This window comes from Aptenodytes patagonicus, chromosome 2, assembly GCF_965638725.1.
Source record: "Aptenodytes patagonicus chromosome 2, bAptPat1.pri.cur, whole genome shotgun sequence".
NCBI lineage: Eukaryota > Metazoa > Chordata > Aves > Sphenisciformes > Spheniscidae > Aptenodytes > Aptenodytes patagonicus.
In genome coordinates this window covers 40,498,132-40,570,220 of record NC_134950.1, presented here as the reverse complement: position 1 = coordinate 40,570,220, position 72,089 = coordinate 40,498,132, and the positions used below count along the sequence as shown (strand labels likewise).

Here is a 72,089-nt window from a genome sequence, read left to right as displayed (position 1 = left end):
TAATAAGATGAACCTGACAAGGTAGCATAGCAATCAGAGTACTAAATAGGATATAGGAGTAGGACCTTTGGTTCAGGATCCTGCTCCAAGAACTGTTACGTATTTTACAAGTAATACACAAAGATACCAGAAGGAGGGACTGCCAAACAGTTCTCCTGTCATTGAATAAATATTGCTGTTGCTTTGGAAGCCTGTGTGAGGCATGGAAATCTCAAAGGCACAGAAAAATGTTATTTTTGTCTTTTGAAAAGGGGACATTTGGGGAAAAATAAAACATCTGCAGTAGTTATTTGCAGCAATTGGTGGCAAAATATTACTTTAGAAATAAGTGTACTAAGCATAATTTAATACATAGAAACTACTGAGATGTATGTATTAAATAAGTTTACTTTTGAATTAAAACTGTATTTTATCTAAAGACAGAAGTGTACCTCTCACAAAGGTTTTTGTCTCTGAAAAAATCAGGAAGAAAATAACAATAAGAGAACATCAGTACTGTTGACAGTAAACACAGATGGAGATTACAACCAGTGAAGCTCAGCAGTGATTTATAACTAGAGATCCAATGTTATAATACAGATTCTGAACAAACTTAAGTTATTCTACTTCCAATTAAGTAATTTCTAGAGGAAAAGCTTGAAAAATGAGCATGATCTCTATCTATTAGAAGCAGCCTCAAGAAGTTATATAAACATAGAGACTATACAAACCTATAATATGCAAGAATTCTAATTGTCTAAACCCACAATTTCAAATATTGTAAATAAAATATATCTAGAAAGCATTTTTAGAATTGAAGTGCAAAGTCAAACCACAATTTTAAAGTTACTATTAATTTTTTTACTGTGAGCAAAAATATTTCATATAGAAGCTTCTGAAATTTTTGCCATTTCTAAATCTGACCTTATAAAGAAGGAGAAAACAATACAAAAGTGTTGCCTCAAAAGTTTCTGGGGTTTCCTTTTTTTCCGCTCTCCCCCTCCCCCCCCCCCCCCCCCCGCCTTTTCCAGAGCAGCCTCCTGACAAAAAGACTATTTTAGAACTGGTTTGTTGACCCAACTGGGGTTTATACATGAGGTATGTATTGATCTATTTAGCACTGTAAACACTGAAAAATCCTGGACATCCATTAAATACAGCCCCTGCAGCTGGGTGAGGCAGCTCACACAAGCAGCTACAAGACCTGGTTATTGGGATTTAAATACCTAATGGGTACCTTATCTAAGGCATCTGATGTCCTTCACTGATTTGGTCATGAAATACTGCACTTTGATATAATTCTCAAACAGGAGGGTTCAATTCTGCTCACACTGTAATAAAATGGAACAGGGAAAAAGTCAACTATTAGACAAACATTGCCTCTGTACTGTTCAGCAGCTTTGAAATGTTCGTAATCAGAATGTTATTATCATCAGCTTGTCCACCCAAACCCACCCTGTATCAGGCACGTTGCTAAATGGGCTAAGGGTCTGAGTTAGGTCTCAGGTAAATGAGAAGGGGACTGGAAGACGAAGAGTGAGGGGCTTCAGGAGTGGAAAAGCTTGAGAACCACTGCTGTAGAAATTTAAACCTTAGAAATGAAATTAACCACAGTGCCATTCAGTTCAATAACCCCAGCAAAATTAATGGTTAATTTTATATCCTCAACAGGTCTGCATTTTCTCTGGTGATCAATGAATATTGTTGATTACCAGTGCTGTAGCGATAAGGATGGCATTGATGAGATTTTCATTGATGTGATTTTCATTGATCTGATCTATTTGTAAACAGTCACAGAAAAAAAAAAAAATGTTTTTGGCAAATAAGATGGCACTGCAAAGACTATTAAAAGCAATTTCCAGGGAATTAATAGGTAAACTTTGTTCAATGGAGGTTGTGAAGCTTGGAAGACATTCACCTCCCTCAGAAATATGTGAAGTTTAAAGATTCTGAGTAAAGCAGAGACAGACCTACTGCGTGCTTTTCACATGAGAATACATAGCATTGGTTCTCTGAGACACTGGGAAAACTCTTTGCAAGCTGAAGCCTGTAAATAAAAACTTAACATTGAAAAGGGCACCTGCGAATACTGCAAAAATTTATCCAGCTGCACCATGAACACATTTGTGCATGCAGAAATATAAAAACTAAGCATGCATGGTTACCTTTCACTTCCATACCAAATAATCTGATGCATTTTCCTGTCCTTCTTTTAGTTTTCTATCTATTATAATATTATATACCTCAGCAAACTAAATGCAAACTTTTCTTTGGGCCTTGCATTTTATTAGGGTTTAGGTTTTTATTTTGCCTAGGCTTTAAATAAATCATCTCTCCTGACGAATTTATACAGCTGTCATTCTGATTCTAAATAGGAGAGAATCCAGTATATCATACTGTAAAAGAATAAGAGACACACAACACAGTATTCTTCCTAGGTTATATGGAAGGGAGAGATGATTTTTTTTCTGGAAAACACTGAGATATGTGTTAAGCTACGGTCTGCTACTACTGATATTGTTTCAGTTTAATACAAGAATATTCCTGTACAGATCAATTCTTACAATAAACAGACATTATGCTGTATCTAAAATCATAACTATTCCTTTTACAATGCAGAAAATGCAGTTTGCAATTTGTTTTCTTTTCCCTTTTTGAAAAATATGTTTGTAAGTATTTTCTCTTGTGAAACCCAGTTTTATTTATTTTTTAGATCATACTGTTAATCAATTCTGTTAGTAGATATTTTAACAAGCAGTTCTAGGATACATGAAGCCAATTAGATGTGACCAAACCACCATTCTGTTTGAAACAATGGGCATCTTCTCACCTCGACAAGCTTTGGACTGCCAAAACATAAGTGCTATGACCAGAATCAGGCCAATATAACACATGGCTATGTAGAATCTATGCATTCTTTACATTATGCCTGGACTAAACCAGTAACTTAAGCCCTCACATCTCTTTATGTACTAAGCATCAATGCAGCAAGAATTTCCCAGGCCTTGTCCCTGCTGCTAAACAGGTTTGTGAGGTGGAGAGGAATATATTGCATTATTGCCTTTCACTCCAAGTGAATAAAAATAATTTACCTTGTCATGATTTAGGTACTTAGATAAAAATCAGGCATCAATAAATGCTGTGTCTTTACTGGAAAAGAAACTGGTTGATTCCAGATAGGTAGAGCACTGGTTTCAATTCTCTATAAATACTCTTTACAAATATTCCTTTGAGTATGTGAGAAAAATAGATACTCCTCTATCTTCCAGTATCCTTCCACATGCTGGATTAAAAACTGGTCTATGCTGCCTCCAATTGGTACTGTCTCAACACAAAAAAATCTTTAAGATGAGCCATTGACAACCTAATTTCATTTAACACCAGGTTCTCTATTTCCAGCTGAAGGTCGATTGTCTCTACTGACTTTCATAATATACTTTTATTGAGCATGTAATAGTGTCGTCCACTGCCTTGCCGACATAAGGCTTCACAGGCCTGGGCATTAATATTTTATTTACAAAAGAGCCCGAGTGTGAGAAGTCAAGTTAGAGCTGTGGATAGATTTCCATTCCTTTCTCCCGACATGGTACCCGTCCTGCTGGCTGATCACCTGGGATCAAGATGAGGTAAACCTGGGGGATGAGAAATACTATCCAGTGTGAACCAAGACTAGATGACAGTGCATCTGCTGCTGGTGGCATGTCACAGAGACAGTCTAGATTGGAGAACCTTCTACAGGGTAGGCACCAAAGTCAGCTCTTCAGTACAGCTGCTGCCACTGGGACACGTCAAATTCTGGCTGATAACTATTTGCAAGAAGGATTGCAGAGGAAAGTAGGCAGAGTGACTATAAGTATAGATGTGATACCTGTGTCTGCTGGGCATCGTGAAAGTAAGACTGGTATGTACCACTATCAAAATTAATTTCTCTTAGTCAAATGGAAAGCAGATTCCATCAGTGGGTCCAACATCTCACCCTCAGTATTTATTTTTTCCCAGTAAAGTTGCTTTTTAAGAAGAAGACTGATTAGTTTTAAATTGTTATTTTTTTTAAACTGAGAACAGGGGCTTTTTTATATGTTTTTCAAATAGCCAATTTAAGCTAGGGATGTAAATAAATCTGACCAGAGGACAAGCATCCATTTACTGCATTTCAAGAATACGAAATTTGCTTTCATTTTGTACTGTAAAAACCAAAACCTATGAAAGCATACTGTATCAAAATATTTGGATTTGGATTTAAAATGTCAGTTGTATATTTAGATATTGCACTTGCAGTGACTAGACAGTCAACATGGGACATTTCAGGAAAAAACTCAATCCAAATTGGTAGATCTCTATGAAAGCTTTGAGTTTAAATGAGGAGTATCTTCTGCAAAGAAATGGTTCTGACTAGTTTTACTGCAAAACCTAAATGAATAGCTTGATTTTCAAAAGTGCTTAAACTGGCACAAAGTACCAAAGGAGGATAAAGGACTTCTGAAAATTATGATGTTTATTGAGAAGCTTATCTCTAGGAACTTATAAAGAAGTTGGGCAGAGACTAAGCAGTGCAAATAGTTTGACCCATTTAAATTCTAAGCATTAGGGCATTATTTGCCCATCTCCCTGACAGTAAAACCAAAGCTAATAAATAACCACATTGCATCATCATTCCTTGCTACCTTCAGGGAAATTCTGTTTACTTAGACCCTTGCCTGCCAAGTGAAACAATATTTGAGTTCTTGAACGACACATAAACTCTAATCCAGGTTGGCAATCACTGGGTATTCACTGACTCAGCTGAGTTAATAAATTAGTTAGGCATTTTTATTCTTTATTTTCTTTACCATTTCTTCACTGAATTCAACTAAAAAGAATGATGATGCTGTCTATACTGCCTATACTAGTCATATTCAGAGTCTCTATAGTGGCACCACTGAAGGAAGCATACTAAAGCCATTTCTATCTTCTGTCAATGTTTTCCTTTCTTTTAGTGCATGAAGGTAGCCAGAGGACAAAACTATCCTTAGACACTGAAATAGTCCTTCCCTGTGATGTCTCCTCAGCTATCCAGGCAGGGGACTTGAATCATAGAACCATTAAGGTTGGAAAAGACCTCTAAGATCATCGAGTCCAACCATCGACCCAACACCACCATGCCCACTAAACCATGTCCCTAAGCGCCTCATCTACACGTCTTTTAAATACCTCCAGGGATGGGGACTCAACCACTTCCCTGGACAGCCTCTTCCAATGTTTAACCACTCTTTCAGCAAAGACATTTTTCCTCATGTCCAGTCTAAACCTCCCCTGGCACAACTTGAGGCCATTTCCTCTCGTCCTATCGCTTGTTACCTGGAAAAAGAGACCGACACCCACCTCGCTACAACCTCCTTTCAGGGAGTTGTAGAGAGCGATGAGATCTCCCCTCAGCCTCCTCTTCTCCAGGCTAAACAGTCCCAGTTCCCTCAGCCGCTCCTCATAACACTTGTTCTCCAGACCCCTCACCAGCCTCGTTGCCCTTCTCTGGACACGCTCCAGCACCTCAATGTCTTTCTTGTAGTGAGGGGCCCAAAACTGAACACAGTATTTGAGGTGCGGCCTCACCAGTGCCGAGTACAGGGGCACGATCACTTCCCTACTCCTGCTGGCCACACTGTTTCTGATACAGGCCAGGATGCCATTGGCCTTCTTGGCCACCTGGGCGCACTGCCGGCTCATGTTCAGCCGGCTGTCAACCAACACCCCCAGGTCCTTTTCCGCCAGGTAGCTTTCCAGCCACTCTTCCCCAAGCCTGTAGCGCTGCATGGGGTTGTTGTGGCCGAAGTGCAGGACCCGGCACTTGGCCTTGTTGAACCTCATACAGTTGGCCTGGGCCCATCCATACAGCCTGTCCAGGTCCCTCTGCAGAGCCTTCCTACCCTCCAGCAGATCAACACTCCCGCCCAACTTGGTGTTGTCTGCAAACTGACTGAGGGAGCACTCAATCCCCTCATCCAGATCATTGATAAAGATACTGAACAAGGCCGGCCCCAATACTGAGCCCTGGGGAACACCGCTCGTGACCGGCCGCCAACTGGATGGAACTCCATTCACCACAACTCTCTGGGCCCGGCCGTCCAGCCAGTTTTTGACCCAGCGCAGAGTCCACCTGTCTAAGCCGTGAGCCGCCAGCTTCTCTAGGAGAATGCTGTGGGAGACGGTGTCAAAGGCCTTGCTGAAGTCCAGGTAGACCACATCCACAGCCTTTCCCTCATCCACTAGGCGGGTCACCTGGTCATAGAAGGAGATCAGGTTGGTCAAGCAGGACCTGCCTTTCACGAACCCGTGCTGGCTAGGCCTGATCCCCTGGTTGTCCCGCTCATGCCTTGTGAGCGCCCTCAAGATGAACCGCTCCATAATCTTCCCCGGCACCGAGGTCAGGCTGACAGGCCTGTAGTTCCCTGGATCCTCCTTCCGGCCCTTCCTGTAGATGGGCGTCACATTGGCAAGCCTCCAGTCATCCGGGACCTCCCCCGTTAACCAGGACTGCTGATAAATGATGGAGAGCGGCTTGGCGAGCTCCTCCGCCAGCTCCCTCAGCACTCTCGGGTGGATCCCATCCAGTCCCACAGACTTGTGAGCGTCCAGGTGGCGTAGCAGGTCGTTGACTGCTTCCTCTTGGATTATGGGGGGTTCATCCTGCTCACCGTCCCCGTCTTCCAGCTCAGGGGGCTGAATACCCTGAGGATAACTGGTCTGACTATTAAAGACTGAGGCAAAGAAAGCATTAAGTACCTCAGCCTTTTCCTCATTCTTGGTGACCATGTTCCCCCCCGCATCCAATAAAGGATGGAGATTCTCCTTGGCTCTCTTTTTGTCATTAATATATTGGTAAAAACATTTTTTGTTGTCTCTAACAACAGCGGCCAGATTGCGTTCTAGCTGGGCTTTTTCCTTTCTCATTTCCTCTCTGCACGACCTAACGAGATCCCTGTACTCTTGGTATCCTATCAGTGAAATTAAATTAAAGGCATGAGCGCAGAAGGACTGAGAAGGTAGTTTCATGATGTGGTTAACCCAAAAAGATGTGTGTGATTCCTAAAAAACATGTAAGATGAGTAATATTATGTATGCACTGATGGTATTACCACTATGGTTGATGTTACTGCATTACCCTATTCTCTTAGGTTCTGTGCAGACACAGAACAAGTTGGTCCCTGGCCTCAGGCAGCCTGCATCTACGTATAAAAAAGACATAAAAAGACAGAGTTAGGCAGAGGATAAGAAAACAGTGAAACCATACTGGTCAAAACAATAGGCCTAAATTATTGCATGTCTGCAACCTAGATCTTGAGAAGCCTGGAAATGTCCCAGACAAGAGCTTCAAGGAGGGACTGAAAGAGGAAACTCCCAACAGTGCTTTTCCCAACAGCGAGGGCAAAAGGGGTCCTGCACGTAACTCACTGCTAAAGAAAAGCTGGTGCCATAGGTTAGACAGCAACTGTAAAAAGTGTTTTGATTTGAGGATAAGCATCTTAGGTTTGATGTGACAGAGAAATGGGAGTATAAGGATGCACACAGAGAGCTAACACTTTCAGATGTGCACAAAAAGCAATCTTTACAGCAGCCTCGTGGGTAGGGAGCAGGGAAAGACTGATTTTGACAAGACCAGAAAAAGGTCTTAATAAATGAGACAACCATAACGTGAATGAGAACTTCAGTTTTGTGAGTAGACAAAAATACTTCTATCCTGGACATGTTATGAAGAGGGAATTATTAAAAAAAGAGGTATGAACTAGGGATGAAGATACAGAGGAGCCTGACAGATGTTCAGATATAGCCAAAATGACAGGCAGAGAGGTGACATCTGCCACAGCATCAAAGAGGAGGCAGAGAAGGGTTGGGCTGCAAGGGGGTGACTGTTGGCTAATCATCCATGAGAGGAAGCCAGGAAGACATACTAATATTTTAGTTACCAGTGATAAATGTTTTGGAGGTGGGAAGTGGGTGTGACAATCCTAAAAGAGTATGACCAATTGCACAGAAATAAACGGTATTTGATATGTATCTGAGAAGCCAATATAACCACAAAACAGAGCACATACCGTACTCTATTTCAGAATAGTTGTTAGTCAATTCTGTCTTGTTGCAAATGGGTAAGGTATCTAATCTTTGATTTCTAACAGAGTTATTTCCATCTCATATTAGCCTATTTTTATACTAAGTGGGTAAAAGGTTTTGCTTCCAAAGAAAAATAATATGGCCTTAATGCAGATCCCTGGGATGGCCTGTTACTAACCTCCTTCTATTTGGAGAAACAGCCATTCACTCTGGCTTTTTGTTTGCTTGTTTTCCTTACATGCTCAATGTTTAATTCATAGCAAAACCTATGATTATTCATCCTCTTTAATTATCTTCATTCTGTGAGAGAGCCTGTTGAAAAACTACAGGAACTATGCTTTTAGCACGTTTTTACCTGCTATTTCACTAGCTTTTAAAAAGCCTGCAAAGCAAAGCATTTTTCTTCCCCTTGACAACGGCTGTGTTGGTCTGGCTTTCTATCAAGGTATACTTCTGCAGTTCTGTCCTCAGACTGACTTCTCTCTAAACTTTCTACTTTCTGTCTTACAAATTGCCCCAGAAAATGTTTCTAAAACACTGACATCGCTCAGTTGTGTGGAGTTACACCAAGAATGAATTTGGCCTAGTTTAAAACTAACAGTAATTTCAGAACATGTCAGGGGAAAAAATTTCCTTACTCAACCTAAACATTTTTCTAGTTAGCTTGCACTGGAAAATTTACAGACTTACTGAAGAAAACATCACTTGTCCTACCTTAGCATTATATACTAAAAAAGCCGTATTTTCTTCTTTTGATCCTGAAACTTAGTTATTGCTTTTAGTTGTTTTTACAAGAAATTATGACAGACTAACTAAACCACTTGTTTAATCAAGTGAAAATTTACAAAACCTTATGCCAATAAAATAGAAATTAACTCTTTCCTGTTCCTAGCTGAGGTTCTACCAAGGCGAGTATGATCTATTCAGTGCTTTTTCAGCTCTTGAACCTGAATTCTCTCTCTTCAAATTACATTACAGCTGATAACAATAAGTGCGATGTTAAAGCTCAGAGATCAGAGTGTGTTCCTTCTGCATCTGGATTTGGAGATGCTCTATCCTGAGCCTGGCACAGGGAGTAGCTCCCTCCTTCTTTGAGGACTCACAGAGCCAAGGGTTTCTTTCTCGGCTCTTTGCCGAGATGACCACCTACAGTTCTGGCCCTGCCTAAGCAGCAGACTCATGTTGCTGATCGGTGGTTTTTCTGGTGATTCTGCCACTGACATAATCTGACCACATATTTTATCAGTCTCCTATTTAGCCATGAAAATGAAACAGAAGCAGTAAAATAAGAATTAGGTTCCCCCCCCCCCCCATTTAATAAATACATAAACTACTTAAACAATAAAATCAACTAACCCAATCAACACAAATGTGACTTCTGGTTTAAAAAAAGACTTCAGTTTTTGGCAGTATACATATTGAAAAATGAAGATACTCAGATACTGAAGAAAGAAAACAGTATATATATAAAACTTGTGTATCCATTTCAGAACTACAATAACAAAAAAAAAGAAAAGGAGGAAGCCTTTGAACTATCAACTTCCTGTTAATTGAGGGTTGCACTAACATTTTCTAATCTGCATATTTCAGATTACTGATATCAGCATTATTCCAATATGCATTGCAGATAATTAAGCCTATTTTTTCATGCCCTATAAATCATCTTTGCACAAAATGCTGAGTTTGTGAGTAATTTATTCTCTATATCTTTCCAGTGACCCGAATTCTTCTTTTTTTCTTTGAGATCAATATCCTTAGGCTGTTTCTTCATAGACTATGTTTTAAACATGAAAAATACCTGATATGATGTAGGCATACTAAGGATGAAAGATTAGCTTCTCATGTACATCACCCTAGTTTATATATCTTACTCTGCTTCCCACCCTTGTGGTGAAAAGAGCCTTTGTGCTTTGGCCATGAGCAAAGCAGACTTTTCGTTACACCTAAATGACACATTACATTTGACTGCAGTGCATTTACCAATAACTAGGTCTGAATTCTCTGGGTTCACATGTGCATCCTTTAGAGACTTTTATAATAGGCTATCTAGAGTCTCTTCCACTGGCAATTCACACATGCTTTTCCTTCATACCCTGCCTCAACATTAATTTTAAACATTTTTTCTATGAATAACAGAAGCCTGGCTTACTCTAAATTTGTCCTGTGTCTCTTTAACTATTCCGACTGTGGTTACTGCCAATTTCCTAATCCTCAATCGCTGCTAGTGCAGCACCTCTGATTCCTTCCCAGCCCTCAGTATTACCTTCACTTTCCCACTGGGCTACCCCACTTCAGCTCTCCAGCTCCCTCACCCCAAAACTGAAGCCCTCCTAGACCTGCCTTGGCAATCAGAGCCCTCTCATGGGTCTCACCTTTGCTGGCCTACTTCTCGGGCAAGACTTGCATGGGCTGTGCGAGTGTCAGCACTGCACAGGTATGGCCCAGGCAGCTGCCCTCGGCCACCTGCCTGCCACCATAGGCAAGCAAAAAGGATAGGAACACGCTCCTTGCGTTTCCTCCCTCTCTTCCGTCTATTCCTCGCTCACCTTATGGGTTAGAGGAGTTTGTTCTGGGGCCTGCAAAGAACAGAGAAATGCCTTTTGAGGGGCACTTCCCTCAAAACCACATGCCAAGTGAAGCCTGGATTGCCAGAATTTCACCTTCAAGGCAGAGGGACAGGACATTGTAGTGGCCCAAGGGCTGAAGGTGACACAGCTTCTCCTGGCAGCTGGAGGGGCTCCGGAGCTCCCACCGGGGCGCTGGACAGGTGTTTGACAGAATTAACACCCTCTTTGATAGAGAAGCAATGTCAGGAACAAATAATTATGCTAGAAGCTTGTACTGTCAGATTGAAAGGCAGGGGAATTATCAGGCAACTGACTGGTGCATAGCTGACTGAGAAGTCTGCAGCAGCTGTGCTTTTTTCAAAGCTCTGAAGAAGTTGGTTTACATTAGGAAGAATGATTGCACAGCAAATGGCTAAAGAATAACCTGAGAAAAGCCTTGGTCTCCACGAGGAATTTGGCACAGTGTCCGTAATTCATACCTGCATAACTGGCCATACATGCCTTCCTGCCCCTTCCCTCGGCCATGCGCAGTAACAACGCAACAGCCTTCCTGCTTTTCTTATTGGAAGTTAAACTTCTTTCAGGACTGATGAGGCACTTGGGTAATGCCAAGCTTCGTCTTTATTTAATATATTTAAAGAACTACTTATCCAAATCACTTTGAGTCTGGCCATAAACAACTTCTTCAAATGTGAAAAATACTAATGGGAAATGATCTATTTTGAGAGTACCAGAAGTGAAGAAACACTGAAATTTATAATGGAGAGCAGTACATCTCCATAATGGTGAACACCTAGTTTTACTTCTGAAACAGAAAACTTGATTTTGGAAAAGGAAAAAAACCCAAGCACTTGGATAGCAATCTTATTCCTGTTGCCAGGAATATTCCTGTTGGAGTTTTGACTAATTAATTATAGTTTAACATTTCACAGCCACAATAATTTCCAGTTGCCCCTAGATTTCTGAGATGGGCTTGGCAACCCTGAGCGAGTCACACCGGGGTAGCTTATTTCAAGCACCACCTAGTGGATCTATTTAAAAGACACCAAAAAAAAAAAAAAAAAAAGGCAATTAGCAAAATATTTTAGCTTTTGAAGGTAGGAATGGCAGCTGTCAGTCTCCCCTCTTTAAATGTTGCTATTTGATTGCTCGTTAATAGCAAGTCACAACAGCTCTGAAAAATGCTAAATTGATAAAGGTGAAAAAATACTAGTCTGTCGAGCTGTTCCATGTACAAAATTTGGCTCTTACTGAGCCTCAGCATAGGACATTCTCTTTGCAAATCACTAAGCCCAAAACATTAAGAGAGATATGTCCTTTAATGATCAGAATTCCCCAAGTAAAGAAAAATTAACTTCTACTTTTAAATGAAAACAAGTGAGAGAGAAAGACTGAGATGTCATGATTTTAATAATGGAAAATAACTAACCAAAGAAAGAAGGTACTTCTGATCTTGTTCATTGGTCAGTAAAATGTGGCTATATAATTATGTAAGTATATAATTTTTAAAATGTAGTATATTATGCTTAGAGACACTTGATAGGCCTACTGCCTGAGCAATTTCCTAAAATAAAAATAATATAACATGAATCAATACAATAAGTTTATTAATACTTTTATTGTTTTTGTTGATTTAATTTAAGTATGGAGGGATGGTTACTTATTTTAAATTCTGTATTTGATCTGAGCATTGCATCATAACATATATAATCCATACATTAAATACTACTATGAAGAGCGTTTTTCAGCAAAACTGAAGACTTATTGTTGCAAAAAACTGAGATTTGATTGAAAATATTAAAATATTGAGATCTTTAAAGTGATGGGTCGTCAGCCTAAGGTAAACTGAGTTTGCCCTGACTCAGGACTGGGACCAAACCTTGAGCCCCTGGGTACTTGTGCCTTGTCCAATTAGGGGGCTAGCCAGTGCAAACCTTGCAATTAAGATTAGGGAATAGAGATGGCTGTGATTGGGCAGCTAAAATATAAAATACAAAGAATACTGTGAAAGGACAACAATCAGAGAAAGTACTGTCATGCCAGAATTAGCATAACCATTTATGAAGTGCAGTTACTGATGGCTGAAAGATCAAAACAGTGGCAAACAGAAATTAGTGAAAGAACTGAAAGCCGAAACCAATGCTCAGAAAAAATAATCCTGAGCTCTCTGCCCTGGAGACACTTTTGAGTGGAGTAGAATCAATGGTGTTGATCCAGCAGCTGATCAGACATTTGATTACATAGGTTAATGAAAAGCCTTAAAAAATGGACAGCTTCTGTGTCTGGAATGAAATACAAGGATGTAGAAAGGGCTGTATATCTCTTTTTGATGAGGCTGTTAAAATAAAAATGGATTCACAATAGCCAATGAGTTATGGGTTCCATCATATAATTAGTTAAGTCAGCTGTATTTAATATTTATTTATTCAATTAATCTATATTTAGGAAAAAAAGCTCTTAGTTCTAACTTTCGCATATTGAAAGTATTTTTCACCCATTTTACACTAAACTCATAGTCTAGATTTAACTTGCTATTTTACAGTAAGGCATGACTGAAAACAGATCAATTCCAGTAAGGAATACAGAGCTACAAGTAGTGATAAAGAACAGACATTTGTCATTAATGAGGAAACGTAGTTACTTTTAGTTGACTGAATGGAAATGACCAAAGTACAATGTACTAATCATCACAATTTTATCTTTACTTTGAAATTACCTAAGTTGTTTTGGTCTGTATGTGGTACATTACAAGATATCTCTGCTTTAAAACAGAATTTAAGTTGCACTCTTCCTACAAATAATAATGGGGGAATCACACTTTGGTGCCTATTTGTTCATGGTATTCTTTTGTAAATATTTGGATATTAAAATATAAATAAAATATATTTATTTTGTGCCTAATTATATAAATACCTTTACTCTGGGGATGCTGAGTGGCTGTGCTGACAAAGTGGGTGTAGGGCTTACTTATTCCAAAGAAAACAAAACTTGCTCCTTCTCCAGATTTGTATTAAATAGTTTAAAGTGATGCAAATACAAATTATCATATGTTCTGATTCATAGGTCTCTTTCTCCCACATACTGTGGTCACAGAAATAGTCCAACAGAGAAATTAACTAAATTCTATCAGCCTTTGGTGATAAATTATTTTTATTATCATACTGACAAAAGGGCGGGTGGCTGGATTTTGTGCCTGCAAAGGTAAATTGTAATGATGGTTTAGCAACGCAGAACTAACACGTAATATAAACCATAAAGCTGCCTTCTGCAGCTTTGAGGGTCAGTTTTTGAGGATCAGATTCAGCCTGGTGTCGATGGACAGAATTCCACTGACACTGGACACTGATACTAGGGTTGAATTTATCCTCTTGCATTGCTCAGGGAGAATGGATGTACATCCTTTTCCTGTTTTTTTTTGTTCAGTGAGAGACCATGGCACTCAAAGTACACAGAGAAAAACGTCAGCCTTTCTGGTCAGTCAGAACCATGTTTCTAAGGACTCAGAAACTCTGGCTTGTACCCAGATCAGGCTTTTATTAACAAGACTTCAGCATCCCAGAAGGTAGATGCTTTTAAGAAGATATGTGCAGTATGTCATCCAAGAACAAAGAAAGTTACCACAGTTCATTGTAAAAGTTTGATTCTAAAAAGGTGATTCTGAACATTAAAATATTTTAGATAAACAAAGATGATAATATAACCTACATAATCATGCATAATGTGATGATATAAAGTGATATATATAAAATTAGCATATATCTTAGATAGCAGAGGAACATGATACAGATGCAAAAAAAGATAATTATTGTAGATATTTTTAAGGCAAATGTCTTTCAGGAACACAATTCTTCACTTATTGCTTTATTGCACCTTTACTTGGTGGGGGTTTGTTCGACTTTCTTGGGAAAAAAGAAGTGTGGAGAAATAACCCAAAATATAAAAGTATGGCCTGAAAAATACTGCTTCTGATAGGAAGCATACCATACTGTTTTAAATTTCAGTAAATTTTATGGAGCACAATGGAGAGGTAGGTAGGTGTTGTAGACATTAAACACATAAATATTGAATTTTGACAACATCCTATAATTCTATAAATGGCTTAAGAACATCAACAGAGGACTCATCTTGCATAGACATACCTGTATAGATAACAGGGTCTAGACATAGGTACAGGATTTGGGGAGAGGGATTACTTTAACTTTCTCAGGATCTGTCAGAGCAAGCTAGCTTGGAGCTAGCACTCTGAGACAGTTGGGGTTGTTCAGCCTGGAGAAGAGAAGGCTTCGGGAAGACCTTATTGCAGCCTATCAGTACTTCAAGGGGGCTTATAAGAAAGATGGGGGCAGACTTTTTGGCAGGGCCTGTTGTGACAGGACAAGGGGGAATGGCTTTAAACTAAAGGGGGACAGATTTAGACTAGATAGAAGGAAGAAACTTTTTGCACTGAGGGTGGCGAAACACTGGCACAGGTTTCCCAGAGAGGTGGTGGATGCCCCGTCCCTGGAAACATTCAAGGTCAGGTTGGAGGGGGCTCTGAGCAACCTGATCTAGTTGAGGATGTCCTTGCTTATTGCAGGGGGCTTGGACTAGATGACCTTTAGAGGTCCCTTCCAACCCAAACTATTCTATTCTATGATTCTATATCCTTCCAGTTCCTCTTCTGGTTAGCAGCTAACATCTCCTACAACATCATGCTATACGACTTTTGAATCTAACCACTAACAAACTACATAGCAAAAAGTATCTAGGAAAAAAATGGGAGCATCACTGACAGTAGGATTTTAGAAAGTTTTGTAAGGTTATAAAACTGATAAAAATTTTCCAAGTTTAGAAATCAGATTAATGGAATGGGATGTGGAATGGATGCTGGGAACAGAGCCAAAACCCTCATTCCACCAAAGAGCAAACTTGCAGAACTTCTTGAGCAAGAATGGAAAACACAGAATCCTGTGAAAAAGACATGATCTTCTCCCATTTCCGAAAAAAAAAAAGTTTTAGGGGGAAAAAGAAAAATAGGACACTCCTGTGACATGACAAGAGCCAGGAAGTAAAAGTATTTCATTTATCTAATGAAATAGTCAAAGCGTGCAGGAGTCAAAATGCTGCAGTCACATGCAGACATGACTTCAGAAAGGTTTACAGGCATTTTCCACCATGCTAAACAGAAAAATATTAATAAGGTGGTAGAATCGTGTATCCTTTCCATAACCTATTTAATCCTTTTTTCCAAAATAAGTGCCCAAGTAAATTTATGGAACGGGTGACTGTCTCAGCAAATGCACATCATGTCTCTTTGATATAGTAAACTTTTTTTTAACTACAAAGATATTCTTGAATCTAACGCCAGAGGTGGGAATCACATAGTTTGTCTTTGAAATAATTACGGAATCCAGTTCATGACAATGTTTCTTAAACATCAAGAAAATTATAAACTTAAATTGAAATTAAAGAATAGCATTCAGTGCATATTCTCAGGCAAGCAGGTTACCACGTGAGGCTTAGCACCTAAAATGCTAGCTTTATGTGTATCTACCTACAGCTCATCAAAGCCAAATCTTGAAACAGGAATGAAACACGTATGCAGCTGTGCTGGAGTACAAACGTCGCAGGCTAAGTGGAACTAGAGAAGCTTTTCCTACCACAGGTCACCTAAAAATATTTGGACAAACAGTACGGTATCTGAGCGCTGTCTGTACAATAGTTCCATGCTTTTTCTGGTCTGGCATGTGAAATAACTTAAAACAGGGTGGGAACAGGCCAGGGGCTGCTGTCTACAGTGCACTTTAAGAAAAGAGGGTTGCTACTTGCAGGAGTGTGTGTGTTTTAAAACCACATGCAGGAATTTCTGCTTTTTTTAAATTAGAAAATTGTTGTTTTTTCTAGGTGTTATATTGTTTGCTAATGAACCGGGAAAAGTATGGTCTTAAAAGTACTATGATGCAGGCCAGAGGTACCCCAGCTATATAAACTATGGCCACTGGTCGTCTTCTCCAGCACAGTATTTGGTTGTTACCCTACCCTCCAGGCTGTAGTCAGGATGATGGCATAGCCGAGCTTCAAACACGCAGTTACGATGAGTAACGTTGTACACCAAAAGGGAGATTGCTCTATGTGATTAAGAGCAAAGGCAGTAAAAGACATTCATTTTACACAAAATATGAGTGAAATTTAGATTAAAAAAATAGACTGATGGACAGAGAGGGTTTCAGGGAGAGAATGTAAGAAATAGAGGGGATTTTTTTTTTAAGACTGTCTTTCATAAGAAGAACTAATGAGAGAAGATCTGTCAGCAACTAATCATTGTTGTGGACCCAGCCTACTGTGATATGTGACTACATGCTCCCTTAAGCCAAATAGTTAGCACACACTGTTATCAAATATACTAATACTTTACATTAGTACATACCTGGAAAAGAGCTTGCAAGTTTGGAAAGCTCCTGTCTTACCTCATGCTCCCAGATAATGGAGCCCACCAAAAATAACACACTGGATAACAAAGGAAATAAAATCAAAGTATCTAGGAGGTGAAATCATCGTTGTTTAAACACCAGAATCTCTTTTTTAAAGACAGCATACACTAACTTAGCTGCTTAACTCTGTCACAGTGTTAGCCATTAGCTATTACATTCTATTTACTTGTCCATCAATTATAATTTTATTCTAAGATTATTTACAGTCCTTTCATACAATTTTGCAGTCCTTTCCTACAATGTTTTCCTCCAAACTCTTTCATAAGTGCAAGCCTGTATTTCCTCGTTCCCAAGAAGTGCATCAACAACTTTAACATATTGTACAACTTTATCACTCTTTTATGGTCAGTATATTTTCCAGAATGCCTATTTTGAAATTCCTCATTCCATAGATGCTAAGGTACTATTCAAAACTATTAAAACCTTGGAAAAGAATGCTTGCTGGAATCTGCAACCTGCGACCTTCAGCATAGGATTGAATCTCACATGGGGTGCAGAGCATGTAGTTACTTAATTACCACTGACTAAACGATATATGATAAAGTCTTTATATAGTCCTATTTTTAATAGCTCGGAACTATTGAGTCTCACACACACACAGAGGGAAATTACTTATTTATCTGCAGTTGAGCTGTTTTTCACTCATTTGTAGCTGCGTTATGAGGACTTTCACCAACGTGGTGATCCTTCATGCCAGATGAAGTTGGGCAGCCCAGCCTCGACCCCAGAGCCAGGGAGCACAGGTGTAATGCCAAGGTGCAGCTGGAGGTGTGCTAATAACTGGGACACTGCAAGGCAAATTCCTCAGCAGTGACCTACACCTCAGCTTTGACTTTGTCTCATGAACCATAAACAGACTCTCTCGATCCCAGATAATCATAAAAATGTTGGTTGGTGGGGATATCTGGAGGCCACCTAGTCCAGCTTACTGCTTGGAGAAGGTCTTTCACCAATGCTAGATCAGAATCCACAGACATTTTTTTAAATGTATTTTCTGAGGCAGTAGAAACAGAAGAACATTAGTAGCATGTATTTTCTACTTATTTAGCAAGTATTTTCATGATCTTTTTGAGCTATTAGGCCACACTGAGAAACACTGGCATCATGCTATTTACAGTTTGTCTGTTGTCTGGTATTAGTTTGTAAGCGTCTTGGGACCACTTTCTATCTGTAGCCAAGACTTGACAAAGCACCTGTTTTACAGTCCAGTGACAGCCTCTGAGACATATGAGAAAATAATGGTTATTTGGATTTGCTGTTTTTTACATTTTACTGGCTAAGAAAAGAATCCTCGCTACATTTTCTGAGTGCTTACGAACTTGGGTCTTAAATCTCAATCATTTTCAAAGAAGTTATTACCATAAAGTTTTCCTAATTTTTAAAATACATGTATTCTGGTTTTGTCCAGTGAAGCTGAAGGGAAAAATGTATCTCAAAAAGGTAAATGCAGGCATCCTTTTGCCCTTTAAGTTTGGCATTAAGTTGGCACAATCACTACTCTGAAAGCAGTAACGGCAAAATCCAAAAGGTTTTGTTGAATGTAACAGGGAAGACTTTGATAAGACTTTGATTTCACGGTTAAACAACGGGAATTGTCCTCATCCTGAGCTCTGTTGTAGTCTAGAGCTACATTTCTAGAAGGGCCCCAAGACCTTTTCAGGGTCATGAGCACACATCTGTTCGGTATGCGTTTCAAATAACCATGAGGAATTGGAGTCCTGAAGAGAATGTTACTGTTGGTTGGCACTCCCTGTCCAATTAAGTCCATCTGGAGAACTGCCGGCATAGTGGCTTAGACATGGCTCCATCTGCACCAACTCTGCAAGTCATGCACATGGATGATGCAAATCTTCAATCTGATGGCAAAGGGTGGTGGAATCAAACTATCACAGTTCAGATCACAAATGATATTCCTGAACCTAACTATTAGACGATGGAAAACTAGAGGGAAAACAAAGAGGCCTAAAAGCATTTTGGAAAATGAACCGTATATATTTCCAAAGTCTCTAGAGCCACATAAGGCTGGAACTTGAACTATAATATTACAGAACTAATTGCCACAGAGCATTCCAGCAAGTCCTCAGAGGCTTGCATTATTCCCCATCAAAAAGGTTCATTTGAGCCTAAGACTTCGTAAAGCTTGCAATGCAGACTGGAATCCTGCTGAACTTGCACTCTCTTAAAGGATAATTTTCACTCTACCACATTCCTAATGGTATAGATAAGGAGGAACAATGTAGAATCACTTCCCAACACAGATATCAACATTACAAAAAACTGGAAATACACGCAGAACATTGGGTTTTTGTCACACAAATCACAGCAACCATTATAAACTGAATTCAAAATTCCTACTGCTTTTATTATTCCACTATTACATTGCATATTCAACTGAATAGATGCTATTAAGTCACTAGGGGCCAGCACTTTCTGAAAGGCAATACAGTACCTCTACAAGAAGAGCAATGTTTAAAACCTCTTCTGACAACTGGCAAGGTGCTACGAACCAGATGGTTTAAAGCCCATTGTTTCATTGGCCCAGATTCCCTAACGGACTTATGTGGCAGATTCTTATCTAGTGTTCCTGATGTCAAGTTTAGGTCTCTAAGATCAAAACTGGAATTTTCAATGCCATATTCAACATCTAACTTTGTGGGACTTACCCATGGCCAGTAGTTCCCGTGATCTAAGAAATGTTGAGATCTGAATTCTCTCCTCAGTGGGTGGAGATTAGAACCCACATTTCTCATGGCAGTATTCTCATCACCACACCAAAAAGTATTCTGGGGTTGAAATTATTTCACTGTGGTTAAATGATACAAGGATAGAAGATGCCAGGAAAACAAACAACCCCCCCCCAACAAACCAAATGAAGAATGTAGAAATGAATGTCTAGCTTATTGGTAAGGAGACTATCTAATGTGGGCACTCTTTCCACCTCAGTGCCTGTGCTGTTTGACTTACTTTTACTTTTCCTCTGCCTACTCAGTCTTTATTTTTGTATGTAAACTAGAACCACTTCACCAAGAAGGGAGAATCCCCTCATGCCATAGCTGCCTATGGAGTAGGAAAACAGGAAAAAAAATATGATTTGAAAGACTGAATCTAAGTCCCACCTGCTTTGTAACTATGTTACTACAGAGGTGGGGGTGCAATCTTAGTTGCTTCCATAGTGTTTTAAAGGAGTCCTATCTGAAGTTAATGGATGTACTAAAGGTCAAATAGTTCATCCAGGTGTCATAAGAGATCAACTTTAACCTTGCCAGCTGCAGTTTAAATCCATGATATTTTGTCCTGTTTGAAAGAATGCAGACAGAAATTATAACTTTCTTTTATGCATAAAAATATTTGATGTCTTTCTTTGTATCAGCCCTCATTCTTCTCCTTCTAGTCCAACCAAGGCCATTTCTTTCAATCTTTCTTTTAGAACTTATTTTCCAGACCTTTCATCATCCTTGTTGCTTTCCTCCGGGCTCTAGCCTATGTTTCTCGATGGGTGGTTGTCAAAATTACAGACCGTGCTACAACAGAGTAAATGAGTACTCTGCAAGTCTTACCTGTGCTGATTTTGGTTAACTTCCAGTATAATGTTCACTTTTTGACAATAGTAACAAATGATTATCCACTATAACCTCTTTCATCCAGAACTGTTACTTACCCAGTTATTTCCGGGGATCACTTTGTGCAATTGCTAAAAGACACCCTTTACTTTGTGAAGAAAAACCATGTGCACCAAGTTTCAAAAGGGACTCAGACTGAAAGTCTTGAGGGATGTACCTTCCCGTTGTCCTGACAGGTACGTTTACACAAGTGGTATTTGATTTAAGGCATTCTCTCCTCAAAACCCTAAGCAGCATATTAACTACCATGCTGACTTTTCAGATTCAATTTTATAAACGCTTAATTCTCCCCTGGGATTTTTGGAGCCGTCTTGGCTTTTATTGATGGTTGCATGCTACGGGAACCCCCTACACAGTTGCTGAACTTGTGTTTACACTGATTAAGGCCTGTGTACTTCATTAATGATGGAAGCGAAAGCAACTACGTACACAAACGTGCATTTGACAAATCACTTGTTTCCTCTCTCACCAAACCTGTATCAAAGCAGAGACTTCCAAACGCAGGCCAGCGACAGAGCAGAGTGGACGAGGGCTGCACGATAAACGCTACAAGCAGGTAACCCCGCCATCCACAAGTACACCCGGCCGGAGGCTGCACGCAGCCCGGGCTCCAGCCCCGGACAGCACACCGCAGCGCCGTGCGGCAACGGCGACTCCCCCTAGGCCACCGCGTACAACCGCGAGCGGAGCTGCCGCGGAGGAGGCAGCAGGGCCGCGCCTGCCCGCGGCAGGACCCAAGGAGGAGACAGCGGGCAGGGGCTACGGCGGGAGGCCTGCCGGGCAGTAACGGGCAGTAACGGGCAGTAACGGGCAGTAACGGGCAGTAACGGGCAGTAACGGGCAGTAACGGGCAGTAACGGGCAGTAACGGGCAGTAACGGGCAGTAACGGCCGCGGGGCTGAAACCCCTCACAGCACTACCGGCCCCGACGCTGCCACCGCCTGCCGCACGCGCACGCCACATCCCCGCCTCTCCCCCGGCGCATGCGCAGTGGAGCGGAGGCAATCAACGTTATTTATCGCCCCCAGCATTCCTCAGCTGTCCCCCTAGGAGCATGCGCATTCCGTGGCTGACGGGGAGGGGGAGAGAGGCACCGACGCCTTCCGCCTGCGCCCCACCGCGCGCATGCGCACTCGCCGCCGGCCCCGCCTCCGCGCCATCGGAGTCGCTGGCGGCGGGCGCGCGCGGGGCTGTTTCCCTCCCCACGTGACATGGAGGCGGGGACGGGAAGGGAAAGGTCAGTGGCGACGCCGGCGGAGGGGGAGCGGAAGGTCAGGGCGCCGCGGAGCGGAAGTGGGAGCCGGAGCCCGTCCGCCATTGTGGGGAAGCGGAGCCCAGAGCAGGGGGGGAAGCGGCGCTGCGTCCGGCCGGCCGGCTCCTTCCAGCGGGAACCCGATCGGCGGCGGCAGCGAGCCCAGGCGGCGGCGACAATCAGGCGGCGGCGGGGAGGAGGCGGCGGAGGAGGCGAGCGGCGCGGCGGGCGGGCGGGCGGGCGAGCGGCCCCGGCGTGCGGAATCACTCGAGGCCCAGGCGGAGCGGAGCGAGGGGATCGCGGCTCCCCGTGAAGAATGTCAGCCACCAGCGTCGACCAGGTACCGGCCGCGGGGCGGGGGGGGGGGGGCGGCCACCCGCTCCCTGCCCTTTCCTCTTCCCTGGCCCGTCGTTAGCCCCGGCGGGGGGGGCGGTGGCCGGGCGGCCGCCTGCACCGTCCCTCGCCGCCGGGGCGGCGCGGTTCGCGACCTTCTCCCTCCCTCCTTCCCTCCCCGCCGCCATGGGGAGCGGCGATCAATCGGAGCCGGCGGCGCCCGGGGTAGCGGGCCCTTTTCCCAGCCCCGGCAGCCCCTATTTATAACCGCTGATCCGCGCCAGAGCCGCTCCGCCTCCCCGCCCGCAGGGCCCGCCGGCGCTCAGCCCCGCGCCTCCCGGCCCGCCGCCCAGCCGGCTCGCCCCCCCCTGCTCGGCCCGTCCCCTTTGTGTGTGCTCGTTCTGCAAGCGAGCCCTCCCCGGCCAAGCCCCTCCGGGCTCCCGTTTTCTCTCTCCGCTCCGGCAGCGCCTTGGTGCCGGGCTCCTCGCAGCGCCCGGCTCCGTCTCCTCTCCCCTGCGCACCTCTGATTCTCTCTGGCTCCTCGTTACCGCATCCTTTCTCTTCGTGCCTTTCTCTCTCCTCACCCACCTCTTCTCCCTTCGGGCCTCTGGTTTCTGCTCCTTTTCCGCGGCCTCCGCTTCTTCCAGCTGTTCTTCTCTCTTTCTCTCCATGCGCTGTGCTGCACTTTTTTACTTGGTTCTTCACGGAGCTTAGAGTTTGTTATTTTTTGTCTTTGCTAGGCCTCTGCTGGCTTTTCTTTCTGGCTGGAAGATATTCTGTCTTGGTGTCTGCTTCCTCCCTGGGCCTCTGCCTCTCCCCAAAAGTTTTGGCCTTGCAGTCTCCTGCACCCTTTCATTTTCTCTCCGTGCCTTTAATGTTTTGTTTCTTTTGTCTCTGTGCATGCTCACCAGTTTCCTTTTATGCACTTATTTCTAGCTCAGTGATCTCTTAGCTTTTCATTGCTGTGTCTTCTACGAAGGCTGCTTCTTCCCAACTTTTTTAGTTCCATGTTTCTTGTTGGTCTCTGCATGCGTTTGTGTCTGGATTAAATTCATCCCAGAAGATGAGGTGGTTGGGGCTTTTAAGGTTACAGAGATTTTTCTCTGGTTTTGGGAGGGGGAGGTGACTAACCAGTGCAGCTTTAGATGGAGCAGTGTTAAACAGTCTTAAGATAACTCTGAAGCAGATGCACGTAAAAGCAAGATGGAGGTGGTTGCCTCCTAAACTTTCAAACCTCTGAATACTGAGTTTTTCAGGACTAAAAATTGTTAGAGTGTGATGGAGCCTGGAGACCCACTTATGCTTAGTTGTACATATGTGAGAAGATGAATTAGATTTTCATGGGCTAGCATTTGTTTTTCTAAGCTATTTTATTTTGCTACAGAGGAATTCAGGATACTGTAACTTGTACTGTTACAGTGATTCTTAATGCATGACAGATTAACAGTGTTTTGTAATGACTAATCCTAAAAAAAAAAAAAAAATCCTCCTTAAGGTATTATTTCCTTGTGTGAAAGCTTGATACAGACTGCATCATTTTCTCAATATAATTGCCTAGACGAGGAATGCACTTGTAGTTCAGCTTACAATATCACTGTATATTCCTTTGCATATCTAAAAAGCAAGGCATTGTAGGTTATTCTCTGATAAGTACCCATCAGTCAACTTAAAAGATGACATCTGATAATGAAGTTCTAATAAAGTTCTAGTACTGGCAGTAATTTTAAGCTACTAACTTTCTTTCTTCTTTTACTCTATGCTTTGTTTATTGCTTAGATTTCTTGGGGGGAGCAATCAAAATTCATTTGTTGTTTAGGTTTTCAACACCATTTAAGCTTCACATGCTGTAAAAGATTAGATTATTTCAATGTTTTTTGGTGAAATTCTTTCAATTTTAAAATTTGCTGGGGTTTTTGTAATATTTTATATGATATTATTTCATGTAAGATCATATTTTTGTAACAGCATGCTTTTAATAATATTTTAAAAGGATATTTAAGTTAAAAAGAGCAGAATTGGCAAATAAATGGAATTACCCTGAAGTAAACATTAGAGGATTCTAACTGAACTTGTTTTGCTTTTTTTTCCACTTTCCTATATACAGAGACCTAAAGGACAGGGAAATAAAGGTAAGTTGATTCCTTGTATTTCTGTATAAGTCTCTAATATTGCTGTTTATGGAAGTTAACGTGTCTTCAGACAATTTTGGGAAGAGAATGTAGGTATAGGATCTCTTTTATTTCAGAGCAAGATGGCAGGAAATTGTGTGCCAAAATGTTATTCCCCAGCACTTGTACTGTGGCACAGCGTACATAAATTTAAAATGTTTTGTTTTGCAAATGAAGATTAATGTCAGAAGTCGGACGATAACATAGCTATTTCTTATTAGCTGACTTTGATATGTTTGTATAATCTCTTTAACAAGTACACCTTGGGCCTTTCTGTGCAGTGAATAGAAATGGTATACTAGAAGAATCAGGAAGAATCTTTTGAACAGCTTCCTTAGCTTGTGAGACAATGTCCACGTGACTAGTCACCTTCCTTATTCTCAGAAATTTGGTGGGCTTTTCATTTTAGCATCAGTACAGAATATTCTCTCAGTGTTTGTAGGCCTTCTGCTTTTCTACTTTTTTCATGTTTCTGTCAACATCTTAGTTTTTAAATACCATGCTCAGTGGGGCTTCTTCTCTCCCACAGAAACAAGGAACTAACTACTTAATATACTTCTCTCTAAAATTCTTGGCAAGTCTGTCGTAAACAGCATCTCAGATTATGTCTTACAATTTATTTCTGGTCTGGAATTTGTTATCTTTGATATAAAGACTAATATTCTGTTTGGGAATTCTTTTTGCCTAATCAGTATACTTGTGCCCATTTAATTCTTAGGTGCTCAGCAAGCTGAGCTATGCATGCACACAGCTGCCTTCGTGTGTTAATATGCTTATTATTTCTTCATGAAGATAAGAAACTGTTTTTTCTTTTTGGAGCTCATGTACTCTTTGTCCCCCAGCTGTTCATTATCTGAACTAATCTAGTTGTTCTCTGTGAACTGTAATTTAATGTTATCCGCAGCGTACTTATTCTATTATTCTGTCTATGTGCAGATTATCTGCTTCTTATTACATATATCACTTATGAGGTGGCACATGGTTCCTGAATCTTGCTGAATTTGGCCTGTTCCTTTTAATTTCTCTGCATTTAGAGAAAAATGAACTTGTGTTTACCTCCTCACACCTTCTCAGTTTGGTCATTCTTGGATACTTGTTCTCTCATATTCTAATACTTCTACCTTTTTTTCCCCAAACTAGAACTTTTAACTGTTTCTTTGTGTCTTTGAAATAGGTTGTGTTTATACCTTCCATGTTGCCCTTAAGTGAGAAGAAAAGTCAGATTCATTTTAGCAAGTAGTTCGTGGCTTCACATTCTTTGAATTACCGTATCTCAGTTTTAGTGAGGTTATTGAGATGCATCTATTAGAGAATCATACAAGCAGTTTTTGAACTATACTCCATTATATGATTTGGAGTGGAAGTATTAAGCATTCCTATTTGGGTGTTATGTTGCAGCTTGTTTAATGGTGAAAATGCACGAATCAGCTTTACTTTAACTTACTTATGTTAGCATATTTTTGTGTGCTATAATTTGTAAATGCTGCAGAAAGTTTGAATCAAAACACATCTCTTAGTTTGCTATGTAAGGAAGAGATTTTTGTATTTCTGAATTTGGATTTTTATGGAGTGCATCCTTTTAAATAATGGATACTTACTATGTATTCTCTTGGTGACAATATGACCTAAATGAAAACTATAGTGAAACAAAGCAGTAATCTCCTCCTTTCTGTTAAATTACTTGGTCTATGTGACAAAACTAAGTTACAATTTAGCATTAAATTAAAGGGCTAGGAGATTGAAGATGGCTGCACAGTGCAGCACGAGTAGTTGGCTTTGGGTTAGAGACTTCTTCAAGAGGATAAATGAAGTCAGTATCAGCAATCCTTACTGACCACATGTTAGCAGACAGTAGTCTTTTTCAGGTGTCATGATAAGTCCCAGCTTAAAGGAGGTTTGAGGCAAGATGGGCTACCGAGTTAACAGACTAATCTGAAGTTGGTTCTGTGCATAAGAGTAATAACGTTAAAGAGGATGGTAAAAAGGTTACTGTCCACATGTCTGGTAGGGCATATGAGAGAATATGAGTGAGCAGTATAAGAGGTGTATGTATGGAAATAGAGTACTTTTCATATTGAAACAAAAAAATATTAGACCTGCAAATGATATTGGGAGGTAGCTAATTTGTATTGTCTAGTAAAATGTTTTTGATACTTTATTCTAGTTGATTATAAATTGGTGTACTGTGCTGTTTCCCTTGACCAGAATTTGTGGGATTGAAGTTCTAGTGTGTAGAGCAGTACTATCCATCTGTTGTGTTGGATATTAATGTTGGTATTTCAAAGACTTGAATGAGTAAATTATCCTGTCTTGAAAGTTTTCTTATTCTAGTTGTCGACTACTGTACAGTTGACATAAAACATCAGAACTGACATCAATCAAATTATGTCTTACAGAGGGGTATGTGGGGGTAGAAACTGGCATTCCTGAAACTCCTTTTTTTCCCTTTTGTTTGTTGTGCCAGTATTACCACACCTGGAATAAGAAAGTGCTGACTTGTGTTTACATATATATGTATATAATTTTTGGTTTTGTAGAAGGTTTAAATGTAAGCATAAGGTTTAAAACAAGAATGAAATGTTATGTGTTTTTTTTAGTATTTATTCTCCACGTTAATCAAGGTGTAACGGCTCCTTATGAAAAAATTATTCTTATGCCTTTGGCCATCACTTGTGCATTTTGCAAGTGGTTATTCAAAGGATAGTAGCAGTTAAAAGAATATAAGCTTGGAGTTCGTTTATTTGATGAGCTGTTTCTTCCCAATATCTAATTACATTGTATGTTTTCACAGTGTTTGCGGAAGTATACGGTATTTTCAGGGTTGGATTGATACAGATATTTTTAGTAACTGTAGATTAGTTTCAATTAGTATTCTTCATCACTGCCCTGTTTAGTTGGAACACTTAATGTGAGATTTTGGGAATGAGGCATGCATCTTAATCTGTTTGCTCTTGTTAAATGTGTGTGGGGGCTACATTCTTCATTATTAACACATTATGTAAAGTTAGAATGAAAAGCCAAAGAAACACACTTTTAGTGATGCTGTTTCACTGGGAAATGTATATATTTACTAGGAAGGATGTCAGTGTAGAGCTATTTTGTGTCACTGACTTAAGAGCTCAATACAGAATGAATAAGAAAGAAAATACATTTACAAGAATATTCTATGTTAGTTGTAATGGCAGACCAAAAATAATTCTGTCTTAAGTGACCTTTAGATACCTCTGAAACAATAAACACAGCAGATGCACGTTTTATGAAGATTAGCTGTCAGTATGAGGAGATTAATTATGATAGGATTTGAGTCTTGACATGCAGCTGTTTATTCCTTCATTTGTGATTGCATGCTTTTAAGAAACTTCTATGCTGCCGTCTGTCTTCCATTATAACAGTATTTGAGAATTGTGCTCTCCATACTATTTGGTTAAGTCTAAGCAATGGACATGGCATGGACAAAAGATTTTGAGGCTCATCCCCTGTGTGACTGGGACAAATATAAAGAGGAATATAGTGTTCCAGCTCATTAATATGTTACCATTGTGTGTGAATTCAGGATGATTAATGACCTTAACTGAAACTATTTATGGAAAAAAAGCCCCAACACCTAATGTTAATTTAAATTTGGTATTTAGTTAGGAATATTGTTCTATCAAGTTTTAAAATCCATTGTGCTCACCATTGCTGGTCGTATTTGGCTGTAGCTAGTATACAAACGCCCTGTGCCAGTTTGTAGTAACTGAAGTGTCAAGTGTTCTGACTTTTAAAACTCCAAGAAGATATTCAAAACACAAGTTGCTTGCTTCCTTCCCAGATACTTGCTTTGAAAAAAATCTTCTGTTGTTCTGTGTTGAATTATGAATTTTTAGCTCTTTTTACTGCTGTCTGAAGTTAATAAATTTTTCCAGAATTTTGTTTACTCCTTGTGATTATATCTATTCCTTTGTAATTTTTTTCAGCTAGTTTCATTCCCTGAAGGCAGTTTGTTTTAGAGGTGTTAAAGTCAAATGTGAAAAAAATTGAAGTAACTTGGTCCAGGCACCACTTGGTTTGCAATGTGAACTTTGGGTGGCAAAAAAACTCTCCAATGAAACAGGAAAAAACCCCACTCTTAAACACTAACTCCAGCAAAGTTTATGGTTTAGTTACGTGGTTGTATATACTTCTCAGAAGCTTTTGCTAAAAGAGGGAAACCACAGAGTCGGCTCCTAACTCAGTGTCTTCAGCTGTCAGAAAATCTGCTGTTTTGTTGTAACTTCTGCTGTCATGGTTTCTCAGTGTACCTTACCGATCACTCTCAAACTTCCCCCCCCCCCCCCTTCACTGAACCTATTTGATAAATAACAAAAAAATTGCATTCAGAAAAGCAGTAATTTATTTTTGAGAAGAGGTCTTCATCTTCAAGTTGTTTGTATAATTGCAAATTGCTGGTTTAAGTGCATGTTCTGCTTTGCACCATGGGAAACAGTGGAACTTAGTAGAAATTTGTGCAATTTGGCTTTGTTTGAATAGTAGCCTTGGGGCGGGTGGAGAGACACTTCAAGTAATTTGGGCAGCTGGAAAATCCCAGGTAGGTGTAATGCCTTAGATGAAATCAAAGGTAATAGGAGGCCAAGAAGAGCAGGTAGGAAGAGATTCCAGCATATAGTGGCATATATGTTGGGAAAGGATTGTAATCACCCTTGGGGACTTTAGCTCTTGTTTCTGTCTTGCTTTGTACCCTCTGAGCTTTAGAGATGCCACTAATGCAGTACAGTATAATATTTATGTAGGAAATACAGAATTAAGTAGTTGAATAGTGGTGCGTGCCCTTCATGGTTGCCTTGGTGGGGTAAGTGACTTTCCTCCTGGCAGGAGAAAGCTGTATGTTGCAACTTTCCCTGGACCTATTGAGTATGTCTGATCTGGTTGGTCTGCACATTTGCACTTGGTCTGGTACTTCTGGAAACGCTGGATTTACTGCCTGTGCAAATAAGGTGTGCCTATAGTTTTTCCTCTGTCTGTGGAGCTCAGGAAAGAATAGTCAGGAGTAGTCTGCTCTGGTTGCCATCTTTCCAGACCTCTCCTGAGATCTGATAGGGATCATCAACAGAATGTGCTATTTTCTCTAAATTTAACAAAGTGGTGCTTAACAATAATTTGTTCAGCCTCAACAAAGCACAAGTAGAAGTATTTCAATGTACAGGTGATTAAGAAGTGTTATCCAGATTAAAAGTGCATAATAGATCTTCCAGAGAGTATACCTAATACAGATTTACTTTTAGTTTCAGTACAAAACGGTTCGATTCATCAAAAGGATGCAGTAAATGATGATGATTTTGAGCCATATCTAAGTAGTCAGACAAATCAGGTAAGTAAACATTGTTTACTATCTTGAAGTTAATTTTGGAGTTCAGCTGACTTCCAGACTTAATTAATTTTTGGATTATATTTCTTAGCATTACTTACTTGCCTGAATATTGTATCTTGTCTTATCATACGGTATCTTAAACAGGTAAAGTCTTCTTAATAATTCTGAAAAAGATTCAGTTAAAAAGTATGCTCTGATGTCTCCTCCTCTTGTGCTTGTGCTCTGACTTCAGAAAGATGCAGTTACAAGAAGCTTGAGGAAAAAAACAAACCCAAAAAACAAAACACAAACCCCAAAACAAAACCCCACACCTTAAATTTACAATGAAATCATCATATATTGGATGCAGTTCAAAACAACAGTTTCTTTGACTCTGAGAAAATACTAACTGCTTGGACGTGATTTCTTTTGAAGTTGATAGCAACTAGCTCACAGTTGATGGCATGATAGATTGAAGCTTAATATTACTACAGCTTGGTATAACTCTTGTGCCAGGAAGTTAATGACTTATTTTAAGAGCTGTGAATTGTCTCTGTAGTCAAAAGTTAATATTCATTAAGTTAAGTTTGTAAGTTGTAGCGGTCTTGAGAGAGAGAAAAAGTGTAAATTTTTAAAAGGCTTTGAGAATTTTTGTTGCCTTCCCATTTTTTTCAAATAATACAACATTAAGGAAGCATCAGCTAGAGGATGATAATGTGCAGTTTTTTGCCCAAAACAGCATCGGAAGTCGTATGGGCGTAGTCCTTCAAATGTCTTGGAGCTTTATCTTCTCAAGTAGTAAATGCTGTGATTTCCCAGGAGTCTTGGGAGTGGAATTTGAATTTAGCTAGCAAACTTTGTTCTACTAGACCACACATTATACTTAATGCCCATTCTCAATAGTGTGGAAATGTTACGGTTTGATTGTTGTTCCTCCTGAAACAAACAGGCGTCCTTGCATCCTTTTCACTATAATATTCTGGCAGGTGTCTCCAATTAGAAGCGAGAAATTTGGCAAAAAACTAAGAATACCAAAACTTTAAATCATAGTTGCAGCTATCTTTCTGTATTTATGAAACTACAGCTGTTATGACTTGTTTTTTAAAGTAGCTTGTTATTTTCTTGATACTGTTGACATAGAGGCATTTTTAAGCCTAGCTCAGTAACTGAAAATAAAGATAATATATTACAAAAAATGGGGCTCTTCAGTGCTTTGAAAAGGTCTCGAGGAAAAAATGGCCATATCTAACGGGTACCTTGTTCATCTTTTATGTTGGAAGGAATGGTGGAAGTTACAAATGCATTCATACAATCCTTAAAAATGTTTTGGACTGTATTACAGGGTTTTTTTGCCCTGAGCATAATTGTCTATATTGCTGATTTTTGTTTTATTTTCTTGCAGAGTAACAGCTATCCACCAATGTCAGACCCATATATGCCTAGTTATTATGCTCCATCCATTGGATTTCCGTACTCTTTAGGCGAAGCAGCATGGTCAACTGCAGGCGACCCTCCAATGCCATACCTGACAACTTATGGACAGATGAGTAATGGTGAACACCATTACATACCCGATGGTGTATTTAGTCAACCTGGGGCATTAGGAAATACCCCTCCATTTCTTGGGCAGCACGGATTTAATTTTTTTCCTGGGAATGCAGACTTCTCTACATGGGGGACAAGTGGATCTCAGGGACAATCAACGCAAAGCTCTGCTTACAGCAGCAGCTATGGCTATCCACCTAGTTCTCTTGGGAGAGCCATAGCAGATGGACAGGCTGGATTTGGCAGTGATACTCTGAGCAAGGTGCCTGGGATTAGCAGCATTGAGCAAGGCATGACTGGACTGAAAATTGGTGGAGATATGACGGCTGCTGTAACAAAAACTGTAGGCTCAGCTCTGAGCAGTACAGGTATGACAAGCATTGCAGCAAACAGCGTGCCCCCAGTTAGCAGTTCAGCACCTAAACCAACCTCATGGGCTGCCATTGCAAGGAAGCCTGCTAAACCTCAGCCGAAACTCAAGCCTAAAGGTAATGTGGGCATTGGGGGCCCTGCTGTACCACCACCACCTATAAAACACAACATGAATATTGGAACTTGGGATGACAAAGGGTCAGTGGTAAAAGCACCCCCAGCCCAACCAGTACTGCCTCCTCAGACTATAATCCAGCAGCCTCAGCCATTAATTCAACCACCACCACTGGTGCAAAGCCAACTGCCTCAACAGCAGCCTCAGCCACAGCAACCACAACAGCAACAAGGACCTCAGCAGCAGGCTCAGCCTCACCAGTTGCAGCAGCAACAGCTGCAAAACCGCTGGGTAGCTCCTCGTAATAGGGGTGTGGGCTTCAGCCAGAACAATGGAGCTGGTAGTGAGAACTTTGGTTTAGGTGTTGTATCCGTCAGCTCCTCACCTTCTGGTGTGGAAGTGCATCCAGTGCTGGAGAAACTAAAGGCCATAAACAACTACAATCCCAAAGACTTCGATTGGAATCTGAAGAATGGACGTGTGTTTATAATCAAAAGTTATTCAGAGGACGATATTCATCGCTCCATTAAGTACTCTATCTGGTGTAGTACTGAACATGGTAATAAGCGCTTGGATGCTGCTTACCGTTCCCTGAATGGAAAAGGCCCACTCTATTTACTCTTCAGTGTGAATGGCAGTGGACACTTTTGTGGAGTGGCTGAGATGAAGTCTGTTGTGGACTACAATGCATATGCTGGTGTCTGGTCTCAGGATAAGTGGAAGGGGAAGTTTGATGTCAAATGGATCTTTGTCAAAGACGTTCCCAATAACCAACTGCGGCATATTCGCTTGGAAAACAATGACAACAAACCGGTTACCAATTCGAGGGACACTCAAGAGGTACCCCTAGAAAAAGCCAAGCAAGTGCTTAAAATAATTGCTACTTTCAAGCATACCACCTCAATCTTTGATGACTTTGCACATTATGAGAAGCGTCAAGAGGAGGAGGAAGCCATGCGTAGGGTAAGAAATCAGTGTCATTATAGTTGCTCTTCTGTTTTTTCTGTTTTGGAAACCTTGTTTTTCACACAACTGGAATTTCTGTGCGTGAGTTGAATCAGAAAGTGGTGCTTTTTACCCACGGTGTCTGTACTTGATATAACTGGCTGTTAATGAAAAGATTTAAGTTCTTGTAACTTGTTTTGTTAACACAGGTACGTGTTTAACCACAGTACTAACATAGGCCCGCATAAGCGGACTTCTGACATGTTTTACTCTTCAAAGTAAACAAAAACTGAATTGAGTGTATTATCCGTAACTGAAGTCTTCTAAACGATTTTTACGGTTTCTGGATGTCACAAAAAGGACCTGAAATTACAGGAGAAGCTTACTTTATTTAACATAACAATTCAATTCAGATTCTGCTTTAACAAAATGTTAACAGCGTGATTACTGTGAAAACCAGGTTTTCCCCTTGATTCAGTTGTCTTTTGTACAACTGTAAAACACAGAAGTGATAGAGTGGTGACTTGTACAGTGTCGGAATAGTTTTTTGGGCATTTCTGACAGAGCATTTCCTAAAAAAAGTAACGTGTAGTTCATTTCTGCGAAGAAAAGTATACCTATGACAAATCTGTAGAGAAAACTTTAGTTTTGGAGGTCCGTATTTCAGAAAAGCAGACAAGGGAAACAGGCATTTAATTCAAGCTATTTTATAGTACTTGTCTACTTTGTCTTGTGTGTACTCTTCCTACTAATAACACGTTCACCATTGGCCACAGTATTTACTTTTGCTATATTTATTTTCTTCCAGGCTTGCTAGTAACGGTAAATACATGATTTGTCTCATGGTTAGAAACATTTCAGGAACTATTGTATCAGTTAGATGATGTGCAAGTATTCAGAAATGGGAGTTTGTATCAGTGCAGTTTGGTGGTAGTGCTCTCCATTCATCCATAAAAACCCAAAAGTCTAGGGGTTATGCTAATTAGGGGCCTTGTGGGATATGAAGTCCTGAATTTGTTCGCTGCTTGAAGCTGCCACAATTCTGGCTGCATAAGAATTTCACCTGCTTCACAACCTCCTTACTTCTCTTAGGTTTCTAGTACTGCAGTGGTTCCACCCCTCTTGTACATTCCTAATCCTTCAACACACATTGCATCTGCTGTAGACCAGTGTTGTGCATATCCAAAATTAATTTTGTAGTTTTATTGCACAGCTCTGCAATAAATTGTCACGTTGGAAGTTTTTTTATTGTTTGGAGGCAAGATGAATATCCCAGTTGGGCCTGTAATGCCTTTTGAATTTTTTTTCTAAAAAGAAAATTAACAATACTGATTTAGGGCATATTCGCGTCCATGCTATCCTGATGATGGGAGGATGGGCTGCATTCTTAACTACTATTCAATGTAAGGGGAAAACTGACTTTTTCAGGCTTTAGTACAACTTCACTGTGATTTTTTGGTAATGTTTCAGAAGGGCTAAGGCTATCATGTTTCTCTGTAGCCTTCATGTTTCAGTATTTTCTTAATTTTTGATGTTTTAAGACACTTCACAAATAACTGGTTTGCATCAAAAGTATCTACTTTTGTGAAAAAACTTATCAAAGGAGTCATAATTCAGACATGCCCTAGCAGCTCAGGAAGATAATGTGTTTTATTTGTGGTTTTGTTCCCTCCGTAGTAGATCAAAGCCACGAAATGTAACGGAGAGGGGGAACATAGATTATGGCAGTGTTTCTATGTGTGCTAAACTTCAAATTCAAAGTACGAAATCCAGCATTTAGTAGGTCTCTAACTAGATGACTCTGATTATGCATGTTTGTGTAATAAAGTAGCATTACTGTTTCCTTTAATATCGTCAGGAAAACATATGTATCTGTATGACTCAAGTACTGAAGTCTGCATTTCTCTGTTAACAGTTACCTTTCCCAATACTATTGGGAGAAAACATACTTGTCAAGATACTTGCATAGTAGGCATTGATTCTTCTACGGCATCGTACCAATTGGTTTTGTGATAAATTATAAAAAATTACTTTAGAGCTGCATTCACAACCTTTAGTTGTGAGGTTTTCTCTTTGTAGATGGATTTGAGATATGCCTTAAGCAAATGACTATGTACTTAAAATATAGGAAGTCCAAATTAAACTAATGACAGCTACTGAGAGTTCATCTTTATCATTCTCTTATGATTGAGTGTTGCTTTTAAACGTCTAGGTTTCTTCTTTTATCACACAGTGTACAACCAACCTGTCTTTAAATTGTAAACATACAATTGTTAACTCTTCTATGATTCAAGAATAGTTTGGAAATGCAACGATTAGTATTGTAACTTTTTGGTTTATGGTTAATTGAGTAATCCTTTACTGCCTAGTGCCAGCTAGGCTTTTGTGGAGCTGTATTTAAATTAGTGCACTTTCTACTGCCAGTAGAACTGTGTAAATTTAAGTTCATGCCTATTTTCTGTGGCAGCTGTGGCAATCGCTTTGTTTCCAGTGTTTCTGTCATGAAAAATGTGCTTATTGATGTTAATAAAATATTAAATGCATCAAGCAGCAGTAGTCATTTACATTTTCCTTAAAGTTCAGTTAATGTTGTGTCGTTGCATAGGTGGTAAGAAACTTTCATGCAGCCAGTGATCTAAACATAGTAAACAGCATATGATTTATGGATTTAATTTACTTTATAACTGTTCATCATTCCAACTAACTTATTTTAAAATAATTGGTTGTAAAAGTTTAATCTTAACAACTCAGGGGGATCAATAATTAATTTCCAATATGACCTAGCAGTATGTTTTATTAAAATATGGCAGTATACTTATAAAAGTGCAATGAATAGTCTGTGATTAACATGAAACTTCAGTAACTTTGCCATTTGATAAAGGTTACTTGCAAATGACTGTGAATAGTCTCTTTAAGCATAAATATTAGAACTCGTGTCCACCACTGTTTGATGTGACCCCGGTGTGGGCAAGGTGTCTACAATTGGGGTTGGAAACAAATTTGTGCAGTAATCATTCACGCTTTTCTTACGGCTCAGGTTCCAGTGTCCTATTTTAAACGTACAAGTGCTACGATCTTTCACCAAAGGAGCAAAGAAATCAGCAATGTTTTTCATGAGTTCTGTCAGTAGTATATTGAAATAATCTGAAATTGCAGTAGTCCTTAGTTTGAACTGCTACTTTGTGGTGTAAATGTGCATATTTGTGTGCAGATTATTTAAAGATGTGTTTGATTGTCTTTCAACAGAAAGCAGTAGCAATAAGATCTAAAAAAATGGAACAGGAATCTTAAAATATTCCATTTAAGAGCATGTAATTACATTAGGAAAATAAAAGGTATTGAAAAGAAAAAAACCCTAATCTGCATTAGTAGTTACGCACCTGATCTTCAATAAATATACGGATCAAAATGAAATGTGGCTCTGATTAAAAACGCAGTCGTTGGAAGATTACAACTTCCTAACCCTCAGATGGTGGCTTGTTAACCTGCAATTACCTCTTGTCCTAGGACTTCTTTTGGTGCTTTTTAGTGCAGAATTCTACTTTTGTAGCATATAATGGAAAAAAAAATCATGGTTCCTCGTAACTGTAGAATGCTTTAGATGGTTTTCTTAGTGAGGTAGTTCAGAAAAATAATTATTTTTTATCCATGAGAGAAGGTAGAGGGATTCAGTATATTTGTGTATATCTAATTTGCATTTGGAATTTTTACTTTTCAGGAAGCCTTTAAGTGGCATGTAAAATGTTAGCTTTCTTCTCTTGTACTGCATATGTTGTAATAGGAATGCTGATACAGCTAAAACTTTCTGACTCTCAAAAGGAGTAATTTAATTCCCCCCCCCCCCCCCCCTCATTCTGATACTAATGTAACTTTTGTTTCTCTGATAATTGGGTCATAATCAGGCTGCAGTGTTAAGCAGTATAACTCCTTTCCAAGACATTGCTGACTTTATGGTTGATTTGATACTTCTTAAAAATATCTTAAGGAGGGAAGTGAGAAAACATCCATTAAGAGTGAACTGTGGACACCTCCTTGTCGCCTTACCCCAAAACCACCAACTACTAGGTTATAATGTCAAAGTCAGATATAGATACATCCACAGTCCTTGTACAAGTCAAGGAAAACAGGTAGTTGACCAACATTTTTAATGTAGTTAAATGTACCAGACAACTTTTTAAAGTTTGTGTATTTACATCTAAAAGAGGTTCAAAACAGTAAATAAAGCAGGTTATGTCATATCTTCTGAGAAACTTGTGCCTTTCCTGTATGCTTTTGATGATGTTTCAAGGGCAATTATTTTGCAGTTTCCTTGAGCTTGATGTTTGTCTACAGTTTCATCTCTATAAATGAAAATGATATTGCAGGTCTCGTGTCTGTTTTAAGAAAAAACAGTATGGTCAGAAAGTAGAAACAGAAGATACGTTTTTATTCCTTTGATCGTGGGATTACTATGTACCCCTGGTCTCGGGAGAAGAGGGTTATTTGGAGCTAGAATAATTTTAGACATGCTGATCCAGAATTTTCATCCCATGATGGTGTGATTATTTACCATGTCTTCATTTGCTTTTGCTTCTTTAGTCTGTTGGAGACACTTAAAAATGACCTGCAAGTTCTCTTGTTATAAACACATGGATTTCAAATGTGCCAGTTTTCTGTGCATTTGGTAGAGTAAATTGTTTCTGTTCAGAGGTAGTGCTTAGAATTTATTACAGTCTGAGGATAGTATGGAGAGGTCTCAATGTTAAAATACGGTATCACACAGAGTGACTACATAAGAGTTTGAGTAGTGGTGTGACCTGCATTTCTCTAGTAAGGGACAAGATGCTGCAACAGGGAAAGTGCAATATTGGACTGTTGAATAAGAGAGATGGAATGTAGTTAAACTCACATGTGGTCTTAGTTCATAGCAACACTTGTATGGATCTTGTTGTGTTTTTCTTTTTGGTTTGAAATGCCTGCCTGCAAAATCAAGCCTACAGAGTCCTTTTTACGGACTGGATTTAAATTCTCTGACTCTGGGACTTGGAAGACCAATTTCTCCTGTAAAATAGGGACCCCTATTGGAAAAGCTGGGAATATCAACCAAATGGTTTACCTTAACGATTAAGAGACCAGTAGTTTTTGGAATCTAATTCTTTAGTGTTCTTAAATATGAAAGTCACTGCCTAAGACAAGACTTCAAACTTGAACTGAGCTGGATCTGTGACAGCTTCACCTTTCCTAAATGCTGTGTCTTTAGGTTGTGGGTTTTAATGCAAAGGAGTAATTCTAAATCTCTTATTCCAGAGCAAAATCAGAACCTTGATTATATGTGAAGAACTGTTAAAATTTATGTGGCGGCCTTCTTGCTTTCTGCTACATCTTCTCAGATTGCATTGCTCTATTGAGAACAAATTGACTAGAACACTGGTGCTTTTCCTGCAGTTTGCAGGGGAGAAATATGTGTGCATATTGCAAGGAAGTCACAACCTGTGTGACTCTTCATGCAGTACTTCAGCCTTGCTTCATTGATTCATGCCACAGATGGGCTAGTTAGAAGAAACTCGAGTGAAGACTGCTGGTGGTGCTTTGCTGGAAAAAATGACACTTTAAAACCATACAGATCTTGCATGTCTAGTAAAACTGTTTCTGTAGATTCAGTTGAACGAGGATTGTTTAAGTTTTGTATCAAAATTGATTGGCTTTAACCTTCAGATTCATCTAATTGAAATGATATATTACAAGAATTTGTATCAGATGATGAGCTATTTGAGCCCAGTTCTTTGTGAGCACCTTTTCAGAGGTCTGTTAGTGTACTTAATATTGATAAGTAATTATAATTACTTTTTTGCTTCTGTACATAGGGATTATAGTCAGTTGTGAAAAAGTAAACATAAGCTTGCATGTTCATTGCACTTTCATATAGAATATAATGAGAAACCAAGATAAAATAAGTTCATGTTTCCTCATGGCAGACTGGAATTTGAGTTACACATGTGCAAAGAGCATGAGTGGTGAGGCTTAAAGAAAAATTGTTTAAGTTCTTCCCCAGTGTATTTTGTAGGCCCTGCAGTGGATGTCATTTCCCTTCCAAGGCTACTATAGATTCCTTAGCAGAGCAATTAAATAAGATCTTGTTGTTGCCCATGGGCGTCTGAGAAAAAATAACAAAGATGTCAGAGTCATCTTTCTGCTTCTTTTGCTGGGACAGTGATCATCACTGAATGCAATTTCCATAGATGTAGTTAGAAGCTATCTGTTGTCAGTCTTTGAAAGCTGATGTTACACTGTCAGCATTGTTAACAAACAATAATGAGGATCTAGAAGCTTGAAAATTTTTTTTTTTAATGAACTTGCTGACATGGCTGTCTTGTAGCTAATTAAGATCTGAAATTTCAATGTGTAACGATGTACAGCACTGAAAGGAAGCACTTGCTACTTGTAGTTAGAATTGGCCGGTCCATCACTGAAAGTATCCACTTGGGAAAACAAGACTGGAAGGGCTTTTCTGGCTCATGGAGTTCAGGCTTGGTTTCTGCAGAACCTTTCCTTGTTGTTTGTTATCATACGGTATCTTTAAAGTAGTTAGGTTTCTTTCCCCAGCTCTGCCTTCTGAATGTTCGTACCCTGTTATTTAGTGTGCTGTGGAATTTCAGATCTGGATTAAGTTCTTATTGCCTTTATCGTTACCGTAATAAAATAATATAGTCTGTCCATGTTCCACTAACAATGCATGTGTCTGCTAAAATTTAAATTTATTTACCTTTTTACTGTAGCTTGTTCACGTTTTTACTGTTGCTAAGTGTGTTTCAGAGATTGAAATAAGTAAAATGCCATCAAAACTAATAGGAAGAATAAATAAATTAGACGTCTAGGTCTCATAGCTTTTCAGACTTTCTTAATATTTATGTGCTTGAAAGCCTTATTTACTGTCTGGAGTTCAAATGATTTGCAGCAGCAGGGTCTCAGATGAGTATTAATTCATAAGGCTTACTGGGAGAAGGAACTGCTCTGGAGTTGTAAAACCTTGTTTGACTAACGATGTTGACTTTGATTTTTAATTTGTGCCTTGCAGTTTTCATGTTGGGATAAGGAATAGGAGAAAATGAGTGTTTAGGGAGGGGATGGCATCTTCACAGGAGAAGTTTCTAGGTCCATGTAAGGCTTCTAGAGATCCTTCCCTCCCATCTTCCCAGAATTCCCAGAAGTGCTTCTCAGAAAAAATATATTTAAGTATTTTTATCTGGTTTTGAGGTAACCTCTGTCTTCAGGAGATTTACCCTCTCTAGTTTGAAATTCAGGAGTGAGAAGTTAAAAAGGACCTTTATTTTACACAATTATAAAGTTTCAGTATTGTAGTTTATGTTAACAGTGAATGAGATCCTTGTCATAAATGGAGTAAACTATTTCTAGCATTTTTCAGTTTTCTCAGTAATCTGTTTTTCGTTGCGGTTCTCAAGCCCCAAGGTCAATGTTTATGCTGTCATAGCTGTAGTGGTACACCGGGGTGCAATAAACTGCAGATTATGGCTGATGCCATTAGTAAATGAGATTTCATGAACTTTGCTGTGGCTTCTTCTCACCACCTCTACAGCTGTCTGTTCTGCCTCTGCCAGGTGTTTCTGCCCACGCAGAGGAGGTGTGTGCCTGTGCCTCACTTCACAGAATGCAGTCTGACATGTTAGCTTACATTGCAGATGAGCAGGGCTTTTAAGCTGAAGATTAAATCGCAGTTTGCAGTGAAGCAATTAAGATGTGCTACATATTCCCTTCTGAAGCTGCTGTGAGAATACTACCTCTTGGGAGAGGGGCAAAGCAGACAGCTTCAGGCATGAGCATTTTAAACATCGCAGTAAGATGCAAAAGTTTGGCAAAATTCTAGGGTTTTTTTGCAAGTATAGAGGATTGTGCTGGAGGTGAGTGTGTGTGGGAACTATCTGCAATTTGCTTGTGCAAGTTTGCAATTCTGGATAGCTTTCAAAGTGGACACCTTGAAATGCTTGTACTTGCAACTGCTGTAAAAAGCAGAAGTCCTCCTTTCAGGTCTACCTTCCCTCACCTATGAGCTTCAGTTTGTAGGATCTTGGAAAAAGAAGTACAGCTGAGGACTGTAGTAGCTTCTTGTTGTTGTTAGGCTACCATTTACATTTTTGCTACTAAAAATGAGGCTTTTTAATTTCCCTTCTTTTTGACAAAAAATTCCAGAAGTCAGTGTTGTGTGCGTCTCAGTAGTTTCTTTCAAATCGGACCAGGAAACATTTTTGTTGCTTTGAATTTTGACATTTTGATAGCATAGAGATTTCCTTAAATCTGAGGATAAAATACATTGCAGCTACTTTTCAGCACAGGATCGTTTGATTATTGCCCTGAATTCAGAGAACTGAAATTTGGAAGTAAGTCAGCCTCACAGTTCAGACCAAGTTAATCCCATATTTTTGTTTGCACTAGATGGATGCATGTTTCCGAGGCCCAAGCATTTTTAGGTTCACCTTCACTTGGTTTTGTCAGTTTGTGTGGAAAGTTATTTGCATGGTCTGCAGCTGGCAAGTACCTTTAACCAGCTGATGCATTCCCACATTATTCTAATTCGAATGGTACTTAATTTCCACATCCTGCTCATAAACGCCCCCTAAAGTCAGGTAACCTCACCCTGGCGAGTTCTGAAGTAAAGCTGGCCTTTGGCAGGGAACCTAAATTGACAGGAGAAGCTTTTTATCCAAGAGCATTGCAAGAGATGTGCAAAGGTTTTGCTCATCTGAATGTAAGAAATAAGAGATGTTGGGTGAAAGGGAGTGGAATCCAGTCAGTACGCTGGAAACTTCCTCTGCTCTGATGGTGGAAACCTGCTGGGGATAAAGTCTTCTGCTAGTTTGTCTATAATCACTGTTTATACAAAAACAAACAATCAAACAAAAGCAACCCAAAAAAACAGAAGAGGAATACTTTTTGAGATGGGAAAGGGCAGTGGTAGCAAGTGTGATCTGACTTAGAGCTCTGGTGGGGTTTAGTTGCTTTTGAGTCTAATACCACTACCTGTGTTTTGAATAAATCAAGTTTTCTCTCTGTCCGTTTTGCTGTACAGAGTGCCAGATGTTGCTGATGCCAATATCTGAAGAACATACTGTTCGCTTGCATTGAAAAATGTCAAGTTTGTATGTCTGCTTTAAGTATTTAAATATAAATGTAGTAATATGTAACTTTGAGACTGCAGGAAAGGTGTGCTGGTGTTGTTTTGAAGCCTCTGTAGAATTCAAAATGGACTTGAAATTTGTAACACCTCCTGTATTTCATCCATTGGAAGCAGGTAGTCAGGATTTCATTCCCTTTCTACTTTGACTTTTTATGAACTTAAATGCATTTTGAGTTCAGGGGCTACACAAAGCACAAGGTCGGTCAGTTCACTGTGCAGCAGTTTGCAACGCAGAGAACGGCTTTCTAGACAGCTTGACTAAGTGGTTACATATGTAATACTTGCAAATGGGCAGGAACCGATGATTTTATTTGTATGTAGGTAGTATTTAAAATTGTTAAAATACTGATATTTCAGTATTTAACATTGCAGTTTCATAGGCTACTACTTAGTACCGCAGTAGTGTTTTTCAGCACTTTGTGCAGTTCTTTCAGTTGAAAGTTCAGCTGCTAATAGTGGAGGAATAATCTGAGATGTGCATGAGCAGGCTATTTTTGAATGCCTTACATGCATAGTGAGGCATGAGGCCAGCTATCATCTGTTTTCAGCCTAGACATGCACTGTTAACATATCAGTTTGTATTAATGACTGATACTATCAATCTCACATTTTAAAAACAGTATCTTACTATGCAAATATTAGTCATGTCTCTTTGAACTAGGAAAAAGTGATTTCTAGCAGAATAGTGCAAGTATCGCGCTTGCGTTAAATGTACTGAAGTTCTGCCCCAGAGAATGTACAGTCTTAGACACAGAGCTGCTGGGACCGTGAGCTGCTTATTGTGACCAAGAACTCTGTGTGAGCTTTACTTTTTTGGTGTTCGTCTTGAAGCAACTTGGAGGTCTGTCTTGGAGAGGACTGATCATCAGCTGGACTCTTAATAACCAGTATAAATGTTACTTATCCTCTTCTTTCATTATAGTGTCTTTTTGGCAGAATTTATTTGGATTCATACGCTAATTTGCACTTTTCTTAAATATTTTCTAGCATAATAATGTTTCAGCGTGGTGTCAGATAGGGTGGTTTTGAAATCATTGTTCAAATGCCTCCTGGTTTATTTTGGTTTTCCCTGCTATGTTTATGTTCCATTTATAACATGCTGTGTAATGCAATAATAATAAAAATACTGGAAATGAGTTTTTTGTTCTCTTTTAAATGGGGGACGGAACCTACCTCTCTTCCATGAAGATATTTTAAAACTTTTATATAAACGTGCTCAGTTGTACACATTAAGAAAGGAAATGCTATTGGAAGATAAATTCTTAGTTTCTTAGAGTCAAACTACAGTGTCTTTTTACAGTCTAGAAGATACGTAATGAAGGCAATGAGATATAGTTTATTGATCTATTTTTTTCCTAGATGTAGTCATAATGCCTAAGTGTATGTTTATCTTTAACAAAGTAGAGAAAATGGAGGATGATGATAAAACACTGAAAATGTTATTTACTCTGTTAGACTTGTAATACAGAGGAAGAATTCATTAGTCCCTGGTAGAGATACAGTGCAATTAGTATTTTAGCCCTTAACCGTACAAAGTTGTTTATCATTGTTTGTATTACACAGATGACATTACACCCTTTGTTCCTTTACACCAAATGCAATATCTCACAATGCTGCGAGGGCTTTGTAGTGAATATGGTCTTGACTGCAACTCCGGCTTGCATTCAGGTGGTTTTTTCCCTGCCATTCCTACCTCACTGGTTTTGCATTTTGTTATTAAAAGTAATTTCTAAAAAAAGTATGGATGGCTTTTTTTTGTTTTGTTTTAAAAATTCTTTTTCTTGCCATTTGAGCAATGTGTGTGTATGGAGGAGGAGGCACTGGGCCAACTTGTTCCTTTACCTTTTGATCTTAAGCACATTGAAACATTTTATCACAGCGGGCTTTGAATAAGATACTTGGAAATATGATCCTTCCATCCATTATATCCCTGAAAAAGTAGAGTAGAATATTTAAATATTCATGCAGAGCATTTTTTGACAAGTTAAGCAGAAGGATTTAGGGTACCTCGTTTATTGCCTTGTTTGTAGGTCCCTTGGTCTCCCTACTCAGTTCAGTTTGTGCAATATATTTTATTGGAAGTGATTTAAAAGTAACATTATAAACCCTTTTCTTTTTGATAACTGTTTTTTGGAACATATTTGCCTTTTAGTTTGATGTATACTTCTGTGTTTCTTTTTAAGAAGTTGTCTTGAACTAGATATTTCATGTTCCTGAAAAAAAGTGAAGCTTTTTCCTTAAACACATGTTGCCTGATTTAGAGAAATTGCAAGCAATGCCACTGTTCTAATGAGAGGAAAGCAGATAATGTTGAACTGTGTGTATTAACATGATTTTCCTTTCTGTTTTTGTTTTTTTTTTTTTTTTCAGGAGAGAAATAGAAACAAACAATAACTATATGGAGATGTCCTGCTAGAATTACAACACTAATGATGTAGACTCTGGAAATGCCTAATATGTCTAAGAAGACGTTATTAAAGCTTTTTTCTGCTTAAGGTGACATCTTTGAACACTTTAACACAAAATTGACTCTTCTTGTAATGGTTCTCATCAGTGCATCTGCCCTTATACTCTCTCACCAAACACACTTGAGAACTGTACCTTCGTCAAGCACTTTCTGTCCTGAAGCTTTTACCAGTATCTGCTGTCTTTTGTATTTATGCATCCTAGCTAAGGCACAGGAGACCGAACGAATGCAAGGATTCATTAACTCTTTGAATTTGTTAAATACTAACATTTAACCATTAGAAGTGGTTCAATGATGTGAGATTCACATTGCTTCAACTTAATTTTTTCTTTGTTGTAGTTTTTTTAATTGTCCGTTTTTAGCTATTCAACAGATTAAAAGCAAATCATGCCATATTTAGTCCTGGAGTAAAACTCAAGTCTAAATGTTCATGTGAAAATTATTGTAGTAATCTTTTAATATGGCAAAGCAACTTTAAGCTGCAGTTTAGCCAAATGAAACGTAACATAAAATTATATTAGGATGACATTTCCCTTGTTTCAGACTGTTTGGTGTAAGAGAATATTAATATGCAGCTTGGTGGACACCACCAGTTAATGCACATTTCTTTATTTTTTTTCTGTAACATGTATACTGAAAAAAGTGCATTTGTCTGAGGAACTGTTTGTTTGCTACCACTCAATGAATCTCAGTTTTGAGTAAATGTACCTCAGTCTAAATCAGACTTTTTATGACCTTTATAACTACATTTAAAATAATCTTTAATTCCTATTTCTGGGTGTTTGCAAGCCTGACAGATTGCTATCATGAAAGTGAAAATTTACTCCTCTAGGTGATTCACTAGCTAAATAAACATAATTCTTGTTTAGCAAGCATATACTCTGTTTCTCAAATTTTTTTGTTTCATTGTCCCAACATCCAGGTGTTCTTTTCCCCTATTTGAAAATATTTTGAGAAGAATACTTTGATCCACGGAGATGACATATTCATGGCCATGTTAACATGATTTTTGTTAGAACCATGCAACAAGAATTTTAGAATACATATTAAACTGGGTAATTCTATACTAGTTTTTAACTTCTAAAAATTACATCTTTTGTTTCAGTTTATATAGCAACATATTCTATCTGCTGAAAGAGAATATTAAAAAAATTTTAAGCGGGTGTATTGACTGTACAAAATACTGAACAGCCTGTACCAAACTCCAGGGATAGCTTTCTCTTTTTAGAACGGCAATGTAGAAGTCAGATACGTTATAGCTTAAAATAGCAATACCACATATTATTTGAACATATTTCATGTCTTACTGTCCAACACAGATGTTTATATTGTGTTTCGAGTCCTACATTTACAGATTCTGGCAATCAAAGTTCTGGAGCTTAAGTGGCAAAGGTTTGTTTTGAATACAGCCTATTTTGCTATATTTTACTTTCTCTCTTCTTAAGCCCCTTGCACTTTTCTAACATTGCAAACACAAAAAGTTCAGTACACACTTACTTCTTACTCATTATTTAAAATATTGTTTGAGGCTGCGGAGTAGCAGATATGAATCTTAATTTTTACTGCCAGTTTTCTGGAAGCTCAAAAGGGAAGCCACTCCCATCTTTTGAGAAAAGAAGCAATCTCACTTAAATGTAGATGTGTAACAAATAGCAAGTGGGGTAAGGGAGGGATAGGTAAAGTGCATATTCTAAGAGGAGACTAGGAGATAAAGGTTTCAAGCCCAAACCCTATGAAATTTGGCTTGAGCCCAAAAATTGCTGCTTCTATGCATTTCTGTTTCTTGCTAACAGGTTTTGTAGCTATTTGTTTCCCTCTGTTGGCTGATTTATGGATTACTGCCTATTATTCCAACTGTCATTGATCAGTTGAAGTGACAAAGGTCAATGTTGTAAGTCCAAAGAATGTAGTCCTTCTGATGATCCTTCAAGGGATCAGCATGTTTCTGCTTCTTTGTTACAAAAATATCTTACGAAAATGCACAGAAGTTTCCAGTTAAAAGAAAGCTACCGTTAGTCAGGCATTCAGGAATTGATTGCATGTGCAACCTTAGTTCGCTTCCACTGCAATATTCATATTTTTGCAGGCTTTGTTAGTATTTCCTGCTTTACCCCTTGCCTCTTTTATTCTAATAGAATGAGCATTGCTCTTGGATTGAATCAGGTTTAGTATAAAATGGATTCATCACTCTGTTGCAGACTTTGAAAGCTTGGAAAATGAGACAGGATTGTGGGAGAAAGAGGTGATCACATTTAGAGAGCTGTGACAGTTACACTGTTCCAGGATTGTTAGCAAATCTACAAATAGAAGAGTTTTATTGCTGATGGTGTTAGTCATGTTGCGACCGATTTGCCAACTGCTGAGAGTTTAGTATGTGCAGCTGAAATTAAAAGGAATTTTATGTGCATATAAAGTACTGTAAAAATAGTATATAACATTGTAAAATCAGCTATGGAGTGCTGTACTAGTTAATGGACATGTGAAACTTCTAGCCTTCAGCTTCCTTATGCACAAGTTCTTTTCCTCCAGAAAGAAAAGGAATGGTGCTTAATATCTCAAATAAATGTAGAAATACATTTTTTGGTCTGATTTTTCAATACAGTGAAGTTGTTGTAATGGCTGCTTGCTAACTTGCTAATGGAGGAGTCAGTGGAACTCCTTTTCTGCTCTGATGCCTCCTCCTTTGTGTCAGCATTTGTTTTCCTGTGATCCATACTGAGCCAGTTCAAGACACTTTCTGCTGGTTTAACGGTCTGAGGAGTTCTCTGTGAGGTTAGATGTTTAGAAGGGTGATGGTGGGAGGGGAAGGAAGGAAGGAGATTTGTCCTTTCAGAAGCAGGTACCCACTGTTGAATAGGCTTAGCTGCACTATAACTACACACGTATGGGTTGGTGAACAGAGATGCAGCAGAATGTTTAAAACTGGGAAAGGCTCCCCAAGAAAAAAAAATCAGTTCTGTGTTCAGTGTAAGATTTCGGTAGTGTACAGTGAGATACGATTTATCAGACACACTTAGTGATACCAGGAGGAGGGAAGAAATGCCGAGTATTTTCCATTTTGACTCCTTTTTCCACTTTGAAGAGACCTGAGAATTCATATAGGAAAGTTATTGCCAAAAGGCTTGTCCTACCAACACAAGTGGGACAAATTGAAGTTGTATGAGCTTTGCTAACCTTTGAGTGTCTCTTGCCTTTGTAACATCAGCATCTTTAACATAGGTTTTTTGGTAATTGACTTTGACAAGAAATAATTCCTGTCCATTGAATGCTCAAGTTGCTGGTTTAAGGAAAACATGGGCACTACTTTATTTTGAGGAACTCGGATTGGGAAAAACTCGATATTCACACTAGACAAATTTCACTGCTTCATGTCTTTTGCTATTCTAGGCTTAATTTATCAAATATTTGCTTCTATACATCCTCTCACTCAGTTTTTTTCTTTTTGGATACTCTGGCAGTTTCATAATGCACTGTCTGCAAAATGTAGATGCAAAAGCCCCTTGCCAAAATGATTCTAGTCCCAGACAAATCTGTGGCACCAAACAAAAGACAATGTTGAGCTCTTGGTCAAGTGCAAATAACTTAATATTTAGGAGGAAGCATCTTAAATATTTGTCACTGTTTAGTCAAAGTTCTATTTTGAAGTACTTCTATATCATAAGAGAATTTACGCGCTTGAAATATATTCCTTAAAAAAGAAGTTTTAAACAAACTATTTTGTCGTACAGGTATCAGTGCATCTTTCCTAGCTGAAACTGAGTTGAAGCAACAGTGTTTTGAATTCTCTAAAAAGCAGTTACCTAAATTTTTCAAAATTATTGGTGGCTCTTTCACCAGAAGGTTATTTAAATACTTCAGCTGATTCTAGCACAGTGAAAATCCAGTGTGGACAGTCTTTGAATTTTCTGCAGCACTGATTTTTTTAAATGAACAATTCTAGACATTCAAATACAAACCATCCTTTAGGAATGGATTTTGTTGTTTTTCAAAGCCATTTGAACTCATTTTTCCAACCACTTTGTTAAGGAAATACACACCAATTTTTCAGTGTCTTGTTTATTCTTTTGCCAGGTGAAGATCCATATAATTCACTGATAAATTCAGAGAGATTGAGAGTAGTTCTTTTCCATTCAGCTGCAGCAAAACCTGATTTGAATTTTGTTTGGTTTTGTGTGCATTAGAGTATGGTAACTTAGATGAGAATTCTTGGGCATGAGGATTGACCATTTGATCTTATTCAATCTGTTTGAAAGTTTCACTGAAAGTAACCTGTTCACATCCTTATTTATTCTATTTTCAGCCTGATGCATCCGCCATAGTTTAGCATGGGAGGGGAAAGAATTTCTCTATGGATCATAGGAATTTTAAGTAAACGAGTTTGACCTCATATAAAATTACAATATTAGTGTACAGCTGACGTGTTTTCCTCAAAACATCTGTTCTATACTGTCTGTTCTACTTTATATATTTTAATAAAGTGCATTTTAATATGATGAATATGGACCTTTCAGTTGACAAAGTTAAATTTGTATTCAGTCCAGGCTTTTGACAGTATTTCTCTTCACATAATAATCCTGAAGCATTCTTGTTAATGATAATTTCAGTGTTCAGGGATCTCTAAGCCAAATATTAATAATAAAACTTGACGTTTATTAATATAAGGGGATGCATAATGTTTGTATTACCTGTTCTTTTCTGACCTTGTCCTTCCCCACAAGTGGAAATCCGACAAACAGAAGTCAAACACCAGTTGGATGTCTCCTCCAATCAATTTCCCTGCGTATTTCACAAGAAACTGTTTTGCCACACTGCAAGCAGAGTGCGAATGGGTGGGTCTTCAAGTATCTTCCTGCAGAAATCTGTTCATAGTCAGACATTCAAGAGGCAGTGAACTTCTTATTCCCATCTAAGTAAGCATTCTTTCCCACTTCCCTACACTTTCTGGGAAGACTCTACTGTCATGTCTTTTGTCTGCTGCTTCCTTTGGATGCCCCTGAGGGAAGCCTGGCATTGGATGCTGTTTTCACAATCTACAAAAAGGTTCCTGACTTCATTTATTTCCTCCTCTGGACAGAGGAAATCTCCTGGCTGAGTTTAGCTTGTCTCAGTCTGTCTCAGCCTCTTTGCCACAATGTAAATAGAGAAATATTGCTTTAATAACTGGATGAATTCAGTCTCCTGTGTGGTATATGCCGTTTTTTTTAAGTTAATTCTGCAGCATTTTTGTTCAGAAGGTGGAAAGGGACATGATTTCATTGGAATTTTAAAGGGCATACAGTTATTTAAATACAAGGGTCCACTCTAAGTGTTCTGCATTTTAGTGGTGGTGATAACTGATGTGTTAACAGTGGGAGTTTATAAGCTGTTTGCATATCCTGTGTGCTTTTGCACTTGTCATCTTAATACTGAATTAACTTCCTTTGCCTGCAAAATTAGTTTGTAACACTTGAAACTTTACTTTTTTGTTGTTGTTTTGAATTTCATCCACTCAGAGATACTATAACATTTCATCTGCCTGCACAAGTTTACGTGCATCTTGAGAATGAAGTGGAGGTTCATGTAAAATGAAACAAGATATTCTAGATTGATGACTGTATTTTACGTTGAGCTTGTGGGCTTTCAGATGAACAAGCTGTCTTGATTTGTGCCCTCATATGTGAAGCATTACACTTTAATCTTGAACTCTGAATTTATGCATCCTTTCTTTCCTGTTCTGCAAACATCTGAAAGAACCTCAGATGTTAAAAAAAGAAATCCTTGGTTTATGCTTAGTCCAGGGATAAAAATTTCCAAACTAAGCATTTGAGCAAGCTAAATGGAAGTTTAGCTTTAGTTTGAGCCAAGCTATTACATTTCAGCAAAAGGGTAAGATAAAAGGTTGTGGATCTTTCATTATCTACTGTAATTGTATATCTACTGTTAAAAAAAAAAAAGCTGAAATTTTATTTTGCAAGCATTAATATATACAGCTGCTGTTCAGTATTATCCAAGAATCTTACAAGTATTTGCATCAGTTCAGATTAGCAGCTATGTAAACTACAGGGTGAAAGGACTGAGATCGCTTTTTCCAGGAATACAGAATTGTTAAATTGGTTAAAATTCAGATGTTTGTGCTGTGTGACTGGAATACATTGGATGTTAAATCTACCCCTCTTCTGCTAGTTCTCTGGAAAACATTGCTACTAAATTCTTACCGTAATTTCCGCCCCCCCCCCCCCCCCCCCCCCCCCCAGTTGGCTGCCAATTTGTTTTCAACTGCTTAACTGGTTTGCAGCTTAGTTCTCATGAGATGCTTCACTGGGTCTTGTGAGTGTGGTGCTTCATCAGAAAATATGTAAAACTGTATTTAATTTCTTCCAAGTTAATGTAACTTAACTGCTATTAACTTGAGCTGTATTCCATTCAACTTCATACTTTATGATAATGCTTGGTCTTTCAGTTGTACTGATCATCATCTTTAATTTCAAGAATACCACATGCAGAACGATTCAGAGACATTTTTAGTTCCTGAAATTTATGCTTATTTTAAATGTTAATAAATAACTATCGTATCTGCTCTTTGGGTTGCTAGTGAGTACTGATGATTTTTTTGGAAAACTGAAAGTCAAAGGTGGAGACAGGAATACTTGTCCTGGGAAGCAGATGAAATGCTGGAACACCAAAGAGAACTAACAGCTGTACGAGACAAAGGATGTTAAAACAGCTAAGAGGGTGTTGTGAGGTTGATTCTTCACTCACACTTCAGTGTAGCTTTTCAGATGCTGGAAGAATCTTTTGAGCAAAGAATTACAGTTAAGTATGTTCACATAGTCCAGCTGAACTCCTAATTTGGTCTGCTTGGGGTTTTTTTGGGGGGTGGGTGGGGTTTTTTGTTTTTGTTTTGCGTTTTTGGGGTTTTTTTCCCATTTATCTTATATCTCTTCCACTTCTCTCTTAACATTACAATTTTGCTCTTGGCCTTACATCAGTTTACAGTCTTAGAGTTAACTCGTGCTCCAGTATAAGGTTCCCTATTTCACATTTTCTTTAAATAAGCCATATATTTACCAAGGCTTTGAAGGTTAGTTGCGTTCAGTGCATAGGCCGTTCCCCTGCCCCAAGTCATCGTTGCTGTTTACTAGACTTCCCCAGCTGATTTTTCTAGTCTTGCTTATTTTAAGTTGCTTATCTGAAGAAATTATTCAGTTACTAGTTTATTTCTGTGAGTAAATGTTAGTCTTTGGAGCAGGCTATACTGATAAGTTGCATCTTTTTTTTTATCCTCATACTGATTAAATCACAAGATAATGAAATACGATTAAGTAAGCTCTACATTAGATTAAAAAAAAAACCTGAAATTTTCCCACACAAGCTGTGTTTTGAACACTTTCACTGCTTAAGTCTCTTGCAAGTTCTAGTTAGCTTTCTCTGTGCCAAATCTGTCTTAACGGTGTTCAGGACGTTTTGGGTAGACTGAAAAAGTCTCTGTTTAAACACAGCTTTTCTGCAGCATCACACCATGGTGGAGTTTCTCACTTAGTGTCTTTCTTTAGATGTAAGAGTAAGATTGTGACTGTTGAGGAACTTGAATCTCATTCAGTGAGCCTACCTGCTTTCTCTGCAACAGAAAATTCACTTGAAAGGACACTTTGACTTTCTAACTTCTTTTTCTTTTGATGTTTTCCTCCCATTCCGTGCAATTCAATTAATCATACCTATGGTATGTAAAAGAACAATGAGCTGGTGGTTTATTCGGTTGGAACAAGTGGGAGGGATAATGGGAAATCTTTCAAGAAAATGAGAAACAGATGGAATTGTGTGATATTTCCACCTGCAGGGAGCAAACACACCAGCAAAGCCTAAGGTAAAAGGAAATTGAGGAAACGCTGTCCAGATGTACTCTGTTTTGCTATGCGTTTGTGTTTGTGTTGTAGGATTGGTTTTGTGGTTTTTTTTTTGTTTTTGTTGTTTTGTTTTTTTTTTTTTAATAATTGAAGGAGTTTGCTGATCTTAGACCTACAGGTCTAATGATTACAAAGAATAAAAAGCTGTTTTTCATTTGGGAGAAATTCAGTTTCAAATTTTATTTTATTTTATTAAAGTTGGAAGGTACTTCTCAGTCCTTCCCTCCTCCTCCATCCTCAAATCCCCCAGGAAGATCTACAAGCAGTGCAGGAAAAGGTTTGTGTAATGCAGGTATTTGAACAAATGAGTTTTGAAGTTTGGGAGCTTGGAGGCCATCTACCAGCCCATGAAGGAATGTGCAAAGGGAACTGTCAGTCTGAGGTGCTGCTACCTGGGTGACCCTGGAAAATAATGCAGCTGACTTTTCAAAATGAGCGTGTGAAAAGAGACTTGAAGCAGAGCTTACGCCTCTATCAGATCTCGGATCGAATGAGCTGCTGTTTTTTATAATTGTGCTCCTCAGAAGTTAAGGTGCCACTGAGGCAGAGGCTTACCAGAGACCCCAAATGAGACCATCCCTGCTGCAGAGTATTTGTCTTTCAAACGATGCATGAGAAACAAGGGAGAAAAATACCCTATGGGTACAGATTGGGAATTAATGATTTAATGAAGCACGGGGATAATAGTGTGATGAGGTGTACAGAACAGAACAGCTACTCTTTGTGCTGTACTCTTAAGTCATTCAGTGTGGTTTATTTATTTAGATTTATTTAAATAAGCTGATTTTTTTAAATGCTGGTATCAAAATACTGCTGGAGAAAGAGAAATTGTTATTCGTTTGGCAGTCAAAAGGTAATCTTGAGTATGATATTTAAAACGTTTATTTCTGCAAACATCAGTGTCCGCAAATTTCTCCTGTTCGTATTTTTAGAGAAACGGATCTTCAACTAGAATGCCAAAATGTAATGCAGTAACTCTTACATTTATACTTAGTCAACCACCAGCAGGCATCAACTCATCTATATTTAATTGATAATGTAATAATCCTATTATAATAAATCACATTTTCTACAGGAGAGTTGAAGGACATGCAAAGGGTGAGACACTAGACTCTTCACAAATGGATGTCCCCGGACTTGGAGGCTTGTAATTAAGACAGACTGAGGAAATGGGGATAGTTGAGGGAAGAATGTGCTGGCAGCAAATATATTGCCCTATTTTTAATTTTTTTTTTTTTTTTTTTTTTTTGTGGACTGGGAAAAGGGTTAATAGAGATCAGTAGCGGTGGGATACATGGAAACTCTAGGGCAAGGACACTGAAGGTAGAGGAGTACTGGGGACTGAGAAGGGTTTAATGGGGGAGGTACAGGATGAATCATGGGTAGAGAGGGTGTGGAAATGGATGCAAAGGGATCTTGAAATAAATTTGTTGATAGTAACTTGGCATTGTTCAGCCTTAAGATTGAATTGGGAGAAAAGAACTGTAGCACAGATATTTCATCATGCGGGGAGGAGGAAAGAGTTGAAAGTAGGGTGCCTGCTCCCAGGATGGCTGCGGTTCTCTGGTAGTTGCAACTTTCCAGGTTGCATCCAAGGTTGAACCTTGGATCACTTCTGCCTGAGGAGGGAAGTCAAGAGGGAAACACCCAGGTTGGTAAGTAATTTACCCACTAATCTGCTAGCAAATTTAAGGAAGGATGAGCTCTGTGCAGCATTTCAAAGACGAGAACAGAAGTGCTGAGTCTTAAGGGAGACTACACCTCTGAGTATGAAGTTTTGCAGGAGACGTTTAAGACAGTTTAGCCTTCCCCTGTCATCTAGCTCACATCACTAATAATAGAAGGCTTACTGTTGGCTGATTTGGATCCAATTTTGTAGTTCTCGCAATCTGTATGGGACGCTCTGTATTGCAAAAAGTTCTGGGGCAATGTCCTTTTTAATTACAAAGCTTCACAGACTTAAGTCAAGCCCAAAGTCCGTGGTCAGTAATGTCACCAAGGCTAATACCCAATACAGATCAAATTAAAATCTTACTGCAATGTAAACCCCAAAAAACATTTGTAGGAGTCTTCTACCCCACTAACTCTACAGAGAAATGAACCAACATGTGGGATGTAAAAATGTATTAAATTGCACTCAGTTCATTTTTTTTTTCCTGATTCTTTCTAAATCAAAGTACTTTGAACACTTCCATGTGTCTTCGTATTCATAACATTGTGCTCAGAAAAGATCCTAAAAATAAATACATGAAATATGTAAATGAAACAATTTCATTTTATTGCCTGAACTGAGATCCTGAAAGTATGAAACGATACTTTAGTCCTAAGTTTTAACAAGTTCAAGAAGTTTGTTACAAAAATATTTTGAAATTTCAACCCAGCCCTTTTTGTAGATATTTTACAATCAAAAGCTTGCCACAAATTGCATCATATAAGAATGGATATGCCAGTTAGACCAAAGATTTGGCTAACCTGATACCCTGCCTCTGACCACAACCAGTGGTGAAACACTTCAAGAACAGCGTAAGAGCAAGGAAAGCATAAGCTGCCTCCGGCGTGCTCTCCTAGCCTCCAGCTAGCTGCGACTTTCTAAATCTGGACCCTTTCTGGATTTTTACTTCAATGAATTAGTTCAGTTGCTTTATGATTTGTGAGTTATATAAATAGCTCAATGCAAGTTGAATAGATTCAGAAAACCTTTAAAAGGAGGAAAATCCTATAGCAAAACATTTTTTTAAAATTATTAATATATCTGCAGTAGAAACATGACTCATTTGACAGCCAAGAACAAAAGAGTCCATTGAGAACTTTCTCAAAAGGGCTAAGTTAAGCATGGATTTTCTCTGTTAAAAAGAACCTTTAGGCAAACACGAAAAATTATGAGGATGGTAAATGGAATGTTATTCTACAGGCAAAATGGCATTTACTTTGCAAAATGAAATCTATGCTGCGCATGACAGAAATGCAGTTGGCAAGTTTCAGTTACTAGGTGTGTCTAGAAGGACTATCCACAGACTTTCCACACTCTCTGTTTTCCCCTGGAAAAACACCTCTGAGCTCCAGCAATTAGTTACCTTTGGAGAGAATTTGGTCGAAGTTTCCATCTTTAAATGTGTTTGGTATTCCAGAGGAAGCATACTAAAGCAACCTACAGGAGAACTAAATATAGGAGTTAGATGGGGGCAGGTGCTGCACTCCCACTGAATCAAGTGCTTCTGTCCCTGTACAAAGACAAAACGTGCTTGACGTTGGGTTAGTTACTGGCTTGGGTTCACACTTTGCTATTGATTTCTTCCCTCACGCTCGTGTCAGGGCCTGCAGGAATTAGCAGAGGAAAACCTGTTCCCAGGTGAAAGTTGGATCCTTTGCTTTTAGCTGAAGTGTAGTTGCTGGAGGAAGTACTTTCTGAAATAAAGAAATGGTGCTTAGGAATCCAGGTTTTCCTTCCTGGAACTTCTGTTTCCAGAACAGGGTTGAGATGCTGTTGGATATTACCTCTTATATTCTACAGGTTTTAACCTGAGTATTCAGCCTTCTTTACAGAGGTAGAGCCCTTTTGTAACAGATTATGCATTTCAAGTGTACCATAATTTACACAGCTCAGATTATTCTAATGCTGGTATGAAGATGTCTTTACCCAAGTTAATTTATTACTTACGAGGGAGTGAGAGCTAGGATGGAAAAAGTCCTTTTTATACGTTGTGGTCTTAGGTTGTTATCGGTGCAAGTGCTCATCTAGTTGTCAACTTTGTTATGCACTTCTGCTGCCTGTGTGCCCACTTCTACAGAGCAGTATCCACACAGTTCTGGGGCAGAGCAACGAGCGATTGCTCTCAACCAGACTGACCAGCTCAGCAGCACCCCTTGCCTGCTGCAGGCTTCTGATTCACAGCTGGATCATGTCTGGCGAGTTTGGAGCAGGACCGGCTCAAATGTGCAAGAGTGTACCTCTGCCGGGGGAGCAAATAAAATGAGTGTCTCATCCGATACCTATGTGGGAGAGCAGGTGCATCTGCAGTGTGATGAAATGAAAGGATTTGGTATCCACAGTTTTCTGGCTTAATTCACTGATTAACAGCATGATAGAAAAGGAGGGGACAGGGTTGTCTTTTTTTTCTGTTTTCATAGAATTGTAGAGTAGTTTGGTTTGGAAGGGACCTCTAAAGGTGGTCTAGTCCAATCACCTTGCAGTGAGCAAGGACATCTTCAACTAGATCAGGTTGCTCAGAGCCCCGTCCAACCTGACCTGGAATGTTTCCAGGGACGGGGCATCCACCACCTCTCTGGGAAACCTGTGCCAGTGTTTCACCACCCTCAGCCTGAAAAATTTCTTCCTTATAGCTAGTCTAAATCTACCCCCCTTTAGTTTAAAGCCATTCCCCCTTGTCCTGTCGCAACAGGCCCTGCTCAAAAGTTTGCCCCCATCGTTTTTATAAGCCCCCTTTAAGTACTGATAGACTGCAATAAGGTCTCCCCGAAGCCGCCTCTTCTCCAGGCTGAACAACCCCAACCCTCTCAGCCTTTCCTCATAGAGAGGTGTTCCACCCCCCTGATCATTTTCGTGGCCCTTTTCTGGACCTGCTCCAACAGGTCCGTGTCTGTCTTATGCTGAGGGCTCCAGAGCTGGACGCAGTACTCCAGGTGGGGTCTCACTAGGGCAGAGTAGAGGGGCAGAATCCCCTCCCTCGACCTGCTGGCCACGCTTCTTGTGATGCAGCCCAGGATACGGTTGGCTTTCTGGTTTTGGTACCTCAGACTTTCTGTTGAACAGCAAACATGCTTTAACCTTCATGCCTTGGTTTCATGTCAGTCATGTGGGCGCTTCTTGACCTAGCAGGAGTTAGGGAATAAATTAACTGAGCATGCAAATACTGTAAAGATAAGTTTCACGAACTGTTGTTTCAGACTTTCTGACACTCAGTTGATCCCAAGTCAGGATAATTATTCCAGCTCTGTAGGCAGAGTTTGGAATAGATGCAAGAGGAACTCTGGGAGGCTGTGTTCTCTCTCCTGTCTAAAAAAGCACGGAGGATGGGCTTGCTAACTGCTTGCATTAACTAATTGTGTTCCTCTTCTACCCCCTTGCTTTTCAGCATCAGGTATGTTGAAGGGGCAGGTATAAATGGGCCAAAAGTTTTTTTTGCTTTTTAATATCAGCAATTCTTGTATGAAAATTGCTCCTTCCAGCCCTGCCAGTCAGGAAAGTAATACCAGTAAACCAGAAAGCATGCAGCAGTCGGACTGAACTGGAGGAAATAAAGATGCAACTTCTTACAAACATGAGTGTCAAAAGATTTAATCTGGGGGGTAAGTAAATGTGTAGACCACTGTTATATTTGCGTGTTTGATAGCACTATGAGGTGCCTTATGAGGAATCTTTAACTTTTTGGACATTCTAAGTTATTTTTTCCTGCTGATGCCTGTATATGGTATCTACCTCTGTAATAAACTGATGAAGTCATTTGTACTTGCAATCTAGGTAAATAAACTGGGTATAATCTTTAGGCAAAATTAGACTGTAGCTGTTAGTGCTACCTTAGCAGTTTGGGGAGAGAGAAAGACTGTCTTCCACCAGTTTAAATACATACCAAATGAAAAGTGGGGTAAGTGCGGTGTGGAACATCCAGTGATCTCATTTTCACCATCAGATGAGCGAGATGACCACTGGCTATTTAAGTGTGTATATCTAAGTATGGTTTAGGCAGGGCACCACAAATGCACCAAGAAGTCTGATGTGGAGACCTGACAGAGAAGGGTTACGGCTGGTCCCGGGCATGACAGAAGCTGCTTAATTTAGAACCATGAGACCATCAAATGTTGCAGTGCGCGAGGGGTAAATATAGTTCCCCGTTTGGGAGGTATCGGGTTCGGAGTGGAAGGAAGACAGAAGCAATCGGGGCAAATTCTGTGACCAGTATGGAAATATTCGCTGCAGTCGTTCCATTAGCCTCAGGCACCAAATATACTTTAGGGAAGCATTAGGGGAATGTGTCGCTCGGCAGCCTGTGCCTCTGCCGGGCGGCCAAGGTGGCAGGAGCACCGCTTGCGGGGGAAGCGCTGGGCTCGCTGAGCGGGTCCCTCCTCGGCTGCCTCCCTCCACACGTTGTGTGCCTGGGGAGGGAGGGAGGTGGTTTTCACAGGCTGTCTAGAAAGTGAAATAGTCAAGTATTTTACTTTCCCCTTAAACTTACACTTCTGTGTTTTGACTGAGCGCTATGGAAAACTGTTGCTTTTTATTACCCTCCCTTTTTGTACGTTGCTGGGAATAAATGACGTCCTCCAGAGTTCCTTATTCTTTTCTTTAAGTGTGGGATGGCAGATTTTGGGGTCCAGTTCTGGTTGTTTTGAGGGACCTGTTGACTTCTGTGGCTTGGAGTTAGGTCCCTGATGGAGTGCTTGACGCTAAGCTTCCTACCACGATGCTGAGAGGCAGGCAAGTCCTTGTCAGCTGCGTGGCAAGACACCTTGGTATTGCTGCTTTGCTACTCACCTGTGCCAGGTAACTTCCATCATCTGTCTCTTGGGGCTGGCAAAGAGTGAGGTAAAATGCTTGCCTGAGGCAGCATAGCTCTCCAGCTTGTTTAATTGGTTGTGGAGTATTTTTTGTTTTAGGAGAAACGTGTTCTGTTTCTCGGACTGTTCCCATAGCTTTGAAATTTTTGTTACTTTGATACAGTTGCTTCATGCAAAGTGATCTGGCTTTGTTAGAGACAAAATCCGTATCTCTGTCTGCAGTTAAATCCAGCTTGACTGCAAAGCTGATGATGAAGACGATAAACTCTTCATAAATATTTTTTCCTGATACTATGCGTAGCTGCCGTGCAAACATGAAGGGATGCTACCGTTCCAGCCTTGATAAGCAGGTATTTAATTGCACTTCGAGGATTTGCTTTTGGATATAGGTGTCTTTGACTCTTCAGAGCTGGAACACTGTACGATGTGTGAAAATGCCAGATATTCACTGACTGGGGCAGGAAAAAAAAAAAAGAAATTACAAATATAATGAAACTTCTAAGACATGACAGCAGAGGGAGCCATTGAAATTTGGTTTGTTTGCTTCTCTTTTAAGGAAAAAAAAAAAAAACCAAAAACACCAACCCAAAACCACCGGACTTCACATTGTAGAGCACTTTTCCCCTTCACATTTAACTGAACAGACAGATGAGAATTTGGAGGGGAAAAAAAATCCATGTTAGTTCAATACATTTTACACTAGTGTCACTTGCAGTATTGAGATGCACTAGATATTTGATTATATTAGCATTCTGGGCAGCTTTCTAAATAAATTCTGAGAACATAACTTTGTGGAGCAATCAATGACGCTAGTTTGTCACATGCACTCAGTCTCTACTAAAATGTGCAATATTGTTTATTAAAACCTGTACTATAAACCTGTGTTATTACTGGCCTCATTTTTATATCTACCGATATTTCTTTCTACTGTTTTGTTTGTATTTACTTCAGTCTACATATTCCCATAAGTTTGCACAGTGCCTGGAGCTGTGTGGGCTTTGCGAGAATGCTAACAGAAGTTTCCGAAAGCAAGCTATGTGTGCACAAAATGTGTTTCCACGTTTTCAAAAAAACTTACTAACAGATCGACTGCAGCAAACAGGTAAGAAGAAAAAGGCATTTAAATTCTTATTATTGACTCTTATTATTACCTGCTAGAAACCACAACAAAAAAATGCCAGCTCATAGTGCTACGTGCCATCTCCACAAACATATTGAGGCATGTGCTCCCTGAATCGAAAGGTGCGGCATAAACTGTGGTGTGGGAGGAGAAAGTGGAGGTGGGAAGATGAAGTTAGCTGCCTAGAGCAGCTGGTGCCAGTTGAGTTTTTACTCCAGGCATCTTTGCTCCTGTAAACTAGAGCTAGATGATAATGTTTGCCTTAGAAGCTGTGTTTAGCATGCTTACTGCATTTTGTTTGAGTCAGGACTCTGCTGCCACGCAATACCTGCTCTCTAGTTTTGAATAGCAGCAGTAAGAGTATCACGTATACTCTTCGTGATGATCCCTGTTAGTTACATCCTGAATGCACATCAGTCTCAAAAAGCAGGTATTCTTCAGTTAACAGGTGTTGTGGGTTTTTTGTTGTGGGTTTTTTTTTTTGTGAAAACACCTAGGATACAATGCTGATTCAATGTTTGAACACTACTCCTGTCTTTGAGGGGAGACTTTCATTTCATGCTTTTCTTGCCATCCCATCTTCACAATTGTTCTGGTGTACCTTCCAGAGCTACTGAATGTGCTACGTAGATGTTAGAATGGACCTCGACAAACTTTTTTTTTTCCTCACATTTGTCTATGTGGGCAGACTGCATGCAGAGCTGTCTTGTTATCAAAGGGCACTGAAGGTTCTTGGTGTTTGGTTATGAAGAGTGGAAACTTCAGTGTCCCTTAAAGGGTGGTTCGTAGTCATTCTTCCAGTGCACAGAAATCTGTATAGATCTGCCAGATCTTTGACATCAGTCCAGAGTTCAGTGCAAAACACTAAATATTTCTTTAATAATAAAAGATTTAACTGAAGATCATTAGGCATCGATGGAAAAAGATTTAACTGAAGATAAAAATGCACTCAGGACCAACGCCTATGTTCTGAGTTTAGAAAACCTAGGCTCTTATATACACACGCAAAAATGAGAGTGCACAGTTTGAATGCATATGGAAGTGAGACTTCATGGACATGCTAGAAGCCCTGATTGCAGTCAGACAGCTCAGTGTTGTTTTCATGCTAGCATTTCTGTTTCTATACCACCTGTAGAGCTAAATGTATTGTAAGGAGGGACAGATTTGCTGACCCTATCACTTCCGTGCAGTGGTCAACCCCTGTATGTCAGCTCTGGCAGTAGTTTTAAAACATAGAAAGTTAGATGGGAAACTAAGCTGCCAAAGGGTTTATACATAATACGAGCTCCTTGGAGTGCATTGTATAACCGAATCTGCTGTCTGCAACTTCCAGATCCATGGAAAGCCCTTGTGCAGTAGATGAGACGTGGTATGTGCTCCTTCAAGAGCTGCAGCACAGAGGCGGTGCGAAAAGGGAAGAATTTTTAAATAGCATTTGTGTTGTCTTAATCCTCTTCTGTTTTCTGGTGTCTGAGCTTCCTTAGACTGTCCCTGTACCTGGATTGCTTTTAGGATAACCTGTGCCTCTGACGATGGTGTTGTGGTGTGTTGCATTTGCATCTGGGAGAGGGCCCGTATTGGCAGTCAGGGTGCTGCTTATGCCAGTTCCTGAACCACAGCAAACCTCCTCGCTAGCAGGGGTGAGATTAACTTGTCTGGTTGCTGCTAATTGAGGTAAAAGGTCTGCAAGGAGGTGGTAACCAGACTTATTTTAAAGAGGAGGTCTGCATCCTCTGTAAGCTTTGGATATCATTAACCGTGGAGTAAACTGCTGCTCAAAGAGCAGCTTCTTGAATCCTTGAGGATAGATTTAGTTCAAAATTTCCTTTAGGAAGTTTTTCAGGAATAGGAAAATATCGAGGATGAAGACAAACATCAGCTACTGTTATACTGAGGACCTAAGACTTTTCTGGATCACCTGAGAGTGATTTTTAGCAACTGTTAAATGGGTGGTCATGAGATCATGGGGTTGTCTGCGCTCAGCTGTGTAGTATTGTATTTGGAAGAAGCAGAGCAAGGGATTTCTGGACATAGTGTGAACAAAGGGTTAAAGGAAGCATTAATAGCAGGTGATGGAGGAAGAGACCAAAATGGTTGTAAATGATACATCCAGTTGTAAATGATAAGCAATATAACCGCACAGCACCTGTATCTGGTAGGGCTGGTGGCTGCCCAGACCCAAGAAAAGTGGGTCAACAGGTCGATGTCCTGTGGAACTGGTAGGAGTGGAAGTCTCCTCGTAAAAGACCTCTCTCTAGAAAATTGTGACGAGGTGAAGCTGAGTGCTTGGTTCGATGCTGATGTCTGGAATGTCTCAGCTGAGAAGCCCAGACGTGATATTCCATGTTGTAGTATCTGTTGCATTGAGTGCATCTCAATTAACTTCACAAACTCTCAAATAAAGACATTCTAAAGCGGGTATTAGTCATGTGCAGTCAAAATGATCGAGAAGTCCAGCTCTGACTTCTATGTTAACAAATCACTGGGAAAAAGAAGAAATTCATACTTCCCAACAGGATTCCAATACAATTAATGAGATGTGTGCTGTTAGGTATGGTCCTGCAATATTTCTGTACCTAGAAATGATGATCGCTTTCTTGAAACAAAATGATAAAAATTCTTCTAGTTTTGATGAATCTATCAGTCTGTTCTAAACAACAAAATGACGCTTCCAGGAAGAAATCTGTACATGCAGAGCTCTGTAAAGAAAACACAGTCAATTAAAGTCAAGATTATGGGCATTCACAGAGTTTTAGGTTACTGCAAGTACTCGCACTGACTTCAAAATAAACCCAAAATCTTACGTTTTGCCTGGATTTGGATATTTGCTCTGAAATCAGAGCATCAAAACATGGACTTGTTCTTGCTTTTGAATTTTTTGAAAGATTGACTTAACATCTAAACTCTTGAGATTTAGGCTTATCAAAACTTAGAGCTGAGCAGAATGAGTGTTCTCTTTTTTTTTTTTTTTTTTTAATTCAATAACTTTGCCACAGCTGTAAATTGATGGAATTTTGCATTGGGCAGCAAGGAAGGGGCAGTAGGCTTCTGTCCTTTTAAAGACTGCTCCTTCTGAAATCTAATGGCAACAATTTATCTGCCTTAACAGATTTTCTACTGTTGTTCATTCAAATGGGTGTGCAGAGGTCTTGGGACATTAGGTTTTTTCAGGTTAAAGAAATAATATTTTTTTTAACTGCAGTTTAAGACCCTGTTTGAATCAAAATTAAAATTTACATTCTGTATAGTAATTATATTTCAAATCCTGTTATACTAGCTAATTCTTTAATTGAGATTATTGATGTTTTACTTAAATGTATAATGCCTAAACTTAGAGTATCATTTAAGAAGTGTATTTTATTTTTCAGAAGGTCTCAAAGACCTTTTACAAGTCAAGTTACAGATATTCTTAATCTCCTTGATGTTTTTATTTTGAAAATTTTCTAGTGTTAATAAAATGAGGTTTGCGAAAGGAGAGAAAACTTTTTTCTTTAATCTTCTTACTTTAAGGTATGTTTACGGCATGAGAGAGTGCTTTCAACTAAAACAACCTTCATACCATCTTTATGGTTTGTTTTCACTCTTGCTCCCACTCATTCATTCAAGTTACTGGTCAATTGCTGGTGGGTGGTTGGCCATGTTGTCATCTTCCTCTTAGAAGAATTATGGCAATCATTTGTTGTCTATGGGTTTTTACAGTTGATTTGAAACAGCTCCTTAGCTGAAAATGCAAAAATCTAATAACCTGAAGTTCTAGAAACTTGCAATTAATTTAAAGCATATAAGTTTAAAAAAAAAAAATCATAAATGAGGAGAAAAGAAGGTTGAGGAATTTTGATGACTTTTAAACAATATTTGGGTTAATAGACAAGTTTCTAGTATACAACAGTAGAATTAACCTTTCTTTTTACTTCAGTAGGTTTGTTGATATCATTCTCTCTTTCTTGCACACTAATCATGCCATTCTTAATTCCTAGACAGAGCATCAAATGAAAGCTGGGGCACTCTGGCATATCTGCCCATTGTAATTACTTTCGTAAGATTTTTTTTTTTTTTTTTGGTGACAGGTTGACCTTGTTAGGTTCCAGCTATCATGTAGTAATATACACAACAACATAGTATTATACACTACAATGACCTTCATCTTCCCATATGTAATTGTCCTTCCTTATTGCCGTTCACATGTCTAGATAGTTTTCAGTTATGGCTGCTAAAATTATGAAGTTGATGCTGAAACTCTGTCACTTCTTGCAAATGTAATGTCTGGCCTTTGTAGCTGTATTCTGCCATTGGGGCCCAGAGATAAACAACTCGTCTTGTTGGCACCTTTATTCCTGTGGGCAGATGTACACTATTCAGATCGTCAGTTTGGAAGTCACTCTACAAACCTTGACAGCTTAGCTGCTTATTAGAAAAGCATTAAGAATAAAAGCAAAACCAAATAAAGAAATGAACAAACCAACTTGCAGCTATATTCAGAATAATATTGATTGGTGTTAAGCACTGAAAGTATCAGTCCACTCTGGGGTCTGGTCCCTCGTGGAAGTAGTCTGTGATCCATAAACCATGGTCCCCTGTTGTAGATATTGAGCTAGGATGTGCTGTTAGCTCTTCGAGCTAGATCTTCATGTCCGAAATAGAATGTTGCTCTGATGCCTGGAGATCTATGTTGCTCCTCAGAAAGGCTGGGATCTCACCTGTGCCAGTGGCATCTAAGGTTGCTGATGCCTACTACTAGATTTCTCAGAGGCTTTGGCCATGTGATCTTTAATATCCTTCAACTTTAATGTTATTAAAGAAGGCTGAATGCTACCTCAATTGCAGATGCAGTTGCATGAAGTTTGGGTCTGTTTACTTCTCCGAGAGGCTGCTACTAGTTTCAGTACTGAAATATTTGGTTATAGTCAAGTTTCGTTTAATTTGATTCATTCTATCTTCAGAGAATTCTGAGTTTTTTGAAACTGGATCATTTTATGACCATTTATAGATATAAAAACAATGAGTAGAAATAAAGTTCTCATTAAGTTAGAACATTTTTCATTGGCCAAGTATAGTACCAGACTTTTTGCCTTCAGAAATCTGTTTTCTTTCTCTGATTAAGTACAAATAATAGGTCTAAACCAGTTACTATTGAAGAGTTTATCACGCATCTGATGTTACTTATTGCTGTCATACTTGTTGCGATACATATCTCATGTTCCTTAGTTGAAAAAGGATACTGATGATACGCAGTCAGGATAGCTGCTTTCTAAATACCTGATCCAGGGACCTTTTACTAGAATAGTAAAGCACTACTTTTCAAAAAGTGGGATGGAAGAGCTGCAGTCAGTTGCATCGCATTGGTTGTCAGGTTATATAGTCCAATGGACAGAGTAGAAGATGAAGTGTCATGAGATGCAGTTTCTACATTAGATTTGCCATCGCATTATTACTTAACTGTTTTAGGCCTTAGATTAGCCACTTTCTGAATGGGAATGGCAATGCTTCACAGTTTGGGGAGTGAGCTAATCCCTCCAAATGAACAGTGTTAGAAATAAATAATCAACCAAAAATCCATACTTGCTGACACTGATAAGGGAATCAGGAAAAAATATACTTAATCTAGATAAGCATTTGTGGCATTTATTACACTTTCAAAGTACAGGGTGTACTTCTGTACTTGTTTTACTATTGGTCATAGAGCTTAGGGGCATGAGTGAACAAGTGAGATACAGTATTTTGCATTACATCCAAAACAGTCCCTCAAGGTTATAAGAAGAAAAAAAAACTGCACAAAGGAGGAAAAAAAAAGTGTTCCAACATTTTCAAGTTTATGATATTTGGAATATGGAAGATTATTTCTGAGTTCCAAAGCATGTTGTTTACCAAACTCAAATTGGAGCTCATGGGAACTTCAGAGGACGCACTGCTTAAAATATTATTCAAAAGAAAGTGTAATAAAAAAATTAAAGATTAAAAATTAGTCATAAATTATCAAAAAACCAAGGCTTTTCCCCAAAGCATCATATCTTTAAATAATTAACTACACTCACGTTTCATCTTGACACTTAATTCAAATTCAGGGTAGACTCCAAACCCAAACTGAAAGAAAATCCTGATATTTCTCCTCCCTCATTTGCAAGATCTCTGCTCAATGCCAGATTGCTTGTTTACTTCTCTATGATGCTCCATTTATCTAGTTATGTTCCATAACACACATGCTTTAATATTTGATCATGGAAGCTGGGCTCCTGGGCAAAGAGAAAGCTTGATCTCTTGAGACTGCCTAGATCATAGGCCGAAAAACTAAACCATAGATAGGCTTTTCTTTTACTTGAATGGGAATTAATACTTCAGATTTAATTTCGGTATCAAGTACTCACTCTATATTAGCTGCATGCTTTCTTTCTCTTACATTTTAGTTTGATCTATGATCTTGTTTCAAACTCCCCTCAAAAAATCATTCACCTAACTTACTCTTTAGCAAACTGTGCCTTCTGTCTCCACTGCTTCCGTCTTCTCTAGTACTGCTCATCGGGTACATCTCTCTTGCTTGTTCTCTGGCTGTCAATCTATCAGTGTTGATTTACTCATCTGCTCTCAGCTCTTGGGTTTTTCCCTCCCATCCTCACTTTGGCTTCTCTAAGATCACTGGAAGTCCTACCTGCTATCACTTTAGCTTTTCTTTTCCAGTTGTATGCGAGGCCGTTTCCTATTCTGCTTCTTTCCCTTGTATTCCTCATAAGTGACTCTCACAAGCTCCTGATGATTTCTTCCTAGTTCTGTTTTTAGCGGTGATAAGATTCACTTTGACTACATGTCATTTGGATATCCGGCCTGGTTTTAGCTTGTATTCCTCTGTTTCTTCTCTCTCTCTTTCTGAATGGTGTGTTAGTTAAATTGTATTTGTCAGAGATTGCTATTATTTCTACGCTTGCAAACTTACTCTGTTGTCAAACTACCTTCCCCTCCCCACCTGAGAAAAAAAAACCCCTCATTCCATCTTTGTGATATCTCTTCATGAATGTCCAACCATTAACTCAAATCCCCAAAGGGTCTATATTTATAGCCTTTATATTTGTATAAATACAAACATGTTTTATTTTATATGTACATATATAAAACATACATATAATATATAAAAAGAAGACAAACTTTCCTTTCTGTTACATATTCATACATCCACATCCTTTTTTTTAATCTCGGAAGACAACCTTGCTTTCTTACTTCATGCAGACCTATAAAGGAAGGTATATTTTTGGTGTCATCTTTGCCTCTCTTGCATGTTACAGCCAATTGTTGAAGATTTTTCTGGCGTTTCCAGGAGAGAAGGTCTTTTCAATCCAATTACACAGGTAAAATTTTTCTAATTTTCTGTATCAGTTATTATAACATCTATCTGGCATGGGATATTCTATTCAAATGTGCAGGACACAGCTGAAAAGATTCCCCCCCCCCTCAGGGCATTGCTTAGACTTTATCACTTCTTTAGCACATCGCACACAAGCTTCATTTCACGGTTCCTTCCCAGCCTACCCACCTTCTTTCTTTCACTGTGAATACGCCAACTTTCTCCTCTGAAGTAGCCTAAGATGCCAATTTCTTTCTATCTGCCTTTTAATTTTTCATATAAATACCATCATTCTTTTTCACAGTACCAACTTATCTCCATACCCTCCTTCAAAATCTTCATCTTCTCTGTGCTTTTATAAAGGATTGTTAAGTGATGTGACCAGGAAGGCTGATGCTGACCAGCAGCATCTGGCTTCCTTGTACTTCCCCTGCCATGAGCCGAGGTTCAGCTGGCTTTTACACAGCTGCCTAGTTTAAAGTAATCATCCCTAAGTAGTGTCTACTGTCCATGGCAAGACATCAGGACGGCTTGCTGCATTCTGTGATGTGAACCCAAGGCAGCTCGGAGAAACTTCTTGCCATTGCTACCAGGATGATTCACTGGCCAACCGATAGATGGAATCCACCATTTGTGACTTCACTGTATTTCTTCTTCTGTTACCTTAGAAACCCTGCCCGGTAAGGCAAGGATGCTTTGGGGTTTTTTTAGGGGTGGTTTTTTTGTTTGGTTCCCCCCCCCCCCCCCCGTAGGTTTCTATATTGTCTTACTGCTAAAAGGAGTCCTGGTCCATGACCAAGTCTCCTAGATCCTGTCATAAATAATATATAAATATAATATATAAATATAAATAATGTAGATGTGTCAATGTATAGGTTAAAGTTTCGGAGTTGTTTGTTTCCTAAGGCACAATCCTGTTTTATTGAAAAATCCTGAAAACTCATTAAATCACAAAATCTAAGTTCTTTCCCAAAAGAGGGTCCCAGAGGTGGCCTTAAATTGTTTGCTAATGATAATAATAATAATTGTTTTTCTATCCTATCAAAAAGCTCATTTTTTTAAATTGAAAAATTTTAACCAGTTCTAAAGCTGTGAAGGACGCTCTGGTTTTGGGGCTGATAACTAGGTTTTCAGAACGGAAAGTTTTTCCTTCTTGTCAGTTAATCCCAAAGAAATGCATAGAAAAGCTCACTGTCGGTGTTCCAATCTGTATTGAACAGCTGACCCACCCTTTGGCCAGGCCAAATCATAAAGCACTTGCACTCTAAATGCTTTGTGTAAATTGTGTAGCACTTTGGCACTCAAAAAGCTACCAGGAAAGTCTTATTGAGGTCTCTGCCATGTATTGCTGTGCCCGTCACCAGAGACTCCTCTGCATTTCATGGAAAACCTAAACTGAGTAGCGAGAGGAAGAAAATGTTGTGGTGTATTGACTTTGCATTGTACTTTGTCTTTTTGTTTTTTCTTTTGATCACGTATCTTAACAGTTAAAAAAAAAAAGTATTATCCAACAGGTCAGTGCTTTTTAAAGCTCCTGTAATAGTCAATAGGAGCTTTGTTGTTGTCTTTGATGAAAGAACATTTAAGACGATTTTTCTTGTGAGAAGGAGAATACTTTTAAAGAGGGAGCCGTAATATTTCTCAGTGCTGCTGATGCCGCTGGCGGAAGGCGATGTGCTTTCCAAGCTTGGGGTGTCTCCAGTGGTGTGGTGAAGGCAGGTGCCTTGCCGCAGCCCTGGACCTTGCAATTGCCTTACTTCCAGCCACGCTTTCTTTTCCAGCCTTACAACTTCATGGTTAAACACTACTAATTTTTTTAATTTTTTTTTTTTTAAATGAACTCGTATTTTCTGTCTGCCAGCAGATGGCAGTGGTGTAGGAGTGTTTGAACATAACCATCAAAAAAAAAAAAGGGCTTTGCTGCAACTGTTTGCAGGCTGCTGTGTACTCAGTCTCTTCCAGCCGCGGGGGGATTATGAACATATTTCCCCTTGGTCTGCATAAGTTGATTCATCTCATTAGCACTTTCTGATCAATTGATACGTTTTTGAAAGCGCGTTTTTGGCAATTACTTTTTCTAGTGTGTGAAATGATACCATCTAGGGTATTAATGAAAATGGATGCTAATACAATAAACAGAAGTACTTTTTATACAGCCTTTCTCTAGTGACATAGGAGCATTGAGCATCTTCAAGCGTTTTTACTTTAGAAATGACCAGGTGGACATTTTCTGATTTGTATTGACTTGTTTTGGTAACTTTTAATTTCTAAGGATGCATCACTCTGCATTTACCAGTAGTGGCTTTATTGGAGGGGGATATAATGAGCTGTTAACCTCTTGTTTACATGAGCGGATATGGGTCTTGCTTCCATCTCCTGTGATGTGGTCCTGACTCCACAGCATCCTCCCACTCAGGTCAGGGCTGGAGAGGGGTGCCCGTTTCCACAATGTGCTCTGCTGATGAGTCATGCCTGTCAACATACAGATGCCAGAAAGTAAGTATTTCAGCCTCACACTGAAACCCCCTACTCAACGGCTCTCTAAACCTGAATATACCTGCACTCTAAAAGTTTATTGATTTTTGGATGTTAATTAAAAATGATAAAATTGCATTCAATGCAAGTCCAGAATTGTTTTAATTTTGCAAGTGCCAGGCATCCTAGTACCTTATTTGTGCTTGAGCCTTTTCAGGATTCAGAAAATCGAGTGTTTCTCTGCTTACGTCCCTGACACAGTAGGCGAGACGTGAGACTGACTAACATAGACTGACAGAATAGGGTGCCTCATAAATTCAGTTGTTGCTTCTGCTCTTCTTTTTAGTGCAGCTGAAGTCTGATATCATGATGACTCTCTTCTACATAACACCTTATTTCTGAAGTGCACCAAGCATTTCTCAAAAGCTCTTGAAGTCATCAGCTCAGTTTCACCACACCTGTGTCAGGAGCTTGCTTCCTAGTCAATGGAGGGAAAGAGGCAGGTTGTCTCCAGTCATGACTCGGGTCTTAAGAATATGGAAACAACTCCCAGAGGGTCTTTCATTTTTGTTGTGCAAAGAAGTTTAAAACTATCAGGCTCTAGCCTACTGTATCTAGACTTTCAGTGTAGGCTTTTTGGTCAGTTGGCTAAACTTAGGTGACATTAAACTCTGCCACAGCTAGGAGTTTGAGTGAAGAAAACCAACGCGTGCTGTTGAGTAGCTATTCTTCAAAGTCCTGGAGTTAGTTTGAAAAAACCCCTTGTTTGAGAAGGAATTCGAGAGACAGGCAGTAGTATAAGTAATTGGCTCAAGTGGGAGGTCTTGCATAGAGTATCAGCATGGATGAAAAACTGAAAAAGGCTGAGAAATGGCTAAATGTAGATCAACTTTTGAATTTATCACCAGGAGTTCAGGAGGAGGCACAAGAAAAAAAAAAGAAAAAATCAGGGGAAAGTAGGGAAGATGACTAAATGATGGGACAAGAAGTTCAGCAGAGGGTTGGTGAGGTAAAGACTGAATGAGTGTGGTCAAAATGTTTGCAGACAGAAGGTTTTAGGAACTGGAAAAATGATTGGCTATATAGAAAGGGAAGCAGTGAGTGATGTTATCAAGGAAGTCAAGTAGGAGGTGGCTGAGATGACTAGTATTCTTCTTCCGTTCTGTAGAAGATGACATAGGTGATATGTTCTTCCTTCACATGCCAAAAAAGTACCTTGACTCTATCTGCAAGGAAAAGGTGCTTGAAACTTTCATGCCACATACTGCAAGTGTGCATTTCTCTGTAATAAATCCTAGCCTAACCCTGCTTTCTGACTGAATTTTAGCAAGTATATAAATATAAATTAATTTTATGTGTAATTAAATATGAGACAAAATACTTCTGAGAGACTCCACATTAGACATGACAGCCTTAATTTTACTGTCTTTTCTTTATCCCCTGGGTTTGATTGTCATGGCAATACAAATTATGGCCCTGCTGTGTGGCCACAAGATTTAAGCTGAGGGCAACCCACAGAAGGGATCTATTGAATCACTGGTCCTACTGCTTACTGGCATCTGAAACTTAAGAAGCTGTGGTTACTTCTGTTGTTGTTTTTAAGCTTCTGTCATGTTTAGAGAGGCAGTGATAAGTACCAGCTGCTACAAAAAAATGCTTTGGTCTTAAATTCAGAATCTTTTTGGGGAAAAGATTTTCATTTTTCATTCATTACATTTTCACACTCATTTTCCTGGGGAGCAAGAGGCACCAAACAGTCCTGTTGCCAAGTATCTCTTATCAGCTAAAGCCAAGCATGTAATTGCTCATGTATTGTGAAATTTACATAGGCTACTGGCCTTTCTGAAATATGCAATATTTAGGCTCTTCAACTTATTTCAATGTTTCATGCAGGAGCTGTGTGGAGGAATTCTGACTTCCACTTGGTAGCCTGCAGGTCATTTTATGCTTCAAAATAATTGAAAATATGTAGAAAAATGAGGAGTTGTCAAAGATGAAATCAGTCCTTAAAGGAAAAAAAAATCGTGCTCAAATGCAGATCATGATTTGGTGGTTGTTTGTACAGCACTGAGCACACCAGGGTTCTCGGCTGGGGCTACAGAATATTATTGCAATACAAATAAAGACTGCTCACACTTTAATGATTTAACATAGTGCTCACAGGGCCAGCGAACTGTATCAGTCAATGCTTTCTGTAAATACTGAAAACTGTTCACGTGAATTATCAGCATGCTTATGTAGCTTCAATATTGTTTGCTTTGTACTATGCATTTTAATTTTTGATGGTACTGCCATTTTGAGAGAGAATTTATGTAGCGTATTACAGAGAAGGAAGTATGTTGTACTTAAGGTGAA

At 39.3% G+C, this 72,089-nt stretch overlaps 1 protein-coding gene across 1 annotated transcript; it reads left to right on the top strand.

Annotated features, from left to right (window-relative positions):
* The first annotated feature begins 22,212 nt into the window (after window positions 1-22,212).
* Window positions 22,213-45,288, top strand: YTHDF3 (YTH N6-methyladenosine RNA binding protein F3). The gene is made up of 5 exons (XM_076329641.1): window positions 22,213-22,313; window positions 24,411-24,435; window positions 29,736-29,821; window positions 31,203-32,795; window positions 44,317-45,288. The coding sequence occupies exons 1-5, from the start codon at window positions 22,290-22,292 to the stop codon at window positions 44,338-44,340; spliced, it is 1,752 nt and encodes a 583-aa protein (XP_076185756.1). The 5' UTR covers window positions 22,213-22,289; the 3' UTR covers window positions 44,341-45,288.
* Window positions 45,289-72,089: the final 26,801 nt, after the last annotated feature.

What these genes read in the sequence shown, in the direction of transcription:
- YTHDF3 (XM_076329641.1), top strand. Translation starts at nt 22,290, where the DNA reads ATGTCAGCCACCAGCGTCGACCAG. An exon ending in TAAAGGACAGGGAAATAAAG is followed by an intron (nt 24,436 to 29,735) that starts GTAAGTTGATTC and finishes ATTTACTTTTAG; the next exon opens with TTTCAGTACAAAACGGTTCG. An exon ending in AGGAGGAAGCCATGCGTAGG is followed by an intron (nt 32,796 to 44,316) that starts GTAAGAAATCAG and finishes TTTTTTTTTCAG; the next exon opens with GAGAGAAATAGAAACAAACA.